The following is a 72,089-nucleotide window of genomic DNA, read 5'->3' on the forward strand; positions in this document are numbered from 1 at the left end:
GCTGGTTTCACAAATGCTTGAAGATGGTGAGCCTCTGCCAAACTAGACAGTGCATGCTCTTGTCAAGGTATTTGTATTTTTAAAAGGTAATAGTACATCCCGGTGGACAAACAAAACATATTTGTGAGTCTAAGTCACACCATGGGCATCAAGGTTGCAATTCTTTCTTGGAAATTCTCCCATCTGATCCTTATAAAATCTCTGGCTCATATTATTGTGGGCTTGTTCTGGTCCATGCCTTTCCAACAAACCTAGAAGCTGTAGGAACCTGAATATGGATTCATATGGGCAGAAATCCAAGGACCAAGCGCTGAAGACTCCTGAAAGCGACAGTGCTGAGAGCATCTCCGCAGTGTGAAAAGTGTAGTGAGAAACGAGTACTTAATTCCCAAACTGAAGACTGGACCAAAGAATACAACAGTCCTTCAATACACAGCAACTCAGGTAGAGGAATCAATTCTCTGGCACCAAAGACAGTGTTTCTAAGACTATTTCTAAGAACAATCTCCCCAGAATTTTGAAGAAAAATATTTAATTTTCATCTCAAATTAAAATGCATTTTTTTATTAGCCTCGACAATACCCAGCTCTCCCACCACACGCCTCCGTAGCATAGAGAGTAACATAAGTTTTCAAATAGAAGATGCAAGAATGCACATTGGTAGAGTCCTGAAAAGGGCAATATATACATGCGTATAAAAGAAAATTAACACATGAGACTTTTCTTTCTAGAGAATATGGAATTACGTGAGACGAGGAGAATTTCAGGGAGCCTTGTATTTATAGCATCCTTATCTATACATGACTCAAAGTGTACTTCCAATAAACAAAATATTAGCAGATGCTGCTATCAATTTACATTCAACGAACTCCTGCATAGGCATTTGTAGATGTTTCTCTGTTAAAACACACATTTATTTCTTGACACATGTCTTTGCTAGCGTCCTAAATTTGGGTTCCAGGTAATCTAGAAACTCAAGCCCTTCCTCTTCCTGCCGATCACTGCAGCAGCCTACAGAGCCCGCCATAGACCCTTTCCCTTCGTAGTTATACGAACGCACGTAATCTTCAGAATGTTTATGCTCCTCGTCTTGTCCACACAGATACACCTTCTGTATCAAAAAAGAGCACATTTTATTATTTTTTTAAAGACACCTAAACATATTAGCATAAAAATAATGTCTTTGATTTACCTTTTACTGTTTAATTTTTAATCAGAGTGTGTCCTCTAATGGATTCCTACATATAAAAAATGCACATGATTGGTCTGTATTATATTCATTCTGAAAATATAGCAGATATATAAATGCTCCTAGCGAACACATTTATGAAAATTAAAGATACACGCATATCACAAAACTAACTTACAATTTCCCATTTGAACATAAGATCTGTATAGTTCCAATGTCTCTTTGTAGGTCTTCACATATTTGGGGAACCCATATAGGCTATGATTCTTCCATTTATATACAATTATATAGGGACAATTATGGAATATATTCAACTGGATAATATTAACCCGTATCGGTTAATCTGAACCTAAAACAAGGAACTAAAACCCAAAATAAAAGCTTGACAGTTTATCTGGTTGACGTTGATAGCCAGGCCTTTATGACTACACAGAGGATTCAGTACACTAAAAAATGTTTATAATTTATGATCCATGTATCACGCTATACAAATCTTTCACTCCAAGTGATTTTCCTAGTAATTTTTAGGGAAGAAGCTACCAGTCCTCTTGTACAGCCTAAATGCGTATACATAAGGCCCCTCCTAGGCAGTTATGCAGTTTTGTAAACCTTACTTTTAAAATTAAACTTGAAAAGATCGTTTTTCTGTTTGGGCTTGGGCCTGAAATCCATATCTATGATAATTAAAGGACTTAAAAGATGATGAGTTCCAGGTGCCTGAGGAGGAAAACTTATGGGAAATCTTGATTTAAAATCATTTTTAGGGGCCTCTGGGTGTCTCAGTGGGTTAAACAGCTGCCTTCCGCCCAGGTCATGATCCCAGGGTTCAGGGATGGAGCCCCACATCGGGCTCCTTGCTCAGCTGGGAGCCTGCTTCACCATCTCCTCCCCACTTGTGCTCACTCTTACTATCAACGTCTGTCTTTCTCTTTCTCTCTCAAATAAATAAATAAAATCATTAAAAAAATAATAAAAAGTAAAATCGTTTTTAACTTTCATGGAATATGAACTCGAAGACATTGGCACTCACCTCGCCAAGCCGAGGTTGGGTGAAGCTGTGCCAGTCGGTATATGTATATCTTCCAGCCTCCATTACTCCCTGTCCCGCTCCCTTGACAGATTCCAAGGTCTGATGTCCACCGCCTTTGCTGGAATCCAAAGTGTAGCCACCTTTGACCATCTCAAAGCTTTGCTGTGTTTTGACTCCTTGGCCACCAAGAGTGCCAACAGACATGCTTGTGTCACAAATATTGGATGTCTGTGTGGGGAGTCTAATATTTGCTTCCTGAAAGTAAAGTTAGAGTTATAAAATAAGTGAGTCAAATCGAAACTAACAATTTCTTTTCATTTTTCTTTCCCATCAAAATTGATTATGTTGAGGTCCTAACCCTCAGTGCCTTAGAATGTGATCTTGTTTAAAAAGAGGTCATCACATATGTGTTTAGTTAAATTTAGATGAGGCCACACTCAGGTTGGGTAAGGTGAAATTTGAACACAGACATGCACAAAGGGAGAAGAATACGATTGAAGACTTGATTTTAAGTCAAGGAACCACCAGTTTATGATTCTTTGGAGTCCTATCGATAGGTCCCCCAGTGATAGGTCCGTGATCAAAGGAACAAGACTGATACAAAGCAAAGGTCAAGCAAAGCTTTATTTCGCACCAAGCATCGAGAATCAAACCAACCATTGGGGGCCGCCTCTTACAGAAAGGGCAACCCGTCCCAGCCTCACAGACTAACTCTTATAGAGCAAAGGCCATGTGGTTGAGCCTGGTCACACACAGGCGGCCAATGAGATTGCAACACACAGAGAAAGCTGCACAGTCATGTTAGGTCACTCATGGGTGGCCAATTGAATTACAATTCACCCCATAGTAGCTATTTGAACTAGCCTATCACCTTGGTCAGAATTGGCGCCCAAAAGGCGGGGCCCACACTCCTTGGCAGGTAGGGAGACAGTATGCGTGCCCACTGATTGGATGACTCCACCTGGCCTGACTCATTCCTGCGTTCGGGCTCTGTTATCGCCGCCTGACCTGACCTGCCCTTGTATTTGGGCTCTGTTATCAGGGACTGGTCGACCATATTCTACTGGTTTCCGGGACTTGCTTTTAATTAAGTTCCCCTGGGTTGAGGGAGGGCAGGGACAGTTTAAGTTTTACTGCATAAACAACAAAATCACTGTTTAACCGGATGGAATCGCTGTGGCTAAATAGGCCCTTACACTATGAAAGTAATACAATAGAATTATAAAGTTAAACGAGTTAATCCAGGGATGACTGGTGGCTCAGTTTGTTAAGCATCTGCCTTTGGCTCAGGTCATGATCTCAGGGCTCTGAGATTGAGGCTCATGTGCTCCTGGCTCAGCAGAGGGTTTGTTTCTCCCTCTCCTGCCCCTCCTCACCGCTCATGCTCTCTCTCTTTCACTCTCTCTCTCTCAAATAAATAAATAAAATCTTTTTTAAAAAATGAGTTAATGTATGTAAAGCACATGGAGTTCTGCTTGGCATAGTAAGTGCTCAATAAACATTAGTTGCCATTATTATTACTATCATTATGTAATACTCAGCTGTTATCATTGGATCACCATACAATTCATATGAAAGTGAAATTTAATTTACCATCACTTCTTCTCCAGGTCCTTCAGTGTTTGACACAATTAAATTTTGTTGGGCTACATCTGGAAAACACTTCTTAACTGTTCTCTTAGCAGTAACACAGAAACAAGCAAATAGAACACCTAAAAAATAAAAAAGCATTGAAGTAAAATAGTATTTTTTTTCATGCTGGTGTATATCATTTATTTATTTTTTTATTTTTATTTCTTTTCGGCGTAAAAGAATTCGTTGTTTTTGCACCACACCCAGTGCTCCATGCAATACATGCCCTCCTTAATACCCACCACCTGGCTCCCCCAACCTCCCACCCCCCACCCCTTCTAAATCCTGAGGTTGTTTTTCAGAGTCCATAGTCTGTCATGGTCATTTAAATCATGATTTTTTAAAAGTTTCTTCACAGAACTTTAAAGAATTTGTTCCATAAATTAAGATCCCTTTGGGTTATGAAATTTAAAACAAAGTATATAGACCATCTCTGTCTTACTAAGATTATGTTATTAGGCTAAATGAGAAAGAAATCAGTTAAAAGTAAGAAGGATGAACTGAGCATAGTTTATTAACAGGTCTCTTCCCAACTCCAGAATCAACTTAAATGTTTCTCTTCTTTCCTCCACACTGAAATAGTAACTCCCTTTGATTGAAATTTAAGTTAGTATTACTGATAATTCAAATCCATACAGAACACATTCAAAGGGCATTAGGCATAAATACAAACATGAAAGGCAGTTACTTAAAATCTGTGGCCACTTTTGAACGTGTAATACTTTCCTAAGGGGAATGTCCAATTTAACCTGCAACTCAAGTCAATGAATTAGGACACAGTAAAGACTACATGGAAAGCCTATAAATGCAAATAGGTTCTGTAGTCAAATAAATGACTAAAAAAGAAAGGAAGGCTAGAGGGAAGGTGAGTGGGAAGGAGAGATGAGAGAAGGGTGGGCAACGATATCCAACACTTTTGCATCTTGAAAAAAAGTTTGCAGAATGCAAAATCTTAACATTCTTTGCATGCATTACTTTTCCTCAGTAGCTCCCCATGACCATTTTCCACTAACAAGTTTTTTTTTTTATAATTCCAATTTTCTTTCTTTTTCAAGTTTATTTATTTATTTTTAAGTAATTCTACACCCAACGTGGGGCTCAAACTCACAATCCTGAGATTAAGTGTTATGTGTACCTTTGACTGAGCTGGCAGGCACCCCTCACTGGAGTCTTCTTCAGATGTATGTTAAATCCCTTTATTAATAACAGCAAGCATAAACATCTAAGCGGATTTTGGAAGTACTCTTCACTAACTCTTCCTCTGCATAAACTTGGCTGGTTAAAAGACTATGTTTTGTATGGGAGGGAATCTTAACCAACCTCTCTATTTTACGTGTGGAAAAATGAGCTCAAAAGAAAGGAAATGATCTATACTGTGTCTCATACCTTCTTCTTGGAAGAACTAAGGGTACAGCTCTGAAAATAAACTAGTTTAAGTTTAATCTGCTCTTACTGATATGTTTCTTCTGTATCAAAACTCCCAGTCATATAGTACACACAAGATTTTTTAAAAGGACACATTTACCAAAGGCTATAAAAGGTCATTAAATAAAGAAGCACCTTATATATTTTTAAATATTAGATAAGCCTTCAAGTAACACATTCTAGATAATTATACTTACACAACAGCAATGCAGAACCCAACACCATGGCAAGAATAGCCCATCTTCCAAGTATTATGTTTGGCTTAACATCTCTCACATTTTTTATATTCATTTTACAGTCTGATGGGGTTGTACAATCACATACTCTCACTGTTAACATGTGTTTTGCATTTAAACCATGTCTATCTTTTATCATGATAGGCACAGAATAATAGTTATAATCAAGAATTTGCCGCTGACGGAGAATGGCAGTTTTACCTAGAGCAAAAAAGGAATATGTGTTGAAACTTTGAGTTGCAATATTAATCCTACTTGGTATGCTTGGGGTAGGGTGGGGGAGAAAAGGTGCAGAATTTAGCTTAAGGAAAAACTCTAGTGGTTCTTTTTTTTTTTTTTTTTTTTGAGAGGGAGAGACAGAGAGAGGAGGGGCAAAGGGAGAGGGAGAGAGAGAATCCTAAGTCGACTCCATGTCCAGAACACATGACCTGAACTAAAATCAAAAGTCCCACCAACACTTAACCTACTGAGCTACCCTGGTGCCCTGCTTTTTCTTTCTTTCTTTCTTTCTTTCTTTTTTTTTTTTTTAAGATTTTATTTATTTATTTGACAGAATGAGACAGAGCGAGAGAGGGAACACAGCAGAGGGAGTGGAAGAGGGAGAAGCAGGCTTCCCACTGAGAAGAGAGCTGTATGCAGGGCTGGATCCCAGGACCCCAGGACCATGACCTGAGCTGAAGGCAAATGATTAACCCACTAAGCCACCCAGGTACCTCCCCTCCACCCCTGCTTTTTATTTCTTTTTTTTTTCAAGATTTTATTTATTTATTTATTTGACAGACAGAAATCACAAGTAGATAGAGAGGCCGGCAGAGGGGAAGGGAAGCAGGCTCCGTGCAGAGCAGGGAGCCTGATGTGGGACTCTATCCCAGGACCCTGGGATCATGACCTGAGCCAAAGGCAGAGGCTTTAACCCACTGAGCCACCCAGGCACCCTGCTTTTTATTTCTTAAAAATGATTCTGATTTCTTGAAAAACCAGAAAAAATGAATTAGTATTGCTCTATATTTATATTAGACTAATATATACTTAACATGACTCAAATGCTATATTAAAACGGACTGATGTGTTTTCTTAAAAGATATTTGGAACTAGAGACTAAATGTATTATCTATTGCTTTAAAAACATACTTTTGCTCTTTTCTCTGGGCTGCCAACACCCCATTCAGACTGAGGAAGACCCAGAAACTTTGGGGCCATGGGAACCACAGCCACAGCCACGTGGGCTAGCACTGGATTCACCCAGGAAGCCAGGGGGATGCGGGCAGCGTGCGTCACCACCCGATCAACTTTGACAAATATGACTCAGGTCACTTTGGAAAAGTTAGTGTGAGGCATTACTCCTGAAACAGGAACTGGAGCCTCTGCCCAACTGTGACCTTGACAAACTGTGGACCTTGGTCAGTGCACCGACACCAGTAAATGCTGCCAAACACAAAATTGGAGTTGTTCTTATCACTGATGTGCTGTGCCCCGCCTACTGCAAAGTTTGGGGGGAAGGGAAAGCTCCCAAAACAGCCTGTCATCATGAAGGCCAGATTCTTCAGGGGAAGAGCAGAGAACATTAAGAGTGTGTGTGTAGTGGGGAGGAGGGCTGTGTCCTGGTAGCTTGAAGCCATGTGGAAGGAGGTTCAATAAACGCTAATGAGAAGTTTAAAAAAAAAAATTAAAAAGCAAGGTATTATCCTTTTTTGGGGATCAATAAAATAATTTCCTAAAATGCATGTTTATTTATCATAATGAGCTAAAGTGAATGTCAAAACCATCAGTCATCTTAAGTTCCTACTGATTAGAAGATTTAGCATAATTACATACCATCCTTTGTTTCTAAATTCCAAAGTTTGTTGGCAGACTTATCCAGAAAGAATTGAAAAGGTGGACCATTCTCAGGTCCATCAGCATCTACAGGTTCCAGAACAGCATAATCCTTATCATGCTGACAAATTGTCACTTCCTTATCAATTTGTGGTGGGTGATCATTAAAGTCTTCCAAAAGAACTACTAATGTTCCCGTGCAAGATCTGCCATCTAAGAAAAATAAAAAAATAAAAAATAAGATATTTCTTTGCTTAAAAGCTTATTTTTGGCATCTCTGTGATACACAGCTGACATCTGCTTTCTAGTGGCTGTCCGAACTTGAATTTCACACACTTTGGGATCCCAAATACCATTGCTACAAATACAAAATAGTGACATGTACACTACAAAATAAGGAAATGATACTACAAATACAAAATAGTGACTCTTCCTTGAAGATTGATGGCTCTATCAGATGTTATCTTGAGGTGCTTTTTAAAATGAAAAGGTATGACATGATGAGCGATGTCACTACAGAAGAGCCACTTGAAAATAAAATTGATTCCTTACAGCTTACTTTGTGAAGAGAATTTGTTCATCCTGCATATAAAAAGACTTCACTTTAGGTCATCAGTAACTTCCTTGACTTCCTCTTCTGACTCATTTCCTCACATTCTCTTTTCCCAGACTTTCTAAAACTTCTCCTCTAAGCCACTAGGCGCACCCTTCCCTGTCTGCTTTGGTACATTCTGTTGCCACTTCCGGGCATACTTTTCTCTTTCTCTTTGCCTGATCATACTTTGTTATCCTCCAAGAATCCATTCAGATATCTCCTCCTCTTGAAACTTGTCGTGACTTTTGTAGACGGTGGCAGCAATATTCTCCTTTGATTTCTCAGAACACTTTGCTCATCATTGACTCACTCGCTGAACTGTGAACATTATCATCTTCAGAGCTAAGTCATATTTGTCTTGAGAACCTACTGATCTGCCTAGCATTTCTTGGCTGACTTATAATTTCATAGTAAACCTTGAACATAATGCAATTACTGTTTTATACTTTCCAAAAATCTTTGTAGGGTAAACCATAAAAATAAGTTTGCACCTCCTCCCTAATTCAATAAATATGGTTTTGACCATAGGAGCTATTACTCATCTCCAGATGGTCACTCTTATTGGCTTAAAGCATTTCACCCTGTCTCAATATTTTTAATGAAAATATTGCCGATGATTTGTGTTTAAGAGATAATGAAGTTCAAAAAAGATGTCTAGATTTTACCATTTGTGTAAGATAATAAACTAGAATAAATCGTAAGCTCTCAAAATTGAAATAAGCAGAAAAATAATTGATAGTTTCTCATTTTTTGCTTCTAAATTTGAAGCATTAGATAAATTTAGCATTTATCATAAAGACCACTATAAATCATATGCAAATATAATCCATTTTTACTTTGAAATAACACTTAAGCCATATATTGTAGTATATTTCAGTGATTATTTGTTGTTGAATAACTATAAAATTAATGTATTAAAATTTATTTTTAAATTAATTACTTTATAAAAGGCCACTATTGTATATATCTTTTCCAAAATTATTCTATCTAAACAAATTTTACAATATCTAGAAATAAAAGAGAGCTACAGCTCTTTTTTTTTCTTTTTTCTTTTTTTTTTTTTTACAGCTCTTCCAATAAGAAATGTGCAACAGGATATAAATATTTTGATACTGCCAGAAATTTGTAGGTAAATTTGAATACAAGTAACAACTTCAAAATCAGCAAACTAACAAAGATGTGTTAATTAGCACAATTAATCTAGATAGAGGAACATAAGATAAATGAGAAACAGTGAAACACCCTTTTATAGAAAAGATACATTACTTGTGATAATTAACATATCATTTCCAGGGAAGGGAGATGTAAGAGGTATTAACAGAAGAACTGAACACAGATGAATGGAAACAATCACAGAAGATGTCATTGTCATTCATCTGAAGCAGTTAAGTGAACCGAATTTCAAACAGGACGGGCAGTGCTATACTAGGCAGAGGGTACATGGAACAGTGCTTTCTGCCATGACAGCACAGAAACCAATCTGCTTGACAAAGAAGACTGACACAAGAAGCAGAAGTAAATAAATTGGATTCAAAGAAAGCTAAAAGAATGCTTAGGTCATCATCCTGAAATATTTATGAGCACCAAAACTAAACATTCATCCGGAAATATAAGTAATTACTAATATATTTGGCCCTTTGAAAGTATATATTCATTTTGTTTATGAAAATAAACAAAAACATTGATGTCACCATGTGGTCTTACATTAAAATGTATAACATCCATGTCTTTACTTCTTTGTGAGCACACGCAGATTATCCATGAGCCTGGGACATAGACTCTTACAGTTCAGATTTGGCATTTCATTTCCTTATGTTTTTAGTGACAAAAAGACAGTATTTCTACTGTCTATATTTTCCTTCTCCTCAAATAGTATTTCATTTTCCTATCACTAAGCTTCTCATTTCTGTGAAATGAGGGGCAGCTCTTAACTGATTTCTACTTGCGATATCCATAGAATCTTTTATGGGGAAAGTTGTCATACCAAGAACCTCTTATGAGAATACAGTAATCCTTTCATTCATATCATGTGAGAATTTGACTTATCTTCTGAATTCTAATTTCTATAGTAACTTGCCTAGTACCTGGAACTCACTAGACTATTAACATTTGTGAAATAAATGAGTAAATGTAAATCCTTCTTTGACATCATAATTGTGCTCTGGAATCATTCCGCTTTCACTTCTGCTTCTACAGGAGTAGAAAATCATCCAGGGCTTTAGAGTGGTGGCAACATTATTTCTCAGCTAATGTTTTCTGCATTCTTTAGTGGGTTTTTTTTTTTCTACCTGTATTGAAAGAACTTTTAATGTAGTTCTGTAGTTTTAATGTAGTCTGTGTGAGAGGTATCAAGAGGAAGGGAGGCTCACATGCATGTGGTTAAGTGATGATATTTACAAGGACATTTACATTTAGTTTTTCTTTTAGATGTTGAAACAGAAGTATTTTTGGCACACGGAAATAGTACTATTCAAGTGTTTGTGCATTTTTATGAGGCATATGTTAACCTACTAGCACATGTATACAAACATACTAGTAAATATAGGGAGGTTGCTGTGTGTGGGTCTCAGCCTGTAGATAACCAGTCTTATGGCTAGACTGGCCTTTGTGGTTCTTATATGACTGCAAGTTGTCCCAACTATCAGGAAACTCTGGGGGGGAAAAGCTTTACTGTACTTACAAGTCCTGGAAATTACGTGGCACTCCTGGGGCCACACAGAGAGGATGTGGGGGTCAGGGAGAAAAAAAGCAAGCCTGGGATACTCCTTTTATTGGGGTCAAGAGTCGGGGTTGAGGGTTTCTAGAGTCCAGTCTTTACTGGTGAATTTAAAGCCTAAGAGTAGAAATTTAAAGAGCTTGGAAGTGAAAAAACAAGCTGCCCCAGGGGTCAGTTACTGAAATCAAGATCTCTAAAACAAAGGAGCCTAAGCTGGTAGGGCTACTGGGATGTGGTCTGAATCAATGTCTTGTCTGCTTGGCAAGGTTTATTCCAGATAGGCATCTTTGAAGCAGATGCCTTAGCAATCAAAGCTTAAGTCAGGCAGGTATCGCAAAACTAACAAACAAAACTGTTGGGGGATACGTTACATTGGTCCACATTCAAAAGTCATCTACTATGAGGAGTGTGCGTTCAGAAGGATTTGGAAATGACTACTTTGTGACATTTGAAGGACATTTCTTCCACTACATAAGATCTAGAATTAACTAACCTTGGAGAAGGATTGCAAACCACAGCAAAAGACTTAGTCATTGTTTGACCATTTCTTAGGAAATAGGATACGTCCATTTAGAAAGGCTCAAACAGACCTACGTTGAACCCAATTGTTTTAGAAGGACTAAATCCTTTCAGGAAGTTCAAGACATAACCATCTAAGTATGTACTCCTGACAACAATGGAGATCCTAGAGGACGCCACCGTGTCTTTGGCCATTCGTCCTCTCCTAGTTTTCATTACTGATGCACTGGAGCTGACGTTGGGTGGTCTCCAACAAATTGAGCAATCTGTGCAAATCTGTTTTGCATTAAATTTTGATACAAAAGTAAACAAAGTTCACCCCAAGACTTCCTTAAAAATATACCCTCTATTTCTACAAAATTGCACTTACCTGTATCCATTGCAACCACAGAAACATTGTATTGGTCGTTTTTTACAAATTTTGATTCTCTATCTAGTATTTTTATAGTTCTCAAATCACCGGTGTGTTCATTAATTTCAAACCAGTTATCTTCATCTCCTATCTTCTTATACCTAATTTTAAAAAATCAAATGTAAATGCTCAAACCAAAGAGTGGACATAATCTCAAAACATATCATTTTGAAGGCTTACCTTAAGCCTTCACCACTGCGTGTATCAGGATCCAATGCTTTGTATCCCTGAAATTCTTGTCCAACTTGGAGGCCATCTTTACTCTGAATAACTTTTACTGGCGGTTGGCATTCAGGACCCTCATCACTGTCTTTAATTTTAACAGTGACAGTTGTAGTGCACATAGTAGGAGTTTTTGAATTCGCTGCTTTAGTGAATTGTGCTTCATTAAGGACACCAACTTGCAAAACAACCTGGCGATTGACTTCATAGTTCAATGGCTGTTTAATAAACATACTTTAATCAGTCAATCTGTAATACTTTATACAGAAGACTTGTAATTATGATTCCAAATTTTAGCACAAAAAGGAATATCACTTTTGTGTACAAAATGTTACCAAAAGCAGGTGCTAATGTGCTTAAAGACTAATGGTTGACTTCCTATAATGAGAAATGCTATCAAATGCAAAATTATTGATGATTTAACCAATTTCTCTTCTCACTTTTCTTTGGGAAGATCCTGCCTTTAGTTTTTTTCATTACAAGTTTAAATATTAATAGAAATACAAAATAAGTGAATAAATTCAAATTTATCAAGTAGGAGAATAGTGATAACTGAGACAACAGAAGTATATAAAGAGTATAAGAAGTATATAAAATAATTAGCCCACTGGGACATGAGATTCAGCTATAATGGAGCAGTTACTCTGAGTGTATGTGTAAAAATTATAGTGATACTATCTAGCAGCATCTTTTGGAAGCACATTATTTTTAGGGCTTTTTAAAAAAAATTATCATATTTGAGTTTATATAGCTCCTAATCAAAGTACGCAGTCCTGAGCTGAATAAGAAGAAAGAATGTTGAAATAATGGTTAAACAATTAGAGATTAAAATCCATCAAGATAACAAAAAAGAGGAAAGCAAGAGAAAGAGAAAGAAAGAAAGAGAAAGAAACCCTCCCAAAAATAATAAAAAAGAAACAAACAAAAAACTCCAGGGAAAAAAAGAAAAAGAGAGTGAGAAAAAGAATAAGCAACATAAAAATGAAGGGGCATTTTCCAAAAATCATAGGAGGAAAGTACAACTTGTGTCTGTAGCTTTTAAGAAAATCCACTCTCCCTAAGATATTAATCAGGGAAAATATGTTAGAGGGTAGGAAAGGCAATGCATAGAAAGGAACCAATTATGTCTTGGTTCCCACCCTGAATATGCCTGATTTCATCCAATCTCAGAAGCTAAGCAGGGTCAGTCCTGGTTAATACTTGGAAGGGAGAAAGGAGCCAGATTTAGTTTATCATTCTGGGTGGTACTAATTGCGACTGCTTTTTTAAAATCCCAAAGTGCTGGCTACTTCAAATATAGGAGGATTAATGGCAATAGTTGCTAAATAGTTAATAAATAGCTTGTGTTACACAGCATAGAGAAGTAAAAGTATAATATGAGGGCACCTAGGTGGCTCAGTGGTTTAAGCCTCTGCCATGACCTCAGGGTCCTGGGATCCAGAGAGCAACGCATTGGGCTCTCTGCTCAGCAGGGAGCCTGCTTCCTCCTCTCTCTCTGTCTGCCTCTCTGCCTACTTGAGATCTCTGTCTGTCAAATAAATAAATAAAACCTTAAAAAAAAAAAAGTATAATATGAGCATGAAAGCAATTGAAAAGGCAAGAGGTTTGATTTCCAGTAGTGATTCTTCCATTTCTCTCTTTCGTGTGTTCCATAAAATTAAAGATCAAGTGGCTGTCTAAGACTCCTTCTAAGAACAATATCTGATTACTAGTACAGTATTTCTTTGCTTGGGTTTTCTTCATCTGCAGAACAATGTGTTTTTTGCCTGCAATGCCCATCTTCTAAGAAAAAAATGAGGGTAAAATAATAATAATAATAATAATAATAAAATTTAAGTAAACAAATGTAAATCATTTCAGCATTACATTGCAATTCTCTAGTCATATATATACAGAAATTACTGGAGAGATATATAGTACATAGGATATAGATACATAGAAATCAATGTCCAAGTGTACATTAGTATTTTTTAAAGTATTGCTTGATTGTTTTATTGTTGTTTACCTTGACAACACACAAGACTGCTTCATTCGTATTTGGGTCTGTGCTAATTTTGAAGTTTCCATTTTCATTTCCCTGTAGGATCTTGTAGACAGCCTTTGAGTGAGGAGTGTTTGGCAAGTCCTGGTCATGTACCGACATTCGTAAAATCTCAACATCAATTCTGTTTTCTTCTACTTCTGTAAAATACTAAAACAATTGCCTCTTGTTATGATAAATTCATTTCCTGGAAGTATCTTCCTATATATACTTCTTGTACTATGTACTTCCTAAGGGAAAGTTCCCTCATACATGATGCTGGGAGAATCTGCATATAGATAATGGGAGGTCCACACTGTATGTACTGCTGTCCCAGCAAAGCAGAGGATATAAAGCTAGTCTCTTTTTCATCGTAGGAAGTTGAATTGCAAAGGATACCAGAGAGAGAGGACCTCTTTTCCTGCACTCTATAAAATAAATTTAAATCCAAGGCATCCAATAATAGAACTTGGCATCCAAGAGAATGGTGAATACATGAACAACATCAAGAGCTAAGAAGCCCTTTGATAGCCAAGAGAGTAGTTTTTTCCCTAGCATTTAGAAATAACTAGTTCTTCAATTATTTTTTCAGAAATCATTTTTTTTTTGCATGTTATCTGTAAGTGGTCACTCTTAAAACCAAAATATGGAATCTCACAGAACTACCAAATTCTTGTGCGTTTTTTTGAAGTGAAAGAACCTAGGTAAATGAATACAAAGAGATACTCACAGAAGTTTCAGTAAAATATGGTGGGTTGTCATTTTCATCCTCAAGTGAAATAGTAATTGTTCCTGTATTAAATAAACCAAAAGGTTGGCCCCCCATGTCTCGCACTTCCATTATTAACTTGTATGTATCACAATGCTGGAAAAAAAAAGAAAGAAAAAGGTACATTGATGAACACATCTATTTCCTATAGCTAGTGGTTCTCATTGCCACTGAATAGGCTCTCATGATTTTACGTTCTTTTTTGATTTTTTAAAAATATATAAATATAAATAAGAATAAGAGATTGGCTAGTCAGTGCAATAGAAACCGGATATGTCTACCATAAAATTTCAAAATTTAAAGCTATTTTGCATCCACACATCACATCAGGTCAATGATCTTCATGAGAACTTGCCTAATACCTGTGCTTTCCCCAAATCTCCTTAAACACAAAGGAGGTATCCAGAGAAACCCTAAGCACAGGCTGTATGGAAACAACCTGGGGAGGTGGCCAGACTCCTCTGGGAGTTCATTATGAGTATAAACATAGCTTAGTGATTCTAAAATTAATCAGTTCATTACTTCTCTATCCAGTAAAGGTGTAGTTGTGGTGATGACACCTGTATCCGGATGTATCGAGAAATGCTTTGGATGATCTGGGATTTGCTGTAAGATTTTATATTTCAGACGAGTATGGAGAGTGTCTGGTTCATCAAGGTCTATGGCAGTCACTTGTCCCACTGAAGTTCCTGTTCAGAAAAATCCCATATTGTCAACATCTTAAAAGAGCCATAAAATTGAATTACAAAGAAGGTAAGGTTGTAGCGTATTCTCCCCAAAATGACAAGTATATTGATTTTACAAACAGATGGAGTGTCTTAAATGCTCTCCCAAACTCCAGGCTCCCCTTCATTATGTGGGTATTCTGAATAACAGGGTTAATATTCCACATGTCTGAGAATATCCACCCCACCCTCGGTTAGCGTGGTCCTCCAATTCTTCCCTCCAACCCACCACCCCAGTTCACAGGTCATTTTTGGATGGGATCTTCTTTGCATGTCTCACTTCTTTTTTTTTTTTTTAATTTTTTTTTTAAGATTTCATTTATTTATTTGACAGAGAGAGATCACAAGTAGGCAGGCAGAGAGAGAAGGGGAAGCAGACTCCCTGCTGAGCAGAGAGCCTGATTTGGGGCTTGATCCCAGGACCCTGAGACCATGAACTGAGCCGAAGGCAGAGGCTTAACCCACTGAGCCACCCAGGCGCCCCCTGTCTCACTTCTTTTATGGGACAACTTGATAATGTTATGAGAGGAATAGTACAGCTTTGAATATGATAACAAAGAATTTATACCTTGATATTTCAATAAATCTCCTGAATTGTTAATATATGCAAATAATTATTAATATATGTAAGACAAACATTGTATAGCAATCTTAAGTATCATTTCGATAAGCTTTACAGCCCAGAAGAGTATGAGAAATGTTACTTTAGCAATCAATAACTATGAAAGAACAATGTTAAACATGCATATAGACACAATGACAAGAGAATGGAGGAGGCATTTCCTGTAACTTTTTTATTTTCAAAATAAACTGGATACTCTTGTGCCTAGGTCACAATCTTGGCTGTTTATAACATTAAACTGGTTTATCATTTTTTTAAATTTGTTTGGAAAATATGCCAAGCAAATGTATATGTATATTGTTATAAGTCAGATAAACACTTCCATGAGATGATTTATTTCTGGGTCTTTGAAAATGTCTTGAAACTTTACAAAGATTCCAATTATTTATTGCTTTATGAATGCGTCTGTGATGCCTATGTACATGGTCAAAACATAAAATAGGAATAGAATTTGTCTGTAACACACTCATATGCATTGTGGATTAATCTAACAAAGTTGGTAATTTCCCATATTAGCTGCCTTGTACCTGCACATAACAAAAATGAGCACAAAAAAGTTTGCCTTTGAAAAATTTATGATCTCCGAAGATTACAAAGTTTTATATAGAATATCTTTGACATTCAAGCATTGTTAAATGTTTTTGCATAATTGTGTTACAACATTACTGAGGATTTTAATCAAAGCAAAAATCTAGTTTTTTCCTGAGAGGTGGACTTACCAGTTCTACAATTTTCAGGCACACTGAAGATAGTCACTTTGTTTTCAAAATATGGAGCATTATCATTATCATCTTCAACTTTGAACAGCAATGGGAGTGGGTACTCCGGGGCATAACCGTCTGCTGTTGTGGCATAGGCGTAGAGCTGAAGGGGAGACAAGCACCGTCAGCTTGTTTGCAAATGATATATTATGCACAAAATTAAGTCCAGCGGTTGGGGAAAGACATAATGTTTAATAAGCCATGCGTGAAAGAATATGTAGCTAAGAACTTGGGCGTTGGAAGATGCACTAGCACAGTCAATGCTGCCATATGGCTTCAATCCTTGTGCAGCGTTCATGTGATTCTCCCGAGGACCACGCATTCCAGCTAAATGGAACCACTCTGTTCTCTGAATTAACCGCATACCCTTCCGCTTGTTAGATTGTATGTAAATTTCCCCCAGTTATGCTAATAAAAAGTATTTTATTAGAGTTTTAAAAAATAGGATTCAGTTTATTTGTGGATTTGCCAACATGTGTAAATAGAAATCAATGGTCTTCAGGCATTCAATGATCAATTCTTTTCTCTGTTTACCTGCATGTTCTCATTATTCTATCATAAACATATTTCTTGTGTAATAAAAGTGCCAATAAAATCATACACAGATTCCAAATGTCATATCAAAATGGTATATGCTGGTTCCAAAGGCCAGGACTTAATGTCCTTTTCTTTCAAAGACCATCAATTTATTTCTGTACTCTTCTTATGTGGTTTATGCATTGTAAGTGTTCAATAAATACTGGTTGAGTTAAACAGATTTTCTTTACTAACAGCACCAACTAAATGTGCCCAAGGTGGATTCTGTATTACTTCAGTTATTCACTGGTCAATTCTTCCTGATTTTCCTACCATAACCATCTTCCAAAATGAATGGGGGTTAAAATTCCAGGTATCCCCCTCCTCCTTGTCTTTCATTAACCTTATCTGTCAGTTGCCAAGTTCTAGAGATGCTGGCATTTCTGTGTCCCTGCCACTCATTATCTCTTTTTTATTCCTAATGCCATCATTCTCATGAGACTCCGAATGTATTCTACATGTTTTCCTACCAACTTTCCTGCAATTGTCCTAACTGACCTTCTCCAATATCTGCAGCACTCAAGAGTCATTTCCACAAAGTACAATTGTAATCCTGATATTACCTAACTAGATTCTTCAGTGATCTCTGTATCATCTACCAAAGTAACCACAAAATCCCCACTCCTGTTAAAAGGCAACATTGCATCTTCACAGTTTGTCTGGAAGGGAAGAAATTTCCACTCCAATCTCTGGGATGGATGGTATTGAAATGACCATGTTCTTTCTGTTCCCTATTTGCGTTTCCCCAAACAATCCCCAGGTAGACTTTGTCGGTAATAAAACTCATACTTTGATTTCCACCAGTCTGATCACTAGATCTTATTCCCAATAAATTCTGAATGCAGAGTGGAAATACAGCAGTGTTCCAGCTCACCATCCTCAGCAAAAGCACCATGGTTTTCATCACCACCGTCCTGTTCGGATGTCACACTACTCAGCTTTCCTATCCATCTCTTCCTTTCCCCTCAGATTTTGTATGAGTTTTTCTTTCTTTAAGCCACTGCCATTTGAGATTCTTAGCTACAGAAAACTACAAAATTATGTTATGTCTCTATAAGATGACAACTGTCCTTAGGGATGAAGCCTGAGACATACCAAAGCACCCAACACAGTGCCCGAGTAGGTAATTCTTCAATAAATAGCTTTCCCCACTCAATTCCATCCATCTTTCCTTTTCAGAAAGACAAACTTCCCTTTATATTGGCCCTTTGTGGGGCGCCTGGGTGGCTCAGTGGGTTAAAGCTTCTGCCTCCAGCTCAGGTTGTGATTCCGGGGTCCTGGAATCGAGCCCTGCATCGGGCTCTCTGCTCAGCAGGGAGCCTCCTTCCTCCTCTCTCTCTCTGCCTGCCTCTCTGCCTACTTGTGATCTCTGTCTGTCAAATAAATAAATAAAATCTTTTAAAAAATGGCCCTTTGTAAAAACATATCATAAACATTCTCCACAGAATCACTTATAATGAATTCTTCTACTTTATCACATTGGTATTAAAATATCTCCCTATCTAACTTGAGTCCATCCTGCTATAATTTACACAACTTCTTACTAGTGCTTCTCTTCATCAGAAATGAAGATCATCTAGTTCCCACCAATCACTTGTAATTTGACATAATAGTGTTTCCTGATGTTTAACAACAAGTTAATATCTTATCTCACCTTCCACAGATTCAGATGTGGTGATTTTGTTTCAGGTACTATTTCAGATACGTGGTTTTATTGGTTTTTTTGTTTGTTTGTTTGTTTTTACTAATAATGAACTAAGTATCTCCAAAATAAATCAAAATTGAAATCATTGTTCTATAGAGGTGATCTAAACTAGGAATAGAGCTAAACTTTAAAGCATAGCCTAGTTCCCTAGGAGAATCCATTTATGTCCCTGTAATAGACAAACTAATTTAAATACTTTCTTATTTAGTCATTGAGGTAAACTCAATAATAGTACTGGTTTTACAGTAGAGTTTACATTATTTTATACTGAAAGCAATAATCATTCACTTGAATATTGCAATTAGAACATTATACTTTAAAATTAGTCATATTTTTAGCTGAGTTAGAAGAGTATTATTTAAATTTCTTGTGCATTTTTAATATATAGTTTCTCCCTTGAATTCTTCTGTAGCTTGAAGAATCTCATTTCTTTTAGCCCTTTCCCACTACAATTTGCTGAATTTTCTTTTTTTTTCTTTTTCTTTCTTCTTTCTTTCTCTCCTTTCTTCTTCTTCTTTTTCTTTTCTTTTTTTTTTTTTTTTTTTAATCTTTGGGAAGATGGAAACAGTTGCCAACAGGAGTGGGAAACTGAGTTTGACCTTGTAAAGAAAGATATCTAGTGTAGACAGGGCAAAGGTGGGAGGAGAGCAGTGGCACCAGAGCTGAGTGGGTACAGAATGTGATTAGCAACATACATTTAAAGACAATGGGTGCAACTGTGTGGCTGAAAAAGCAATGTATGTTGCAAGATAATAAAGCTCTGGTTAGAAGGGAAAGGGACTAGCCTGAAACCAATTTTTCCCTGTGTATTTACAAAGATACAGATTCTCCTCAACACTCAAAGAGAAACACTCAAAGAGAAACATGTTCAAAAAGAAACATGCTTTCTTTCATAGAATAGCCTGGAATTATTGAAGAAAATCCTCTACTTATATAAGAATTCTTTGAAAATCTTGGATAAAATGGACGTATACATAGCCCTGAAAGATTAGGTGAATTTAATGGTTTAAGACAAACTCTTGAAACTGCAATAATGATGTGATTCATCCAGAAAAATACTTACAAGCCAAGATCAAACAGTCTAACATGGGGCAAGAGGGAGAATAGGAGCACAATGAGAATGTGTATTGCATTAGACCCATGGCAAACTGTGCCAATAATTAATGAAATCAAATTATTTCAAGTAACAATAATTGAGTAATACATAACATTTATATAGGTTAGGTAAATGCAAAAAATTTGGAAATCCCATAAAAATCCCGTTTTGAGGACAAAATCCTAGAGCACGTGTATTTTGTGACCTACCACTAGAATATTAAAGAGATGTATGGTTTTCATACTGATTTTACCAATATTTAATTTGTGTATTTAATGTTTGCAACAGCTCTGAGGTAGATAAGACAACTATTAGTAGCCTGTAAGATAGAGAAGGAAACAGATTCTTGAAGGTTGTGACTCATCCAAGCCTAAAAGAAAAAGTGGCAGATAATGAAGATCTACTAATTTCCAGAGTAATAAGCTTTCCAACGTAAAGTTAGTAAGTGAAATCAATTTGACAGAAAAGCAAAGATGTATTATTTTAATTTGCACCTCTGTGTTGACAGAGAAGGCTACCATTCTTCATTGCCTCAAGTGATTTCATGTTTCATCATGTTTTTATCTGGCTGTTATACTTCCCTTTATGAATCTTACTAATTTGCAAGTGGTATTTCTTAATATCAATTCAATCTTAACTATGATTTAATGGAAACTAGAGAAACCTGGGTAATTTTGAAATAAAAATTATCCAGAAGCCCAACATTAAGAATAAATTCCCAACCATTTTATTTCTTTTGTCCTTTAAAAGATGTTAAAAAATAGCAAAGTAACTTTTTTAAAAAAGTAATCTCTCTACATCCAACATTGGGCTTGAACTCACAATCCTAAAATCAAGAGTCACATGCTCTACCTACTTGAGCCAGCCTGGCACACCAATGTAACTTATTTTTATTTTTTTTTTAAAGATTTACTTATTATGTATTTCAGAGATAGAGAGTACGGGGCGAAGGGCAGAAGGAGAGGGAGAGAATCTTAAGCCTATTTTGTGCTGAGCACAGAGCCCCAGGTGGGCACGGTCTCGTGATCCTGAGATCACCACCCTGAGTCAGTCGCTTAACCGACTGTGCCACCCTGGAACCACCCCCTTTTTATAAATAAAACTATTTTCTCCTTCTGTTCTCTGGCGACGATCCAGTGAGAAGCAGCTGAAGACTTCAAAAATCCAAAAACAAGATGTTATCAGCAGACTAAGAAATGAAATGTACTTTGCAGCATTCAGAGCAGGCAGCTTATTATTTCTCCTTAGGAGTGACTACTAGTGTTAGATCTTTTCTTCTTATAATGGATCTACAAAAGGGGCAGAGGGACACTTGAATGGCTCAGTTGATTAAGCATCAACCTTCAGCTCAGGTCATGATCCCAGGGGCCTGGGATTGAGTCCTGCATCAGGCTCCTTGCTCAGAAGGGAGTCTGCTGCTCCCTCTACCTGCCACTCCCCCTGCTTGTGCTCTCCCTTCCTTTCTTTCTGACAAATAAATAAACAAAATCTTTAAAAAGGGGGAGGTCATAGAATTTACATATTCACACGCACACATGCCTATATCTATATATTTATCAACTTTTTATGGTTTCTTGATCAAAATGTTTGCAATGATGCTTAACATACCTCTCCTATTAGAATCTATGTAAGGTATTTCTTAAAGTAATAATTTGATATTATTATGAATAAAGTATGTTTATTCAGAGAATTTGGGTGGGAGCATAAAATTATAAAGATAATATTTTATTCTAATCCAAACACTTAATTTAATTATAAAATCCCTAAAGTGGGACATTTAAGTTCTAAAAATTTCACCACCTTATCCAGTGCTTTGACATCCTTAGGACAGGGTCTCTACCCGCCCCCCAACCCTAGTCATTCACTTCTTTCATGGTTGCCTTTGTGTGGCTACCAGTTCCTGCTTATCTTTTGGATATCTGCTAAGATGTTAATTTCTGGACTATCCAAGTATGAGATAACTTTCCTTTCTATGGACTCATTTAACAAAGAGTTCTTTGATTACACTCACTTCTAATTCAAGAATCCAAGCACTTAAACAACTTAATTCACCATTTCCCTGAAACTCACTGTGAATTTCTTCTGTATGTCAGGTTAGACCTCAACACTAAGAAGATATGTGAAGTTTGAAACAGAAAAAAGAAAGGATTTAATTTTCTGAAGAGCTTGAATTTTACTTTGGGTCAAATTAGATAGAATAAGAGAAATTGGTAAACTTATTCTGGATTACTAAAGAAATAAAAAGATATCCAAGGCTCTCATGGCTGGAGGACAGTCAGAGAGAAAAAAAGAAAAGGAGCACAGTATTATTCAAGAGGTGAAAGCAGTGAACCTCAGTTTTATATGTTTAGAATTATGTTGGGTGACTTCAAATTTTCAATCGCTGGGGTCCCATCCCAGAACAATTAAATCAGAATTTCTGGGAAGTGACCTAAGCATCAATATTTTTTAAAAAGTTCTCATGTGATTTATAATGTACTGTCAGGTGGAGAATAATTGAAACCTGTTATGATAGGGAACTACAAACTCAACAAAATTCGTCACTATTGTCCCAGGGTTCTACAGATCAAAGCCTGTCCTTTAAAATTTGTCATTTTATTTTATAGAGCTTTTCTCCCCTTTTCTTCCCTTATGATATCCATTATCTTTCTTCATCAATTGTGCTAATAGAAATGTTAAGTTTACATCATACAATAATGATATTTAAAATATTAAACCAAATGATTAATATGTAAATAAGCTGTATTGAAATTACAGAAACCGTAACTGAAAAAATAATTCTGAATTATCCAATAATCTTACTGGAAACTGTTCATACTGCTCACGATCTATGCTTCGCGTACAAAAGATGTCCCCCGTGTCCTTATCTATGTAGAACAAATTGAAGGGCTCTTTGTCCACTCCTGGTCCACTGATGGAGTAAAAGATGGTGTAGTTTTGTGCGGCATCAGACTGGACCTGTAACATAAGTGACAAGCTAGTGAAATAACAAATATGCTATGGTAATACCTCAACCTGATCTGTTGTGATGCTTTAATTTTGTCACTTGCTCTCTTTCCTAGTCACCTATTCTTTTTCTTTATGCACCATCCCATATTTTTCAGGCTCTTACTCATACTCAGCAATGTGCAAAGCCACAAACTGGATCATCTATTTGATCCTCAATTCTTTTGAGTTCTCTGCATATTTATGGAAGATCTTGGAGTTGAACATACCTTCACAATTTCTAGTCACTTCATTCTTATTCCTATATAAAGTATAGTAACAATTTCAGAGGTTTTGCGTTATTTGAAGTGGAAACTGTTCTGATTTAAAAAATTAAAAATAATGCAACCTCCCACCCACCATTAAGTCCTAATTTCAAAGCTGGCCTATTATTACACTCCAGCTAGCTGGCAGTAACATCTCCTTTTTGGTAAACCAAAATACCAGTCTTTTTTTTGTGTGTGAGGGTAAGTGTGAATTAAGAGGACAATTGAATTATGCAAAATCTGTAGGCATGTCCTCTGAGCAAAGAACAGCGAAGTCTGGTGGACTATTCAGGAGAATCTGGATGTGATTTAAGAACATCAGAAACTCAAAATATGAAACTTGTTTGTAAATGCAGAATAGGATTTCTGGAGGAAAGTGACAAAATACACCGATTTTTAATTTTTTTAGTTCTGGTGAATGGATGATCCTTATTAGTACAAACAGGTAAAAGCCCTGAAAGTTTTAAAAGTAAACAAGCTATACTATATAAAGTCAAATGAGGTAAAAATGCACCTGTTGAACATGTTGTGGAAATGGACCTAATGAGTTCTCCATCAGTGAACAGGGAATAGGGGCCCATCGTCTCTTGCTGCGTTTGAGAATTGTGTCTCTGGCGTGCCTCTTCTTGGGAACCTGCATGTGATGAGAGACGAAGAAATAGAGCCCAGCCTCTCAGGAACCATGATTTTCACATGTACACCAACATGAAGAAAATAAGTAGGGATTGCATATAATAATATCACAGGTAATGCCCAAACTGTTTTTGTTTTTTATTAAGATAGACAGGCGCGCGCACACACACGTAAGAACCACTTTCATTCTGTTTAACCAGTTAATCAACCAGAGATTTGTAGGGCATTGCTGAAAGATGCCATCTTGAGAAGTATTAACCCCCTAAACAGAGATTATCCATTAACAAATATCTAAAAACTGATTTTATTCCACTTGGTGTGGTACAACCGATATTTGCTGAAATACTGGCTACAGCGTTTGTAGAACTATGCAAAGACAGAGGTCAGTGTTCGTTCAAGTATATTTTATTTTATGTGATGTGGAAACTCTATAATATGAAAATATGAAATAATGTTTTATAACACTCCTCCTAAATTTGTAATATGTGTCATGCCTATTAAAATGCAAGCACATTCTAAATTTGGTAAAGAATTCTTATAATCAAAAGGAATATAGCTGGGAAGTAGTCTCTCATAAATTAAATTACTGATTAATAAGTTATTCCACAAGACTTATTCAGGGTGCGGACTTTGCTTAAAGTGAGATTTCTGTGAATTTCAGAAACTTCTCCCTTCCCACCTTGTGATCACTACCACTCATGGTAAGAACTTGAATGAGCCTAGAGCCAGGACATTCCAACCAGGCCTGTGGACTGGCTACACGTCAATCTCTGAAGAGAGGGACCCCGTGGCATTTTCTATTACGGCGGGAGTGAGCTATAGACAACCTCTTTAAAGCAACTGAAACCCACAGTCACTTGGGAGAAAGCCACTCAGGGTGGAGTCCCACACCTCCAACCAGACTCAGTTTTCTCGGAGTGTTAGACCCAGCCCTGCTTGTTCCTCAGGTTGGTTGTTCTAATTGCCACACCTCAAAGCACTATCTGAAACCTTTGATATTCTGACCTTGCTCCCTGGCTGCAGAGCTGTTCATTTTTACACCATTTTGTAGATAGCTCTACCACTCCTTGAAACCGTCTAGTCTTTGCCCAGGTTAGTTAGAAGGGGAATAAGCACACAAGTAAGCATTCAGGAACCGAGATTTTGGCGGGGAAGGAAGTCTACGAAATGAAGGCCTCTTGGAAGCAGAGCGTATACCTTCTTTCCTCTCACATCCAGTACAATTTCTATCTTTTTCTGTTCCTGGCTCTGGCCATCTGAAGGAAAAATGGAAAAGCTCTTCCTTTCAGAAGACAAAATGAGGTCGTGTGTTGTGTAAATGGAGCCATCTTCTAGAATCCTGAAGTCAGGGTCGCTGGACAGGATTCGACTGGTGGATGGGAAACATTCCTTCAGATTCACTGCAGGGAAGACATTGGCAGCAATTCGTAAAATAAAACAGGAATAGAACAAGTTTTACAGGAATGACAACTGACAGTCCATGAGAAGCAGAAAGAGGGAGGTGATGCTTGGAGGTTGTTGAGTAACTATTATTATAAAATTGAGGGGCCATGGAAATTAAATAATTAAATAAATGGAGTCATAGCTTCCATTATTTTCATCATTAATTTGTGAAGAGATATAAAATATTTTGTTAGTGTCCCTGGATTTATTGTTTCCACTTTAATTCCTGCTTATGGGTTTGTACATATACATACAAATTTATCATTTTATATGTAGTGTTACTGGTATGGTCTCAGATTTGAAACAAGTCTGCAACCATCTTATAACTAAAGCTATCTTGCAAAAAAGAAAGAAAACCAGTCTATACTTCAGTAAGACTTAGTATATAACGGGGTTGTTATCAAAATATTTCCTTTACAGATTCATATTTAATATATTTAGCATATTTGCTGTATGTCTATAGAGCACAGGTTCTATTCTCTTTTACGTACTTTTAGAAGGTATGAGGCAATGAATTAATTTAGAACTTCAAAGCACTGGGCAAAATGATGTCTGCCTTGGAAAGGATACCACTTTTGTATTCAAGGTATAAACTTAAGGCCAAAGCAAAACCTCATGAAAGGAATCTGATCCTTGGACTCAGAGCAACCAACCTATGCTTGAAGGATGGCTGTTATAGTGAAATTTTACTTGACTTTCACAAGCTATTCCGTGTAGCAAATCACATAAATTCTTGTGGGGGGACTTGTTCATTATAGTCAACCTTAAGCACAAATATTATTGGGGGGGCATTTGAATTTTAACACAACTGTCTTATATCTAATTAATTAAAGAGCTTTGGCTTTGGAATTTTGGCAAGAGATTAGTTGATATGAATTAAAATATGCCTCTGGTTTTCATGCTCTCATTCATCTGAACTAAACTCATTTAGCCCTTTGATGTTTGCTAATTTTTCTGGCAAGAAAAGTATACAACTAATGTGGTACTTTAATTGTTTCTAACCACTACCAAAACAAAAGTAGTCCATCTTTCATTTTATGTTAGATTTTAATGCCAAGTAGCTATTACATGGCTTTAACGCAAATTTTACAAGAGCAGCCTGAAGCTAAATGTAGCAGTTAAAACTATGAAATTCTTAATACTGTTTCTCACCTTTGCCTACAAGTGTTTCAGCCTGAAGATGAGAAGGAACTTGAAGAGAAATTTTCTGACAAGCATCACAAGATAATATTAAAACCTCAAAAAAAGAAAAAAAGAAAAAAATCAGGAATTATATTTGATCACAGACTTCTACATTATAGTTGTCTTATTGAAAAAATAATGTCAATTTCAGAAACAAATTTATCTTCTAGTCCTTCCATATTTTTCATATTCATTTTATTTTAAGATTTATTTATTTTATTCTAGGAAGAGAGAAGGTGGGGATGGAGAGGGACAAAGGAGAGTGAGAGAGCGTCTCAAGCAGACTCCAAGTCTGATGCTCAATGCCATGAACCTGAGATCAGGACCCCAGCCCAAACCAAAAGAGCAATGCTCAACAGATTGCCCCACTCAGGCGCTCCCATGTTCATTTTATTTTATTTTTAAAAATATTTTATTTATTTATTTAACAGAGAGAGAGAGAGAGAGAGATCACCAGTAGACAGAGAGAAATGCAGAGAGAGAGAGGGAAGCAGGCTCCCTGCCAAGCAGAGACCCTGATGCGGGGCTCGATCCCAGGACCCTGAGACCATGACCCAAGCCAAAGGCAGGGGCTTAACTCACTGAGCTACCCAGGTGCTCTTCCATGTTCATTTTAAAAGGGAAAAGCAAAGGAAGTGGCTTTAGAGGCACCACAGTCATTTAGTATTAATGAGAAATTAAAATGAACAGAAGTTCTTAGAACCCAAATCATATCGTATTATTTTTTAAAGATGGGTTACAAACAATTGATTTTACATAGAGATTGTCATCTCTAAGTCCATTCATAAAAGCCACACTGGGGCACCTCTGCCTTCTGCTTAGGTCATGATCTCAGGGTCCTGGGATCAAGACCCGCATCGGGCTCTCTGCTCAAGCGGGGAGCCTGCTTCCTCCTCTCTCTCTCTGCCTGCCTCTCTGCCTACTTGTGATCTCTGTCTGTCAAATAAATAAATTTTAAAAATCTTTAAAGAAAATAAAAAAAAAATAAATGCCACACTGATTTCTTAGCATGAAGAAAATACTTAACTCTGGAATTTAATGATCACATATTTGTACACAAATCATCATTTCCACACCCGCACAAAATTTGAGGTTGTAGTTGATTAAGGCTAGAAACCATGACGATTTTTTTTTTAACCTCGTAAAGAACAACACCCACAAAACTTCCCTCATCTCAGATCGCGTCTTGAACTGGTTTGGCATAACCTTGAAAGCTGAAATGGTCTTGAATCAAAGAACTCGTCTAAAAAGAAATATAATTCAAAATATAGAGAGTAGCCTTCAACAGAGTAAAGATCAGTAACTAAATTCAAAGCATAGCTATTGTTTTAGAAAGCTAGGTAGTTAAAGGAAGGAAGATAGACTATCTGAGGAAAAAAACTGTATTGGTTTAAAAGTGTTGACAGGTTTAAAACATAATTTGCTTCTTTTTTTGGCATTTTGTATCTATTTGCTTCCTTTCTGTTTATCAAAATGGCTGATTTTTGATTACTTAATTATAAGATAGCACAGATCTAGATTTCCTAGAAACAGGTCAATTTTATGATTAATTTTTCTGAGAACGTATTTGTAGTTTTATGGGACGTATTATTTGGGAGAAAGAAAGAGGAGTGCATTATCGTCCATACCCAGAGTGTGTAGTTCATTTCCAACTCAATTCAATTGCATTGGCTATATTTTGTCAGCCTATTTAAATGGTTTGTAATTTACAAAAGCTCTATTATGCAGAAAATACCAAAAACTGGAATTTGAAAAATCAATTTGTAATCACTTTAATTAATTAATTTTATTTATTTATTTATTTTTAGCCTCCCTGTTATATGTTTTCACAACATCCCCATATTTCCCTTCCTGGAATGTCTCTTAAGTCTAATCATACAGTCATGCAATGCTCTTTCTGTTTCCAGGCCTCTGTTCTATCGGCTTATAAGCTACAAAAGGGAAAAACCACATCTGTCTTGTTCTCTGTTAGAAACCCATCGCTCAGCACATGGTAGGTATTTAACAAATGGTTGCAGAATGAATTTGATGGACTTATAATCAGTTTAATTTAAGTAACCACTTTTTAAAACATAAGACATTCTTATTTATTTGACTTTTTAATATAGTTATTCTTAATGCCAAGGAATAAACTAAACTATATCCCAAGAACTTTCTGAACATAAAGAATTCTATTAGCAATGATTTAAATATATGATGTGGAAAGAGTACTTTGTAATTGACAAAATACATATACATATACACAAGTCTCTATGTATATATATGTGTGTGTATAGATACATATATTTAACCTATATATACACACACACACACATTATTCTCATAGTATATAGTCACATTCCCAACTCCTATGCAGATCTTTCCTTTCTGCCCTAAAACTCCCACTTCTTTGCTTCTGGCTCTGTAGGCAGAGCCAATGGAGGTTTCCAGAAGTACTGTTCCCGTCTTCAAGTTAAATTAGCAGCTTACTGATTTAGAGGGAGCTGGGGTCAGACACCCTTTTAGCTATTATGGGGATTAAGGATGGATGGGCAAGAGATGAACCAAAGGAGACTGGACACAGCAGAGACCGGAAGCAAAAGAAATCTGGATGAATCCCACAGAAATCTTTCACCGCATTTTACCTAATACTTAATTTAAGGTGATCTCTGAGGTTGTTGTCTGCCTCCCACTCCCCAGGGAGTTACAGAATGAGAATTTGACCATCAACCCTGCATCATATATTTCTATGGAGAAAATGTTTACCCCCATAAAGTTAAATCTTTAAATTCTTAAAATATACTTTGAAGCTAAAGGATTTTCCCAAAATGGAGTGGAAACAAAAGGAAATTCACGGCTCAGAAACGCCAGATGGAGATATAGGACAAGTACCCTTCCCCCTCATCCCCACCAAAGAAAAACAGCACCTGAGCACACACATACAAAGCTCTAAAAAACCCAAGTGGAAGCCAACTTAATAGAATTTTTTCAATGATGGTCACATTCGTCTTCATTATTTTTCTCAGGTTAAACCCCTTGCTCAGACTAGGAGTTCTGCTCGTCTCTTAACTCCTGGTGGGTACAATGAAAGTTCTGGATAACTGCACCTTCACCCAGACTCCTTTTCCTCTTCTTGCAGCTCAGTGGAGCTAAGCATGTAAAATATGCACAGCTTATTTAATGAATCCTAGCAAAAGCAAACCTCAGAATCTCTGGGCCATATGCCCGAGGAATGAATTCATTCCACGACTCCTTGGGAAAAACACCACAGCAAGACTGAACCGGGGAATCCCTTGAAAAACTCTAACATCCAGGCAGTGGGGTACGTTAAGAGTAAACAAAACACCTGCCATCCCAGGTCATGGGTCTCTCAACTCTCCCTTGAATTTTCCTCAGCTTTGTTTTTGTTTTCCCAGTCTGTCTTCTTGGCCTTCCACTGCCACCCCTACCCTCTTTCAAGCCCAAACTGGAGGGAGGAAGCACGTAGTGACATGCTTGAATTCCCTAATCTTTTGGTTGTTACTCACCAGGAGACAGAAAAGGAGCTGCTTACAGAAGATGCTCCCTGGGGCAGCAGAGGCTACAGCCATCAGAAGTGGTCCCAATGGTCAGGGCTGGTGGCTGGATAACAGGGCAGCTTGGGATGCCCAGGGTGGCTTAAGCAGATTCCCAATGGCTGGCACGTGTGCGGGGCACGCTGCGGCCACCTTGGCGCAGCTGAGCTGGGTTTGGAGGACAGTCAGGAGGCAAAGCGATAAAAGACAGGAGAAGGAGCAGCAGGAGAATTGCTTTCCTCCTATTTCCAGGCCAGTCCTCCTCCTTCCAATTCAAATTACCTCTGAATGTGAAGAGGTTTTCCTACAAGTGGGGAGGGTGGGGTACGAAACACACCAAAACCCAGTCACTAGCTCCTCCTCACAACTTTCAAAATTTCTCCTGCCACTTGACACATCGGCAGAAGCAAGAGGGAACACCCTCAATCCTCAGCCCTCCTCCATTCCCCCCCCCCCAGGTTGATGCTCCCCGGTTATTACCCACTCCCACGTCCTCCACTCCTTCTTGGCCTTATTAACCTGTCTTGCCCCTGGGTACAAAGAGAGATGGTGCACAAACTCCGTACAAGGAAGTGATGCTGCCTCAGCTGCAGTTTTGGCAAATCCGGGGCCATATGCATGTGCAATCACAGCCATGAGGCGTTATCTCCCCATCGAAGCATTTAGGTGTTGTCTGCCACCGCTGTTCCGCAGCGGCTCCATGGGAGGGAGAGCTAGTGCTGCGGTCCCAGGGGCGACCTCGCTGTGTCTACACCCCGTCATCAGCTGTCCACTAGGGTTTGGTCTTCTAGGTGTCACGAAGAACTTAGCACAGTGTGGAGAGACCTCATAAGAGAATAAAGAAACAGCTGGGATATCATTTTTTATGGCATTCTTTTTGCTACTTGTGAGGCAATGAATTTTTTTCCTTGAGTGTCCTTATTTGAGAACTATGATCTGAGACCAGCTGTCTTTCAAATCACGCCATTCATCCTAATTACCGGCACCTCACATGTGGGCTTTCCTAGCCTAAAAGTACCGTATTCCAAGCAGTTCAGTTTCTTAAACACTAATGATGCTTGCAGGGAGGTCTAAAGCTTCATTTTTCCTGCCACGACTCAGTGAGTCCGGTAGCGATGGCACCCAACAGCAATGATGGACGTTAGGAAAGGAGGGTAAATATTTTCAAATGGTAATTGTTTCATTTGGCCTACAGAGAAGGAACTAAAATTCCTATTTCCTGAGCCACTGCTAAATATGAGGAACCATGGCAGGCATTTCAGTGAATCTTCCCAAACACCCCAGCGAGGACTCCTTGGAGATGATGAAACCACGAGAAAGGATGTGATCATCCTTTGCTAGCTGACCCACAGACGATGGAGAAGTCCACATTAGAACCAGGCCTGACGGTCACTAAAATGCTACTTTTTCACTGTCCTCCTATTTCAATGATAAATACAGACCCGTATGTTGAAAAGGAGCAAAATGTGATCAGGCATGGGATGTCTGGGTGTCCCCAAGTCAGGTAAGCGTCTGCCTGTGGCTCAGGTCGTGACCTCAGGGTCCTGTGATTTGAGTCCTGTGTCCCTCTCCCTCTCCCTCTGCCTGCCGCTCCCCCTGCTTGTGGGCACGCTCTCTCTCTGACAAATAAATAAATAAAATCTTTAAAAAGGAAAGAAAGTGATCAGGTGTGTAAGCATTCAGCCTTGCCGAATAAGCCAGATTGGGCTTATTAATACTTAGAATATTTATTAATACTTATTAATACTTAAAATGTATTCAGAAGCCGTTATAACCTAACACCTCTTTATAGCAGTCCATCATTTGGAATACTGTGGGCACCTGGCCTCTTTTGTGAGAGTCATTCTATGGTCAAGTAAAACGGTTGTTAAACCATTTACGTTACACATACTTCTACATGAAATGACTCTTCCTTCTCTTGCTACTGACATTTTGACCTCGTGTTTAACTGAAAAGTAAAGGCACAGCCCAGTATCTGTGCTGCTGAGAAAGGAAGGGTGAAAGATTTTCTTTTGGTTATTCAACAGTGGGAGCAATGCTTTTCCTGCATATAAATGCGGAAATAGGAATATAACCGCTTCTTTGCACGGAGAGGCTGGGAAGATTTGCAAAATAAAAGACCAGGGAACTAGAACTCAAGATATCCAGTCGTGTTTTATTGCCAAAGGTATGGCTACCAATAAATATATCCCGTGTCTGCACTGGAATTTGCTCAGAAAATAAAGTCACTTTAATTGGATATCTTCATATTTGATGCTTTGAGAGAAAAGAAAAGAATGGAAATATAGAAATAGGAATATTATCTGACCATATATGTACAGATCCAAGTGTAATTCTGTCTGCGTATGCTTCTGTCTGGTCAGGTATATATTTATATGTAGGTATAACTAAATATAGTTATAATATTATAGGTTATTCGGAAAAGTTCTATTTTATTTTCATTTTTGTGTGTATGTTAGTTGTATTTTGTTCTAATCTATGTCTAAATTACCAGCGTAACTGAGTGACTGATGGTGGAGTACAGTGGTTAGCAGCTTGGATTCTTCAGATTAAGGGCTTGGACTCTGAACCTAGTTTACCTGGGCTTCAACTCCTGGCTTTACTCCTCACTACCGATATGCCATTAGGCAAGTTACTTAACCCCTCTGCACCTCAGGCTCTTCATCTATAAAATGGAATAACAATAGCTGCTACTTTATAGATTAGTATGAGGAGAAATGTAATAATACATAGAAAGCACTTTGAACAGTGTCTGGCTCATAGCAAGTGCTAATGTTTTATACCATATAATTGCCTGAGTGTGCAATAAAATGTTGAAGAGACTATGCTTCGAGGAAAACAAACACAAAATTATTGTAAATCCAAGGTCTCTTACGTAAAAGCTACCTAAAGATACACAAACAGATGCATTCATTGAACAAATATTTAAGGGTCCATATACAGGACTCTCACCTTTGCTGGGAGATAAACACCATATACAGAAAAAAGGAAGACAGGCAACTTACTAAAATTTTAAAAAAGTACAACTTTCTGAAGGAAAGTACAAATATAGTTTTCTTTCTAATTCAAAATATAGGGTAAAAGAAGACACTGTAGCAAATATTAAATAACTTAGCAATTTAGAGAGAAATTAAGACTAGACAATGATTACATTCTAAATGCAGAGTCTTGTAGAAGAAAAAAAATTTTAAATATGTCAATATCACATAACCTGTTTTCCACCACTGATTTATGATCATACAGAGAAAGATTTAAATGTAAAAACCCATGTGACCTTTATAGTTCTTTAGTTTTTAGCTTAAGGCATGTTGAGAAAATGTGCCTTCTTGTGAATTTTCAAGAAAGTGTCTTCAGGAAATATAGTGACAAATTTCTTTCTTTTCTTTTTTCTTTTTTTTTTTATGATTTTATTTATTTATTTGACAGGAGAGAGAGAAAGAGAGTACAGCAGGGGGAGCAGCAGGCAGAGGGAGAGGGAGAAGTAGGCTCACAGTGCAGGGAGCCTGATGCAGGGCTCAATCCCAGGACCCTGTGAACATGACCTGAGCCCAAGGTAGACACTCAATGACTGAGCCACTCAGCTGCCCCATGTTTTGTTTTGTTGTTTAATCTTAATTTAATTTTTTTTCAGTGTTCCAAGATTCATTGTTTAGTGACAAATTTCTTCAGAAATGTTTATGCACAGCCAACTTGTGGAAAGTGTTATCTTTGAATAAATTCAAGACCTCAAAATGGCCATGTACTGATAGAATTATTCTCTCTGTCACGTGACCCAATTTATTTTAAAAGACTCTGGACTGGTAGGAATCTATGTACATTGATGAACCCGTAACAAGATACTTTCTGTTAAATATGCATGACCAAAGATAAATTACAGGGATAAATGAGGGTGTGTGATCTTAATGTGGCAGGGTAGAAGTGTATGAACAAAGAAAAAAAAATGCTTTTTTAGCTATAGAAGACACATTGGATCTCATAAATTCAATGTACCACAGTGGAAAGCCCCTTCAATTCCATTGGACTCATAATCCTTTATCTAGGCAAAAGGTTATTGAAAATTAGAAGTAATTCATAAATACTGATAATTATTAGGAATGATTTCTTGAGGTTGTTTGCATATAGGATGGATTAATTTTACCTTAAAAAATGACCACTTCTCATTATCAAAACTGTTGGCAAACCTATGAAAAGAAAGATCAGCATGACATCTCTCTATGATTTAGAACTCTATTCAGCACTCACGCCTAATTCAAACTGGCTTAAGAGAAACAAAAGAAAACAAAGTAGTTGGGGATAAAAGGATTTATTAAGTCATGTGATTGGAAAGTCCAGGGATATCTTGAATTCAGGCATAGCTTGAGCCAAGTTGTCAAATGATCTCACCAAGCTGTTGATTCTCTCCATCTCTTAGCTCTTTCTTCCTGTTGGTTTCATTGTTGTTCAGTTTCCTCAGTGTGGAGGCAAAGATTGCCACCAGAAGCTCTAAGATTATATTCTACTGTCTTGGTAATCCATAGTGGAAAGAGCATATCTTGCTTCCAGTAGTTTGGGCAAAACATAATTCCACTGGCCAAATTTTGTCCATAAATTTAAAGTCAAGTGCCAGACCAGATCACATAGGCAAAAAGTGGCAGAGAGTTCATTGCCCAAAACAACTACAGGCTCTCAACACAAAAAGGAAGATTAATAGTTTGGCAGGCAAATATCCTCCAAACTGACCATTTCTTTATTTGTCATTTTAGTCATACCAGTTATGCACCAAATCATTTATTAACAGTGTCTATACTCTAAGCACAACCCATGGTGTTGATGACAGAAAGCTGAAGAAAACATGATCTCTGCTCTCATGGACCTAAAAATCTATTACGTATTTTGAAAACTAGTTAAAGTACTTCACACGATATAGTTAGTATTAAAATCCTGGTCAAATGGACATAATGAATATATTAGACTTTTATTCACTTCTTAAAATTTCCTCCAATTTTTGTTTTCTTTGCTGGCCTTGAAAGTTAAATGCTTGGAAAAATGTGTTGTTTTTTCTATGATAACGTGGAATCTTACTGTCAATTATTTATCTTACATATTAAAAATAATGTGGAGTGCCCAGGTGGCTCAGTCGTTGGGTGTCTACCTTTGGCTCAGGTCATGATCCCAGGTCTGCTCCCTGCTCAGCGGGGAGCCTGCCTCTCCCTCTCCCACCCCCCTGCTTGTGCTCCCTCTCTTGCTATGTTTCTCACTGTCAAATAAATAAACAAAATCTTTAAAATAAATAAGTTACTTAAATAATGTTATTAAATGTTTATTTTTATGGATAAGAATAGATGCTTATGACCTAAACTTTGTTAAGATAGAAAATTAGGGGGGAAACTTCAACCATGATCTAAATGTAATCTTCTAGTAGGTATCTTCTAGTCTAGTTTCTGTGTATAGAATTTTAAACATTGTTATACTGTGCTACAAATTTAATTCTGTAGCATACATTTTCCCTTAATAATTTTTATAGAACCAACATTTGTCCCATACTGTGGCAAGTCCTATATAGATATATATTAAACAGTATTAAATTCCTTCAAATAAATGCATTACGATTGATTTAATCACAGCCTCAGATTGAGTACTTAAGTTTTTCCAAATTTTTTATTATTATAAAAACCGTACTGGGGGAGGAGCAAGATGGTGGAGGAGTGGAGACCTAAATTTTGTCTGGTCCCAGGAACTCAGCTTGATAGTTACCAAACCATTTTGAACACCTACAAACTCAACAGGAGATCGAAGAGAAGAAGAGCAGCAATTCTAGGAACAGAAAAGTGACCAGTTTCTGGAAGTGATTCCTAGATCCTGAGTTTCCTCTCCTATCATTAATGTCATTCAGTCTAAACTCATCAAGTATCATCAAGCAATAAATTAGTTCCTGTTTTGTCCTTAAAAACAAATAGGGGCAGCTGGGTGGCTTAGTGGTTTAAGCCTCTGCCTTCGGCTCAGGTCATGATCCTGGGGTCCTGGGATCAAGCGCCGCATGGGGCTCTCTGCTCAGCAGGGAGCCTGCTTCCTCCCTCTCTCTCTCTGCCTTACTCTCTTACTCTCTGCCTACTTGTGATCTCTGTCTGTTAAATAAATAAATAAAATCTTAAAAAAAAAAAAAAAAAAGAAACACCATCCTAAAAGTGAAAGTCTTTTCTGGATTTAGGATCATTTCTTGAGATAAAGTCCTTCACATAGACGTTCTAGGTGAAAAGATATGAAATTTAATAGCTCTTGGTATATAAAACCAACTTATATCCCCAAAACAGGGTACTGATGTACATTCTCACTGAAAATGAACAGAAACAGCAAGGATCCTAGCCAGAATCGAATATTAACATTTCATTAAAAATCCCATATTGATAAGTAAGACATTATCATTTGAATCTGAATTATTTGTCTGATCATGATGTTGAGCCCTTTTCACAACTGCTAAGCCACTGCATTTTTTTCATGATATTTATGCTCTTTGAATATGTTGGCATATATCGGCAATTATAAGGAAATTGGCACAGTTGAAGTAAACCAAACAAGTTAATAATTAAAACTGTCTTCAATGGTATTGCTTCTCTGAAATAAGAAGATTGCTACATTTTTAGTTTTTAGCCTTTTATATGTTTGTGACTGAATTTCATGGCAGTACAAAAATATTTTTTCCTTGGGGCACCTGAGTGGCTCAGTTGGTTGGGTACTGCCTTCGGCTCAGGTCATGATCCTGGAGTCCCATGGGATCAAGTCCTGCATCAGGCTCCCTGCTCAGTGGGGAGTCTGCTTCTCCCTCTGCCCCTTCCCCATCTCAGACACACACTCTCTCTCTCTCTCATTCTCTCCCTTTCAAATAAATAAATAAATAAAATCTTTAAAATAATAACACTTATTAAACAATTTTTTTTGCCTTTTAAGTCCTTTGAAATGCTAATATTTTCTGGGAAACTATTGCTATTTTCTGATGTAACAACCACAAAATCCATGGAGAGCTTTATAAGTTGATTTGTTGGTTAGACCACAATGTAAATGTAGTCATTTCTATAGGAAATGTGACACCTACTCCAAGGAGCCATTCCTAATTTACTTGTTATTAAACTGAAAAGAAAACCTATTCCCCAAGAGTCCTGCAGCTTGATTTCCATACGACAAAAATGAATGCCTATTGATCAGATCCTGTATCCTGTTTCATGAAATGCCCCTAAGAATTTGTTCTTACCTAAGGTTAATTGAACAGACTGTCATCTCAGAGGTTCTCTGCTGCTTCATGAGTCTAGGAGAAGGTGAGGAATTGGATTGCTCGTCTTTCCCTGGGTTGCCATGAAACGCTGCTGTTTCCTGCATTCCGAAGATAATTAGAAAGATGAGAATGGGAAAGAGAGAGTACTCTGATGATCAGACAAAACACCTTTATTATGTGGATAGCGAAACATTTTGTAAATCATGCTGCCCTTTGGGAAAAGTTTCCCTATGTGAATTTGAACTAGAAAGTTTTGGAGAGTTTCTGCCCTTACTTTGAAAGATGTGTGTGCATGTGTGTGCTGTGTTTCTCGAAAACAGGATGGAGGGCTCAGGTACAGTGAGAAAGCTCGGTGCTAACCTTAATGTAGCCAAGTCTGTTAGGCTGAGTGTCTTGTTATTTTACCACTATTCTGAAAGGAAAGCACAATTATAGCATGTTTTGCTGAAGCCCTGGTGGTATTATTTTACACCAAATAAGTTGACTTCTGGAAAATGTGTTGCTGCATCACTATGTCCTATGGACTATTCTGGTCTGGTGAGGAGGGTGGATATTCATCTTAGTAGACAGGGGGTTGAAAAGGTTCATACCATGAACAACGAAGACAGTATACTGGGGCAGCCCAGAAAGTGGAATCAGTGAATAACTTCTGGTGATTTTATTTTTTCTTTCTTTCTTTCTTTCTTTCTTTCTTTCTTTCTTTCTTTTTTTTCTTCTTCTGCCCAGGATTAAGAGGAATAGTCATGCTTAGAATTGTTTTAATTTTTTCTGATGTTGTAATATTATAATATATATATATACACACACACACATACACATATTTATATTTATAAGTTTAAATATTTAAATTCATATATTATATCATACTTTATATATTGCATATGGAGAGAGAAAAAGAGAAAGAGAACCTAAGTCTAGGAAGAGAATCATAGGAAGAACCAGGTCACAGAGGAGAAGCAGGCTGCAACTTACATTGGCTCATGGGTAGCCTGGCAAATGCCCTGTTCATCTATTGTACTAGAAAATAGATACTAGAAAATGAAGATAACGTGATGGAATAGTTGAGTTGTACTATTTTTAAAATGGTATGTAAAGCATTCTACAAGTCTAGTCTTCTTTAAATGAAATAATTGTATACATATCAATATTTTGAAACAAACCGTAATACTTAGGATTTTAAAATTCTTTGGCACAAATTTAAAGACTGTAGTAGTAGAAAAAAACATATATGGAAAATACCCGTTTATAATTTTAAGATTATATGCTTGACAAAACTATTAAAAATGAATTAGATTTAAAAAAATGAATTAGAGTTGGAAAGACCAGCAAAGAAAAAGAGACAAGACATGAGAAAACATAGAAGAGGAAAGAATGATTGACTCAACTAGCTGTATTGTTGCCTATTATGTACCACACACTAGATCAGGATTTGCTCAAAGAAAAGTGCTAAGCGACATGGCTACAGTAAACTGTCTGAGGGGGAACAAAGGAATCATAATTAACCAACCTAGAGCAGAAGGAACAGTGTTAAATTCCGTAAACCTCTTAGTGAATTTCAGTTAAAAGAAATGGCAAATATTGGGAAAATCTTTAATATTATTTGTTGTATCATAAAACACAGAGACAGAATATAGAATGGAAAGAAATCTTTGCTTGAACATCTACATTTCTATTTTCATTAATAAAGTATATTTTTGTCTCACAGATTTAGTGTAGAATATATAAATAGTTACAGATGGAGAAAGAAACAGTAGTAGCCCATGACTATTTTTAGACTAAACTGCATTAAAAATACACCTCTATACTTTAGATATATGCTAACTGTGGTTTTCTTAGTATAAATGGATTAAGAGTGAGTAACATTAAACAAAAGAAACTACACCCTTTAAAGCACACTCCCTCTAAGAATTAGCCTCAATTAGCCACTGGGCTCAAATTATTATTGCATTATAAATGCTTCTGCAATCACCTGGTAACAGATGAGTCCCCTGCCATGGAATAATTAGTCTAGAAAATGCAGAGTTTAAGAACTCCCAGATTCCATTCACAGAGTTTGGATTCAGACCCAATATTTTAGCAGGTTCTCAGATAGTATGAGTCTAGAATAAGTTCATTATTTATTAAGTATCTTTTCTGTGGCTCATAGGGAAGAACAATTATGTCCTAAAAATGCTTACAGTGTTGCTAAGCAGACAAAATGTGTATGTATCGAAGAGAAAATGGAACAACAAACATATAATCACATGCTAAGTATTGGTATAGAATTGAAGTGTTCCCAGCATTCAGAGGAAGGACTTTTGGTAAAGAATAGGATAATCAGAAAACACAAACCATCAGCACATACTAGTTAGCCAAATTTGTTAGCCTAGTAAGGTGACCAGTGAGGAACACAAGCATAGCATAAGACAAGGGTCCTGAGTTCGGGACAAACTGAAAAAGTACATTAAAACAAGGAGAGGCCAATTAATGATGTCTTGCTAACTATAAATGAAACTGAGGCTCAGAGAAGAGATGAGTCTATCCCATAAGTGGAGACATGAAAGGTAGATAGGGATTCCATAAGTAGAAGGAAGACAGAGAACACCTGAAAGGAGAGAGGTGCAGGAGAACTGAATAAAATGGATTAGAAGGAAAAGCCTGGATGGCTCAGTTGGTTCAACATCTGCCTTTTGCCCAGGTCATGATCCCAGGGTCCTGGGATAGAGTTCCATGTTGGACTTTCTGCTCTGTGGAGAGCCTGCTTCTCCCTCTCCCTCTGCCTGCCATTCTTCCTGCTTAGTACTCTCTCTCTCTCTGTCAAGTAAATAAATAAATAAATAAATAAATAAAATCTTAAAAAAGAAGAAGTAGGAAGAGCTAGTCCAAGTATGACCAACATCCCAACTTTATCAACCAATATTCAACATGACTTTTCTATCCCCTGGTGCTTTCCTAGGTTTTCAGTAGACAGGCATGGCCTCTACTCACAGTGTAGTAAGAGAAACAGAAAAATATTACAACAGGGCATGATGACATGCAGCTATGAACAAATGCCATGAGTCCAGAGAAGAAAGTCATTCAGCATGGCAGATAAGAAGGCAAGGTTACTAGATCTTGTGTGTTGCAAGGAAGGAAGTACTTTTAAGTGGCTCTTGAAAGAATAGGAATTAACCAGAAAGAAGAGTCTAGGGGAAAGACAATCTCCCAAGAACTGTGCAATCAAAACCGAAGAAGCATGAAAGAGCAATGCTTTTGCAGGAAATGATCAGTAACTCCTAGACAGAGACAAAATTTCAAGTTGTATCGTGCAAAGAATGGTTAAAGAGGAATTTTCATCCTACAGAAGAGGACAGTGGTGATAGTATATAATACTTGTTTTCAATAATCACAGAGGAAATTTAACACTTCATTTTTCTGTTCCTATTTTTATGCTTAAAACAGTTTCAGATTTACAGCAAAATTGCAAAGACACTACAGAGAGTTGCCATATACTTTGCACGTACTTTCCCATGTTACTAATAGCTTATTAATAATTGTCAATATCATTAGCTATTAATATCATTAGTATGGTACATTTGTTATTATTCATGAACCAAGATTGATACATTGTTATTTTTTAAGATCTATTTCTTTTAGAGAGGGGAGAGAGAGTGAAAGTTGGGAGAGGGGCAGAGGGAGAGAATCTTCAAGCAGACTCCCACTGAGTGTGGTGACCAACACTGGGCTCGATCTCACAACCTGAGCTGAAACCAAGAGTCCAACGCTCGATGGACTGAACCATCCAGGCACCCCATGACGGTACATTATTATAAACTAAAGTTTATACTTCATTCAGATTTCCTTGGTTTTTACCTAATGTACCTTTTCTGTTCCACTATCTCATAAAGGGTAACACATTATATCTAAGTTCCTCTTGACTGTAATAGTCTCTCAATCTGTCTTTGTTTTTGATGACTTTGACTGTTTCAAGGAGAGCTGGTATTGTGTGTCCTGTTCAGATTTGTCTGATGTTTTTCTCATGGCTAGACTGGGGTTTTCATCACATCCTATCAAGGGCACATACTATCAACATGACATACCTGATAATAAATTTGACACATGCTAAGAAGTAGAAAGTATTCTAAAGGAGGTAATTAAAAAGCAAGTTTTAAATACATTATTTCGAAGGACTCAGGTTCAAAGAGAATGAAGTTATTTACCTGAGTTCATGTGGCAAGTAAGGAGCCACACCAAGACTCAGACCCAATTGTTCTGATTTTAAATTACGTGTTTCTTCTTCTACTTCATTGGGTTATAATGTAGATCGAATGAACAAATGCCAGTAAAGTTCCTGCCAGGGGTGTGCTGAAGCTGCATGTCCAGATTCTCTAGAGCCAACAGTGCATATGTCTTCTAGCGTCTACACTAAGAGACATCATGTTGGTAGCTCGAAATCAGCTATGGAGGCAATCTTTACACCACAGCAATCACCACTCATTCTAAATCAGAGGGGTTTTCTTTTTAATTAATTTTTTTTCTGGAAAGTTCATTGTTAAGCAGCCAACAAGAAAAACATTGATTGTCTGTTCTGTATGTTCTGTTGTTGGACCAGGACAATCTCACTTTATTTTCAATTGTAAATATAAAAAATTTGAATTTTTTGAATTGAAAAATTTTTTCAGTGGGTTAAGCCTCTGCCTTTCGCTCAGGTCCTGATCTCAGGGTCCTGGGATGGAGCCCCACATCAGGCTCTCTGCTCAGCAGGAAGTCTGCTTCTCCCTCTCTCTCTCTCTGCCTGCCTTTCGGCTACTTGTGATCTTTGTCAAATAAATAAATAAAATCTTTAAAAATTTTTTAAAAAGAAAGAAAGAGGAAGAAAATACATCAAAACATATCATTTTCTCAAAGGAATTAAAACAAAATAAAAATATTGAGCCTGAATAAAAAAAAATCTAACAACAGAGGGTTTAAAGAGCTAAGTGAAAAACATCCATAGGTCAAAAGAGAAGAATATAATAAAGAAGAGGAAAGAAGGAAGGAAGGAAGGAAGGAAGGAAGGAAGGAAACCTCACTTGTTATTGTCTCAAAATATATTATTTTATTATTATTGTTGACAATGGTTTTGTTTTATTCATTTATGTTTGTTTTCTTCATTTGCTAAATGTGGAAATCCTCCTGGGTCTGGAACAACATCTTGATATTTACTGAACACCAGTTGCAAAGTTGCAACTGAGCACAAGTTGCAAAGTGATCTTCCTAGGTGAAATACATATTTCTAGAACACCATGCTGATTTGAGAAGTACACATGTACATAGCAGATAATGTAAATTAAAATGCTGTACGTAATATTTCAACTATGAAAATATAGGAGTCCTTCCACCCCTACTCCACCCACTTGGACTTGGTAGCTGCAATCTGATCCCTGGTTGAAAGACACCTGTCTAACAAAGCAGCTTTGTAGACAGTCTTATTGGGCAGAGCCACTTGGAAAGACCGGTCAGCAGAATGGAACTCCCTTCCCGCCCCCAATTAGTGGTATTATCTCTAAAATGAGGATGAGCGTTAAGGTGTTCTGGTGAGGAAGATTTGAAAATTGAAAGAAAATGTGCTTGATTATATGCATCCTAGACCCTGTGTTGTCAGACTCTAAGAACGTCAATTAAGGATCTCCAATTTGTTTGGATAGAACATGATGATTCAGAACTGGCAAGGAAAGAAGGCTCTGATTGTAGAGCAAGAAATGCTCCCCAAAGAAAAATATCACTTAGAAAAGTGTTTTTGGTGTTTAGAGTGATTATATATACAAAAATATTTTACCACTATTTAGTCTTTTGTTTTTCTATGTTGTGTGCTTGTGTGAATGTGTATGTATAAGATAAATATTGCAAATTGGTTCTTGAATGCTCTGAAAGGCACTGATGGATAGCTAAACCAGATACACTTACACAAACACATCTACACACAGAAAAAAGTAGACTATTTTGAAAGGAAATTTTTTTCAATGAGAGGCTGCAGTTAAGATGAGTTTGAGAAAATTCTGTCATAAAGCAAAAAACAGACCAGTCTAGCTTGTTTTGCATTTTTTTATTGGATGTCTCCAGTGTTTCTCAAACTTGGCTAGTTATCAGAAGCAGTTAGCATGTTTATTAAGGTGTAGATTTCCTTGGTCCACCTCAGACTTTTGGCATCTGGCTCTTGAGGGAGTGGCCTAGGAATCTGTATTTTTTTAAAGATTTTATTTATTTATTTGACAGACAGAGATCACAAGTAAGCAGAGATGCAGGCAGAGAGAGGGGGGGAAGCAGGCTCCCTGCTGAGCAGAGAGCCCGATGCGGGACTGGATCCCAGGACCCTGAGATCGTGACCCGAGCCAAAGGCAGAGGCTTTAACCCACTGAGCCACCCAGGAGCCCCAGGAATCTGTATTTTTAACAAGTGCCCCGGGTGATTTGGATGAGTACCCAGGATGAGAAACATAGCCCAGATGAGGGATTTCCAACTTTGGCTACACACTGGGATCAGTTGGAGAGTTAAAAAAAAAAAAAAAAATATATATATATATATATATATATATAAATATAAATATATATATGTCTGGGCACCACCTCAGACCAATGATATCAGAACCTCTGGGACTGGAGCTCAGGTGCACATTCATTAAAAAGAAACAAAGCAAACAAATAAAATGGCACAAAACTTCCTGGTGATTTTAATGTGCTACCAAGAGTGAGAATCACTGGCCTTACCTTAAGAGGAAGCTGACAGAACACTACTCTAAAACAGGAATCAATGAAATCCTAATGAGAAAACACCTGTTGTCCAATCTGTGGATACTACAGACATTTAGGGGGAAAGTAGCAAATTCAGGGCATTTCTAGAAGTTCTGATGACTACAGAGGTGAATCTCTTCCTCTTGTCATTTCATGTACACATTTTGGGACAGACAGAGGATTGGCAGGAAGTAAGCAAATAAAGTGGAAGAGTTCCCAGCATAATCTGATGATAAAAAAAATAATAAAATAAAATAAAATCTCTAAGGACATCTCATCTACTTCCCTCAGCAATTTAAACTTGAGCCTATCCTATTTAAACGGATGTCTATTTGCTGTTTAACAACATCCTTTCATTTTCATTACCCAATCTTATGGCGAAAGTACACTCTTTTAATTTTAATAAATTCCAATAAACATCTAAATAAATAAAAGCAAACAATCAAGTCCCCAAGGAAGTTGGTCCCATCTTCACAATTTGCAAATCCAGCAAATGACAGCAAACTGGGCATTTAGGACATGGCTAGGATTAATGTTATTGGAGAAAAACCTTATCTTTTAAAAAAAAATATTTTATTTTCAGTTCAATGTGACTGTGAAAACCATTGTCACCTATGCAATAAAATATAGAATTAATTATCAAGTTCCACTTACAAAGCTGGCATATTTAACTATAAATAAATTTTGAACATACTTCACATTTACCAAATTAGAAGGATTTATTTTGCTTTCATGTAGTTTGTGGTATATTCTACATATATACAGGCCTTGCGAAACAAGTTGTTGGGTTTTTTAAGAGGCTTTATTTTTTTAGGGAAGTTTTAGGTTCACAGCAATCCTGAGAAGAAAGTATAGAGATTTTTCATACACCCCCTGCCTCCTGCATTATCAATATCCCACATAAGAGTGTTAAGTTCATTGCAAGTGAGGACACAGTGACACATCATGATCACCCGAAGTCCATAGTTTACATTAGAGTTGACTCCTAGTGGTGTACATTGTACAGATGTGGGCAAAGGTATAAGGACATAAACATCTATTATTATGGTATCTTACAGAGTAGGGTCACCTCCCTAAAAATCCTCTGTGCTCTGTCTAATCATCCCTTTTCCCTCCTAACTCCTGACAACCACAGATCTCTTTCTTGCCTCCATAGTTTTGCATTTTGCAGAGTGTCATTATAACTGGAATTATACTGTACGCAGGCTCTTCAAATTGGCTTCTTTCACTTAGTAGTATAAATTCACGTTTCTTCCATGTTTTTTCATGGCTTGATTGCTCATTTATTTTCAGTGCTAAATAATATTCCATTGTTTGGCTGTAGTATGGTTTATCTATTCACCTACTGAAGGACAGCTTGGTCACTTCCAAGTTTTTATAATTATTCATTATAACTATAGATAAAATTAAGTATAATTAACAAAGCTGATGGGAACAGCTGTGTACAGGTGTTTGTGTAGACCTAAGTTTTCAGTTCCCTTGATGGATTGATTATATGATAGGCGTAGGGTTAGTTTTGTAAGAAACTGCCAATCTGTCTTCAACATGACTGAACCATTTTGCATTTCCACAAGTAATGAATGGGAGTTCCTATTGTTCCACATTCTCACGAGCATCTGGTGGTGTCAGTGTTCTGGATTTTGACCTTTCTACTGGTGTGTAGTGATATCTCAATGTTGTTTTAGTTTGCATCTCCCCAGTGGCATCTGATGTGAAGCAACTTTTCATGTGCTTATTTCCCATCTATGGATCTCCTTTGGTGAGGTTTCTTAAGTTCTTTGGCCCATTTTTTAATTGGTTTCTTTGTTTTCTTACTGTTGAATTTTAAGTATACTTTGGATTAAGTATATTTTGGATTAAGCATATTTTGGATTACAGTCCTTTGTCAGATATATCTTTTGCAAATATTTTCTCCCCAGGGCGTAATGTGTGTACATGTGTATGTGCACATGTGTGTTTATGTGTGTGCTTGTGATGCATTGTCAAGTTATGGGTGAGGGTGTGCATTTCTGCATATTTGTTTCATTTAATATGATATTGTAAATTCCAAGTTCATACTTGTATTAGTTTGTCAGAGATACCGTAACAAAATACCACAAATGGGTGACTTAAGCAACCGATATTTATTATCTCAGAGTTCACAAGATGTTTTAGCAAGGTTGGTTCCTTCTGAGAGAAGGATCTGTTCCAGTCCTTTCTCCTTTACTTGTAGATTGCTGTCTTTCCCTTACCTTTTCTTTCATGTCTTCATACATTGTCTTCCCTCTACATATGTCTCTGTGTCCAAATTTTGCCTTTTTTAGAAATACCAGTCATATTGAATTAGTGTTCACTTTCATGACCTCATCTTAACTAATAACATCTGTTTCCAAATAAGGTCACATTCTGAGGTACTGGGAGTTAGGGCTCTAATATATGAATTTTGGGGTCACTCAACTCCATCTATAACAATGTTGAAGTCATTTGTTCAACATTCTTGATCTGATGGAAAACAACGAAACCAAACCAAACCAGTTTTGCCCCATGTATTTTCACGTACTGTTAGTTACATATAACTCCTGTTTAAGTTCAGGTATCTACTTGGACATCACTTTGTAGGCAAACCTTTCCTGATTCTGTTATCCCCATCCAGACTGGTGTTAGCTACTCTTCTGATATGAGGCCTCTACATGTTAGTAGGTCACCTCCCATGGACTTGCACGTTTTCCTTCCTGGATGATGAATTCTTTATGATCAGGGACAGTGTATTCCCAGTGGCTGGAATTATGCCTCCCACATAGAGTGAAGCAAGTAAGTATTTGTTGAGTGAAAAAGAAGAAGATTAAATATTGAGAAATAACTTTGTCTACAGAAGACCACACATCTCAGAAGTCCTTCTTGTCTTGACTTGACCACTTCCTGTCCGTCTGTCTGGAGTGCCTCCCGACCACCTAACATGTGGCTCCTAATTCTCATCTACTATGAATCCTCTTAAATCATCTCAGAGAGTTTGTCCTGGGTACCCAGTATAAAGTAAATACCCTGGTCCCCATTATTTTCTCCGCCAACTCCTTCTCTGTTTTCTTGTTAGAAGTTACTACAACGTAACATTGAATTTTGGGTACTTTTTTGTTTTTTGTCTCTTTGTCTATCTTCCTCATTAGAGTGTGTCTTTCCTTAGGACAGGGCCTCATCAGTCTTGTTCATCATTGTCTCCCCAGAACCCAGCACAGTGCCCAGCACACAGACTTTTGTCCCCTTTTGCTGCTGCTGTAGATTCATTGGGAAAAAACCACAGTGAATACATTATTTTTTTTCTTTTAGGAAAAATTGAGATATTTTTGTATTCTGAGCTTAAAATTGTTTTCCAAGAATCTGTTACAGAGGTTTTTTGTTTTAGTTTGTTTTGTTTTCCAAGCAGAAGAAGAGGGGGATAGAAAAAGAGAAAAAAAAAAAAAGGAAGAAGAGGAAACATTGCCAATCTTTTGGAATAATGCTCCCACCCAAACAGACTTGGGTTAAAATATTGGTTCTACCTCTTATCTTTGCATATTTTGAGTAAGTAAAAAAACAAAAAACCAACAAAACAACAAAAAAGCCACAACTTTGCAAATCAGTTACTTAATCCGTGAAATTTCATATTTAGTTTCAAATTTTTAAATATGAAAATGCTTTTTTTAAAAGTAGGTACATGTTTTATGAACTTGAAAACATTTAAAATTGAATTTACATTGACCTCACATAAGACAAGCAATTTGTTAGGATATGATATCGTTGGGTCACAGCTTTTATTTATTTTTCCTTAAACTTATTTTATTTTCTGTTAATTTTTACATTTTGCACACTCTTTCAGGATTTTTTCCCCTGATCCTAATATGGAAATATTTTGCAAATATATCTCTAGTTGTGGGTCTTTTTAAATTTATTTTACTTGAAAAAAATGCAGCTCCATCCATCTTTATCCATTGTAACTTGTGGCTGTGCTCTTTTTTCCTTTTTCAATTTAATATTTTATATATAACAATAGATTATGTAAGTCTCAGATACATTGCTCAAAAAATATCACAGTTGTTGTCTTATTCCTTCCAAATCCCAATTCTCACTGTGAAAATCAAGTACATTCAATTTTTTAGCTATTTGTTCTGTTATTTGCCATCACTTTGCTAACTACCGTGTTTATACAGAAACTGTTGTTTTCCAAATTTAGACCATTGACTTTCTACATGGAAAATATGTGTTTATCTCTCTTACATCCCCCGTCCACAATTCTCAACCTCTCACCCACGTAACTTCCTTCATAAATTTAAATTAAATCAATGTCAAGTTTCATCCTTACTATGAATGTTGATTAGGTTAGACACACTTAGCAGTTGCTCAGGTCTATTTATATTTTGCAGGAATTCTTCTGGAAAATTTCTTCTTGCTCCAATATGGCGTCATGGAGTTCTAGGCCTTCACTACAGCTGATTTCCTGAGACTGCTCATCAACATCAAAACAGAAATTTCCTTTGTCCGTTTTGTCTCTTTCATATGTTTTTTTTTCTCCCGCAATTTTTGATGCCCCAGTAGCAATGAGCATATACAGTCCTCATACCTTGGTTTCTAAATCTCCAGTTAAGAGGTACCTGGTGGGTTCAGTCAGTTAAACACCTGACTCTTGATTTCTGGTCATAATCTTGAGCTCCTGGGATAGAACCCCATGTTGGGCTCCGTACTCAGCTGGGAGTCTGCTAGAGGATTCTCTTTCACCCTCTGTCCCTTCCCTCCCCTGCTTGCTCCCCCTCTATCTCTTTCTAAAATAAATAAGTAAATCTTAAATAAATAAATCTCCAATTAAAAAATCCAGAAATCCTTTAAAACAGACTGATTGCAGGTTTGAGGCAGGGAAAATACCAGATGAACCTACACATTTATTAACGTCAGAAAGAAAGGAAATGCTCAAAAAAGAGGGATGGTGGCATGCCAGAAGGCCACAGAAGCCAACCTAAAAACTTCCCAATGGCTAAAGTTAGAACAACTTGAGCAACCAAATAATTACGTATTACTGGACTACAACCCAAAAGATAAAATAAACATTATAAGCTCATGCTGATGTAAATAACTAGCTAAATAAATAAATAAATACACAACTCTTATATATGAACTCTAATTAACAGAGGTAAAGGGAAAAGAGGTAGAAAGTTATTTCTACAGTACTACAGTAGAAATTGCCATTATATGGCCCGGATAAATGGACTATATCATTCTCCCCACTCAATTAGTTCACATCCCTGTACTGTCTTAGTAAGTAATGCATAAGCCAAATTTATCCTTCACTCTTCTTTTTCCTCCTATTCTCTGACCCTGCTGTCACTGTTTTATTTAAGATCTCTCTTCTTTAGTTTGCACAACTGCAAGATATTCTAATAGTCCAACTGAGATGAAGAGACTATAAATCAGGTTTGAAGCTTATTAGTCAGAGCCAACAGAAAGCCAAGGGTTAAAGGTGAAGAGAGTAGATACAGTGATGAACTACAGTATCTGAACTGGAAATATCATCATCATTATAATCACCATTAGAGTCATAACAGCTACTGTTTATTGACTGGTTTCTATGTATCAGACACTGTTACATAATCTACATGCAACTCCAGAAAGCTCATAGCAACTCCAGAAAGCTAGTACTGTTATTATGATGTTTTACAGACGAGAAAACTGAGGCCTAGAGAGTTTAAGTAACTTCCCCAAGGTCAAAGAACTAGCACTTGGTGGGGAAGAATTTGAACCTATTTGAAACTAGTAGGGCACTGTGAATGGGATAAAAGGTAGAAATCAAAGATTAAGAGTTGGAAAACACATAAAATAATAGTAACAAAATGAGAGGATCAAATTATAGGAGATTGGTTATGACCAGAGAATAGAATGTTTGAGTTTACTATTTTACCCCTCAAGTAAAGGAGGAAATGACAAGCTTCAAGTTTCATTATGGAAGTAATGAATCCCCATGGTGCCCATATGTGCATAAAATGGAGCATAATCTTGAACAATGAAAATGCAAGCTGAGGGGTAAATAATTCTCCCTTTCATCCTTTAGCCAGAAAGTTCTGGGAGACATTTCCTAAGGGGCCTTGTGCATCAGTCACCTCTGCTGGTGACAGACTCAGTAATGTACCTGTGTATTGGCTTTCCCTTCTCTCCTTTTTCTCTCTCCTGCCCTCCACTCCTTCTTGAAATTGTTTCCTAAATAAACAAGCTGCGCTTAGGTCTCTACCTTGCCTTAGGCTCCGCTCTGGAAAAAAACCCAGGCCAAAACAATAGGAAGCGGCCTTAAAAGGCAAACCTTCAGGATGAATGCTCCTTGCTAGAAGTGAGCAGCCTCTTTCAAGACCTACCCCTGCTGTTCTTATAGCTTTCAGGACTATAATGAAGTTTATAGGTCTAGTGTTAGCCAGAGTTCTCCAAGAATGAGAATCAATAGAACCAATATGTATCCAATGAATACGTATGTGTATGTGTATGTGTGTGTGAGAAAAGAGAGCAAGACAGAGTGATTTATTTTAAGGAATTAGCTCATGCAGTTGGGGGTTTGGGGGTAACAAGTTTGAAATCCATACAACAGACCACAGGCTGGAAACTCAAGTAAGAGTTGATATCTTGAATCCAAATTCTGCACATCAGTGGTCCAGAAACTCAGACAGATTTTATGTCGCAGTCTTGAGGAGAATTCTTCTATTTTAGGAAAACTCTGTGTTTGCTCCTAAGGCCTTCACTTGATTGGATGAGGCCCACGCATATTATGGAGGATAATATATTTTACTTAAATTCTATTAACTAATCACATCTGAAAAAAGAATGTCTTCATAGCAACATCTAGACTGGCATTTGACCAAACAACTGACACCACAGTCTACCAAGTTGTCACATAAGATTAAGCATCACAAACATCCACATAGCCTTATGGGGATACAAAATCTCTGCTCTAGAGAAAAATAGCTTATACACCAAAGGAATTGAAAGTGCTGGTCCATTTGGACCCCCATGAACTATGAGATCACCCATGAAAGTTAGTGTTGAACTACAGAAAGCAGGATATAAAACTGGATAAGGAAGTTTTTGATATGAGAGCATTCTTCTTTGACCAAGGAGTTAATGCCCAGCGAGCACCCTTGAAGCCGATCCTAATATGCTGCTGAGAATGTTCCTTGAAATTTGGACATGGAAACGGCCTAGAGTAAATGAAGTGGAGATGTGGAAATTTGGTGGCTGTAAGGTTTGTGAAGTGGGAATGTTTTGATGAATTTATTACATGAGATGGTAGAGCTCATCATCTGGTTATGTTTCTTGAGAGGGCCTAGAAGATATTACTTAAACCAATGAATCGAGGACTACACTGGGTCAGGGATACTGGCACTTTGAGGAAATGAATAGTGATCATCCTCTATAGGGCTGGAGTTTATAGTAAACAATGATGCCACCACTTCCTTCCTGATGGGGATAATGAGATTCCAGGATGGCAGAGGCCAGATGTAAGGTTGACATAGTTATTGTAATGAGCAGCAAGGCTGGAGTGGCAATTAAGGTCCTGGACCCAATACTATCTGTGGTGATGGATAACAGTCTATGGTGCTAAGAGTAAAGATATATGACCACCCATTAGGGTACTGCTTTATCAAAAGGTGAAGAGAAAAAGGCTGATAGCCATCGTAACAGAAGATTTATGGTTCTCTGTCCAGTTTCCTGGTGTAGGTGAGCTTACTGATGCAGAATCCATCGATTGAAGGTAAATTGGCTCTCCCTGGGGAAGGGTCCTGTACGGCAACTGTTTTTCCCTCATGTTCTGGATATTATAAAAATATACCAAGACATAAGATCTTGGTCTCACTTGTGAGAGCATGAAAAATTCATTAGATGATAGATATTATATATTTGGCATTGGGTCCAAGAAGGCCCAGAAGGCACAAATAAATTATATTACCAGACGGCCCAGATTCCTTTGGCACTTACTTCTTTTGTATTCATGTCTCTTCCCCAACTAACACATGTAACCTCACAGGGGCAATTATGATTGAATGGTGAAGCAGGGAAAAACAAAACAGAAACTAAACCTTTCCTGGCTTTCCAGTGGGTCAACACAGTTTGTTGAAGTTCATTGTAACTGGACCGCTGCCATCTTATACTCCCACTCAGTGGTGGTCCTGACGGTGAAGGGAAATTCTCCTCAGAAGTAAAGCCAGGAGCAGTATATTTGTTTTCTCATGTTGTGTGAAGGAAGAAGTAGCCTGAATTATAGCAATTCATAACTCGTGGGCAGTGATGAATGGACATGGTGACTGGTCAAAGTCCTCAGAGAAATAAGAGTAAAAGGTTGGGGAAATTCGGGATGAAGGGTAGAAGGGATGGTGACACTTGTGGTAAAAATAGTGATTCTTGGACTCACCTGCTTATGGTAGTTCCATCTTACCCTCTGAACAGTCGCGATCTATTTGTAATAAATGCCCAGCCTTCCAGCTTTCTTCCCTCTTTCCTTATTGCCTTTAAGATTTCTCCATGGGTGGGGGAGGGGAAGGTGCCTGGGTGTTTCTGTCAGTTAATTGGCTCAGGTCATGATCTCAGGGTCTGCTGGGATCTGCTGCCACAGGGTCCCTGTTCAGAGGGGATTCTCCCTCTGCCTCTGCCTCTGTCCCTCCCCCGCTCGTGCGCAGGCTCTCTCCCTCTCAAATAAATAGATAAAACCTTAAAAAAAAAAAAAAAAAAGATTTCTCCTATGGGGAGCCAGTATTGTTTATGCAAACTTGGAGAGTTGAAGAGGACATATATTTCTATGGGGTTGTGCTATGTTCTGGAATGAGTTTTCTGATCTAAGAAACACCCCTTGGATCCTCCCTGACCTTTGCTACAGAACATAGTATTTCCCAAACACCAAAGTTTCCAAAGCCTATAAATATTTGTGCAAGTGGATGTCTTTAAAGTATTTGATATTCACAAGCTATGACTCTTAACTTATCATCTTATATTTAGCAGTAAATGTTTGCAATTTTCTTCATAGAGATTATGCATATATTCTTATTCGGGTCATTCCTAACTATATGATATGAAATGGCACGATATGATATTGTTGCTGCTAGTAAGGTTTTTTTCCCCAAAAATCTACTTGTATATGTTTATTTGGGTTGTGTCCCGAGTAAGGACCCCTAGGGAGGGGTGAGCAGGAGATGAAATCTGGCCGTAGCCCACTTCCCTCAGCTGTGTGCTCTGGCATGAGGCTGTGTGTGCAAGAAGAAAGAGGTTCTTTTTCCATTTCATGGAAAGTTACCTCCTAGTCTCCATGTCCTGTGTGTGTGTGTGTGTGTGTGTGTGTGTGTGTGTGTGTAAGAGAGAGAGAGAGACAGACAGAGAGAGAGACGGGGGGGTTAATATGGTCATCTTTATATTTAAAATACGTTGATTTTTGCCGATTTCTTTACTTTTCATCCACTTCAATACACCATGTTTTACATTATTTTAAAGTATTTTTTTCCACTGAAACCTAGCATACTTGCTTCGAACAAAGGCCCACTAGGACAGAAATACTAGTTGGTGCTGCTCAGTTTCTGGGCATCTGCACTTTGACTTGTCAAGAACTTCTGTGTATAGTTAATAATACCTTAAGGGTTAAACTCAAAAACCTATAAAGAAGGCAAAAGAATTTATAAGAATGACTCAGGTGAGAGTTGACTAACTCAACCTATATTCTGTAATCGGAACTATAGTCAGCTTACCATACATGTTTCTGTAAAATAAATTATAAGGATGTGTTTCACAAAGATTCCTGGAAGTACCAATAAACAACCCTCTATTACTTGTTTACTACTTTCAAGCGCAGTAATGTGTTGATTAAAATGTTAGATGCAGGGATGTCTGGGTGGCCCAGTGAGTTAAAAACATCTGTCTTTGGCTCAGGTCATGATCCCAGGGTCCTGGAATCAAGTCTAGGGTTTGATGTGCCCTGCTCTTTGCCCTGTGGGAAGCCTGGTTTTCCCTCTGCCTGTTGTTCCCCCTGCTTGTGCTCTTTCTCTCTCTCCCTCTCTCTGACAAATAAATTTTTAAAAAAATCTTTTAAAAAAATGTTATGTGCAAACAGCAACCATTTTTCTCTACTTTCTTCTAACCCCTTCCAATTTTCTGTCTTTTTCTATTGTATCACACTTGTCAGCATCAGCTTGAGTAATAGTGAGATAAAGCATTTCTCTTTCATTTATGAATTCATTGGAAAAGCCATGCATCACTGTGAGGTATTTTCTACTCTACAAAGAGATGCTTTAAAAGGCGCTGGCTCTCGACCACCTCCTGCCACAGAGAGCCGCAGAATCCGAGCTGTGAGCCAAAGGCTCCGTCTCTGGCACTCCCAGAGGTGCTGCCTTTGTTCTCTACTATTACCACCAGCTCTCAGCGCCCAGCCAGGCCCTCCTGTTTACACGTAGTGCTTAGGTCTCCACTCGCAGGTCATCAACTCGCAGGTTGAACTTTTGACTTTGCTGCTCAGACGCAGAACCCAGCTCTCATCTTTCCATCTCTGAAGTCAATCAAAAGTGCTACCGCCTCCCGGGTTAAGAGGGCTCTGCTCTAGATCTGGTGGCGTTTTTTACATCCTGGCTCTGCTGGTGACTAGCTGGGTGACCTTGGACAGGTGCATCAGCCTGTCTCTGCCTCAGGTTTCTTGTCTGCATTGAAGGCGCAGTGGTCCCTTCCTGAAAGGTTCCTGTGAGGGGTAATAGGGATTATGGGTCGAGCACATAATTATCGCATGGCGTCTAGTTTCCGCTCAATATATACTAATATTTACTAAATTGGGCAGGGAGAAGGCGGCCCTGCCCTCTCTTGAGTCAGGGTCACCGCCCTACAACTGTGTTTCTGTACCACTCTCAGTTTGGCCATGGCCTGTCACTGTCTTGCCTGCAATTCACCACGTGGAGATCCTGACTGCTCTTCCTCTGCCTTTGAACATCAGCCAGCCACAGTTTCCTTTATCTCCCCAGGCTTTATGGACCACAACACAGCCCCACGGAAATGCATACGCATACTGGGCATCACAGGGAGCTTTACAGAGATGAGCCAGTGGGTGGTAGAAACTAGGAAGCAAAACCAATAAAACAAAACAAAACATCATAATACTAAAAACACCTCCCCCTAATCCCTCCTCACCACCCCCACCACCACCCCTACCCCCCACCCCTCCCCACCCCCGCTGTAACCTACCCAATCAAGTGATAGGAATTTCTTAGTAGCCTCTGATGCCATGCCGGGGTTCTGGCCCATGCTGTGTCATTTGAATACCCTCTTTTTTCTCAGTGTTTCTTCTCCCAGTCTCTGCTCTGCCTTCTCTCTGCTTCTAAATTCGTCTTTATTTCTAATGTAGTGTACCTTACCCATTTCTTTATTTCCTCATCTCCTTCCTGTCTCTGCAAGTCCTCAGGTTTTATCACCCGCAATATCACGCTATTTCCCTAAACAAAGGCATTTTTCTCTTCAAGCAAAGCTCTGGTACCAGATACTCAGGTAACCTCATCATCACACTGTCAAACACCCATAGGGACCCTGCTCAGGCACTCAGACAGGTAGGAGCTTGTCAGCTCTGCTGAGAGAACCTTACTGATGTTAAGACAATGTGCTTCTCTCCCTGGATGAAAAAATAATAATAATGACAATAATGTTATTAGGGATAGCTGCCAAACTGTCAAATGACCTTTTGAGTATCTTTGAAAACAATTCTTTATTACTGATGCACATGTCGATATGTGGGATTCAGCTTCATTCGCAAAAACTCCCTTTCTTGTTGTCACAGTTCTCTCGTGCTTCTTTAGGTTGGTTACTAGGCCTCCTGATGTATTCGTTTCTGTTTATATGGAGAAGTCAATGGTTCCTGAAGACTAGTGAAAAGAATACGCTTTTTTCCTTTAAACCTAAGACTCAAAACCTTCAAGTTTTACAATATTTATATAGCTTTAACATTTTCCTCAGACTGTTTTAAGTGTTTTATATCCAGTGGTTTATTTACTCCTCACAATAATCCTACGATCTAGACGCGATTATTATCCCCCTTGTAAGGATAAGACCACCTAAGGCATTAAGTGATTCTCTAAAAGCACATGGGGAAGACATGATAGAGATGCAGTTTGAATCTGGGTAGACTGACCTTAACCACTACACTAAATTTCTTCTCAAAGAAATAGAGGAGCTGTCGATGAGAAATATATTTCAAAAGTATACTATTAGAGTGAAAACATCCCCTTTGAAAGCGACTCACTGTAAGTTCATCTCAGTTATCCTCCCAGAATGATTGAGAGAAATAGGGTCTAGTCTGAAGGGTGTATGGGGTGGAGAGTGGATTGGGGGGCGGAATGGATAAGAACGAAAGTGAAATGGGAGAAATGCAATTCTATAATTTTGCTTCTATCCACACTTGCTATGTCCCCGGACCCAGTTACTGGAAGCATTCTAACAACTACCTTTACCACACCCGGCTTCTCTTTCCAGCCCTTGCGCTCATACCCCAGGATCTGGATAAGTGCTCTCAGAGTGGCGTCTGGATTGCAAGCATTGGGAAACAAACACCCAAGTGCTTGGCAAACCTGAAATTCCTGATCTCATTCCAGTCTAGATGAATCTTTCCTGGGCTGGGGGAAGGAAGGGACCAAGGAAAATCCATGTTTAGCGAGAACCACAGGTGATATCTGTGCATTCTAAAGTTTGCATACTGCTGCTGGACAACTTTTCTGCATATGTGTATTTTAGGGGTTGGCCTGCAGTCCTGAAATAACCGCAAAGCCATTCTCTTTCCCTAGATTCTGCGGTCCTGTGGACCAGACACCAACATCAATCATGAGCTTGTTTATCTTACAGCTCCATTTTTCCCTTTGATGTGGCCAACTGATTACAAAATGCAAAAATCTCTTTTCCGGTGAAAGAGAGCCAAAGTTAAACCACAAAAAGGTTGGTGTAACTAACCCAACACTAATAAGTCTATAGGCAGACAACTTAACCAAATAAAAAATTCCATTAATCTGCTCTTATAATAGCTTCTGTTCGTATTTCTAGGTCCTCTAAAGTATCTCTCTGCACTCATTTGAGAAATGTTGGTATAAGCTTCTTACTGTACATTCTTGAAATCAAGTATTTTGTTTTTGAAGTACGGTTTGTGGTTCAAAATATATTTTCAAATGCCAAGCCAAGTGCCAATGAAAAATACTCCTAAGCATAAATATCTGTTGCTAAGTTAAAATGATTCTACCACTTACAGTACCAGCACATTTTAGATCATCCAAAATATATCTGAGCCAAAATACTGATGCCCCAAATCTGTAAATTAATGGGGATTAGGAAAAAGAAGTAAAGGGAGTAGTCAAATTATTTTCCCATGTTGACCTTTGTATCTTTAAATTAAATGATAATTTATTTAATAGAATATAGTCAGCTTCAATTGTGTGGTTCTTTAGTTTAAGACGAAGTGACAATTAGCATTCCTTTTAAGATTTGCAAGTTTTGAGATAGTAAAGTAAAACTGGACAAGATTCTATTAACTTGGCTTTATCCAGTCTTGAATCGTTTTGGATAATGCTGACACATTTAGTTTCTTCCATGAGGTAGTTGGCTCTTTCAAGGCATATAATTGAACAAGTTTCTACCTGTGGTGCTTATCCCAACTCAAAACATGAGTCAGCCTACCTGTGCATGTAGAACAAGTTTAAGTTTCTTGTTAAGTAACGATCACGCAGAGCATTTCTCGTTATGTATTGGCTAGACATTTGCTGATTCAAAATAATGGAAATCATTAAAAGATGCTATCAAGTGAATGCTTGAAGTTCATCTCTTCGTAGGTTCATATTGAGAGAGTATCATTTATAACCCCAAGGACGAAATCCCAGGGTCTGTTTATCATAATAATGTCTTATACCATCAAATCATCTTTTATCAGGGATCTCAAAGGGACCCTACAACACTAATTTCACCTTTTCCTGTGATATGTAGTGATAGCAATTCCACAGCACTGAGCAAAGAGTTGGAGAACAGCTCCAACCTGCTCAAGCCTTGAGAAACTGAGTAGATGGGAGGCCCAAGGCGAGCCTGTATCCTATCAGTAGCAGGCACAATGCTATGTAAGATGCTGCTCTGACTCAACTCTTGTGCTGGGAGAGATAGAAAAGTCCTCCTTTGTTTGGAATTTTGTCAAGAACTCTAGTGAATTTAGCTGAAAATATAAACCTTATAAAGGCAAGAAAACTTTTTGAGTGGATGTTGATATAAGAGGATATTGTCTCATACTGTGCATAGACAGGGGACCAAAGGTGCAATTACTATTATCAAGTCCCTAAGCTAAGCTATAGTGCTCCTAGCCAGGACCTCCTAGGCCTTAGGAGTGATCTTAAGTTCTAGTGACCAAAGGTCAGGGTTTGCCCAGACAATCCCAGTTTATACTTTTGTTTGGGACATAATTATGACGTTGAACCCTGTCAACATCAAGTGTTCTAGATGGGGTGAGAATATACATCACTACTAAGATCACTTTAGGTATATAACTCTTTGCTTAAAGACTTCTCTTGAAAAGAAAGCAATAGAAAGCCATGGCGTGTAAAGAGAGACTGCTCAGCTCTGCTCATTCTCCCTAAGTCTCAATTTCTCATAAGGCATTTGGATAATGATACCCACTTCACAGTGTTGTTCTGAGGACTAACTGTAGTAATAAAATAAAGTACCCTCCAAAACACACACATCCTTGAAGAGCCACAGTAGATTCTCAAGAAGTTCAAATCTCATACCATTCATTTCCTTTTTTCTTTTATCACGCCAAGATCAAATCTAAGGGGCATTCTATTCAAATAAATGTGGGAAAGTGAGAGCATCTTTTTCACTTTATAGAGTTCTCAGGGGCACAGAAACCTTTATGATTCCAGAAGCCTCAAGGTCCCTAACACTCTTCTTTTGGAGGAATGTAAAGTGAGAAGACAAAAGGTCAGTCCCTCCTGACATGGGGTCGGATTGTATGACCAGCCTGCAGATGGTAGGGAGTTAACTACTACATAGGCCAAAACTTTCAGTTCAGATTACCACTCAAGTAAACATAAGAAAGAAATTTCTAATTAAACTAAAATGGACCAATATCCCCACAAGGGTACAGAACGTCTTGGCAGTAGGAGGCCAAATATGGATTAATCATTTGACTAGGATATGATGCAGGAAGTTTTTACCTCAGAGAGGGTTAGCTCAGTACTGGAAATGTCTCCTCCCTTGTTTCTGTCTATCCGTGTCACTCATCTTAGTACTGTACAATTCCTATATTTTCCAAGAGATGTATAATTTAGTGTTGGTTGTTTTCTGTTTTCATTAAGTATATTAATTCAAAGGGACCACACCTTCCCTTCATTTTGACTCTTCCATAATTTTTATCTCAAATGCTGAGCACTGAACAAGTCAACAAGTACTAGTCAACTAGCACTTCCTGACTAGAAATGCAGACACATTTCCACAGAGAGTGCTCCATACTTGCCAAAAATAAAGACTGACGTTGTAGTCAGCATCACCTGTGGCCATACTATTTTTTTCATGTCTTCACAGGAGGCAAAAAAACATGGCATGTAGGAAACTCTAGAAATGCAATGGGCCTTTGATTATGACTCAAACGTTTGACTCTAGAGACTGAAACTGCAAAAGGCTGTGTCAACAGGCTGAAGACAAATACAAACAAAAAATATACTTTAACATTACGATAACTACGGCAAGGGAAGCCTGATCAAATAATAAAAAGTACGAGTACATGAAAAATAATTATAATTGTTGTTCGGAACATAAGACACCTTGGGATAATCTGTTGTTTGAAAGTCTGAAAATGTTCATTATGTTAGGTCAAATATAAACCACCACTAAGATTATACAGTTAATATGAGATGAAAGTCAGATTCTGGCAAGAATGCCGATCATTTCAGATCACCTAGATTTTGTTAAAATAATATTATTAACCAATAGATAAAATCTATTAAGATTGGACAAAAACATGTCTTATATACTACCAGAACTTACAAATGCATGCATAATAAGTTGAGCTCATTTGGGAAACTTTTTCAAAATCACTGGTATTTGGGGGCAGGTGGCTGGCTCAGTCCTTAGAGCACACAACTCTCGATCTCACGGTTCTGAGTTCCAGCCCCATGTTGTGTGTGGAGCCTACTTAAAAAACAAAACAAACAAACAAAAACCATACACACACACATAAAAGTAAAAATCATGGTATTTTGAACTTGAAATACATTATTAAATTTAGTCTGTAAGAAATTGAGGTGTGCAAATATTTGCATTTATGTAAAGCAATACATATAAGATATATTTAATAATAACTGTTGAAATCTGATCTCATATTATTGCCCCTCTCTGGGCTTAATCCTATGTTTGTCTCAGAGGCTCTTGTTATTTTAGTTTTCTGTTTTCCAGAGAATAGCCAGCAATAAAGGTGCCTCTGCCATCCCCATTCTTTAGCAAGTACATTATATGAGAAAGTCAAATAATGTCTACTTTCCCTAAATGGTATATAAGAACATACAAGATCTTGAATTGTTATTGAATTAAACCATAAGAGACTCTTAATCTCATAAAACAAACTGAGGGTGCAGGAGAGAGTGCGGTACGGAGAGGGTGGTGGGGTGATGGACATTGGGGAGGGTATGTGCTATGGTGAGTGCTGTGAAGTGTGTAAACCTGGCGATTCACAGACCTGTACCCCTGGGGATAATAATACATTGTATGTTAATACAAAAATAAAAAATTAACTAAAAAAAAAGAAATGTTTCTAAAACCAAAAAAAAAAAAAACCTCTTTTGGTTGCAAGTTATAGAAACCCAGTTCAATCTGGGTTTTGAGGCCAAAAAGAAAAGCTTATTGATTAACAAAAACAAAGAATTGCAGGCCGGGAGGAGGGGTAGGGGGCTCGTGGGATTCTAAGACAGGGACTCCAGCTCTGCCCAGACTCTCTCTAACTTGCCCTGTGTTTTGCCCCTCCATTCGCCTTCTCTGGTTACTACAGAGGATTGTCTTGTGCCTCCATCAGCAGAGATGAGAGGCTTTTTTTCCTTTTAACTGCCCCTTGAATGAATCCCCAAGAAGATCTTGAACATTTGCTCTAGAGTCAGGTGTCCACCTGTGTGGCCGAGTTCAAGGGATATCATGATGAAGACTTCCCTCCGAAAATACGGGCAGAAGAGGAAAGGGAGGTGGATTCCCAGAGGAATGGGAGTGCTGCTCCCAGGGAATGGGGGCGTGTAAGGGAGGGCATGCTATAATTGTCCTCTAGAAGGAATAGCTGTCCTAATGCAGGCGAAGGTGTCTGGCTCTGGCCTATTTAGAATATTGAAATATGACACCATCAGAAACTTCTTTCTTGGTCCTTTAATTATATAGCTTGTTGATGTGATGAGGAGGGGTACAACCACGAAGAGAATCAATGAAAAGATCTTGTAATATTGGGGTGCATATTGGGACCATATTGTAATGGTATTTTGTCCCATATTGTAATATTGGGACATGTATACTCGATATATCAAACTTGGCCTGTTAATTTGCCTGATACCTGTGATGCCATTTGATCAATAACATGGCCTAAGATGCTATGGCTTCTGGGCAAAAGCCATAAATAAATGAGATTAGCTCTTGAACTAAAAAAAAAAAAAAAAAAAAAAAAAAAAAAAAAAAAAAAAAACCATCCAGACTCATAGCTGAATCTATCAAAAAGGCCAGCATTAGAGGCTTATAATGATTTAACTCACCTTGGTCAGTATTTTCATAAAATTTCCTTACTGATCCAGAATAAGCATAGTGACATGTCTAGAAAGTAGCTGTCAGTATGCTGAGCTTTGGCAAAGAACAGTTTCCAAAGTGGGTGGGGTGAACCTTTTTTCTCTCTCTCTCTCTCTCTCTCTCTCTTTCTCTCTCTCTCTCTCTCTCTCTCTTTTTTTTTTTTTTAGTGAGATGTCATGCCTATCTGATTAGGACGCTGTGAGTCACTGTGTATTTGGCATACTCTCAACTGAAACACACATTTGCTTTTCTTTCTTTGGTCTCTCCCTCAGTTATCATCATGGGAAAAGATAAAAGTCACAAACCATAAATTAAGATACTCTCAAAAGAAAGATCCCAGTTTGGAAGCACATCTAATTTCCCAGAACCTTGTATTGGTTAGACTGTCTTCAATCTAAAAATGTATATATTTTTTATCCTTAACCTGATTTTTATTTTTTTATTTTTAAATTCTTTTTATTGTATTTTTTCAGTGTTCCAAGATTCAGTGTTTATGCACCACACCCAGTGCTCCATGCAGTACGTGCCCTCCTTAATACCCACCGCCAGGCTCACCCATCCCCCCACCCGCCTCCGCCAAAACCCTCAGTTTGTTTCTCAGAGTCCACAGTCTCTCATGGTTCATCTCCCCCTCTGATTTACCTCAATTCAACTTTCCTTTCCTTCTCCTAATGCCCTCTGTGTTATTCCTTATGTTCCACAAGTAAGTGAAACCATATGATAATTGACTTACTCTGCTTGACTTATTTCACTCAGCATGATCTCCTCCAGTCCTATCAACCTAAAAATATTATCTGTGGTAAAAGGCTCTAAATTTTTGTATTGCTCTCTCATGTTCTTTTATTGTACCATAAGTATATTTACCTTTTGTAAATATACCATTAAAACCATTGGGAAATGGTTTTAAATTAAATATTAAATAGTGATTGCTATTTCAGGTGGTGATATCACAAATCATTTCTTAAGCTTTTGAGATTAGTTTTGTCTTTACTCTTTCTTGCACCCTTGGTAACTCACAGCAGTACCATACTGTCATTTTTATCCTAATTAATGTTATTATACAGATCTCAATCCCACAATGGGGAAGAAAGAAGAGAAATAGCCATTTGTTTTCTTTAGGGTAAATTAGTTTTACCAAAGGAAATTCTAGAAGATGTTGGTCATGTTGCTTCTGTTTTTCATTTATCTTGAATGAGAGTCAAAGTCACTTCTTTTGAGACATGCGACGAGAATCACATTCCGCACTGCAAATTTAACTTTGGACTTTGGCAATAAATTGCCTTCAATAAGATAGTCACATTAAAAATGTTCTTTCCTGCCCACTGATCTTACTGCACAGGTCTTAGATTTCCTCTTGTGACATCAGAGCAACTGTAATATCACCATCTCCTTTTTTCATTTCTTGGGTCTTTATTCTACAAGTCCAAATATCTCCCTGTTCTAAAGAGCTCAGAAATCTAACACTGACTTTTAGATTTATAGAAGTAGATAAATCCTGATTTTCTTCCAAGACTCCAGCTGATTGCTCGTGTTGCTTTCATCAATGATTAACTTCATTATGAGGCTTAAGAAGTGGTGACAAATCCAGGGTTTCGAGGTCAGCAAGCTAGGCTATTTTCTCACCTGGCGAAATATATTCTCTTGGCCCATTAAAACCCATTTTGAGGGGCGCCTGGGTGGCTCAGTGGATTAAGCCGCTGCCTTCGGCTCAGGTGGTGGTCTCAGGGTCCTGGGATCGAGCCCCGCGTCGGGCTCTCTGCCCCGCAGGGAGCCCGCTTCCTCCTCTCTCTCTGCCTGACTCTCTGCCTACTTGTGATCTCTCTCTCTGTCAAATAAATAAATAAAATCTTAAAAAAAAAAAAAACATTTTGATGTATGAAGCTAGCAGTCTGATCAGAATCAAAATACACATTTATTAAATATACCTCACATGGTAAAAATCCTTCCAGAAGTCTGACATTTGGACTATATGAAAGTTAAAATATCTGATGCATGTATATAGTACATGTGCCAAAGTTTGAGAATAAAATGCAAGCCCTGGGTATGTGGTCAATATTTCAGAGGAGAAAGGCAGGTTATAGTTCTGGCCTGCTGCCCATGTCCATTTTCTGAAGAATAAAGCAGCAATCATTTCTACTCCAGGTCTCTCCAGGTGTCCTGCTAGTGGTGGTTTCTGGGAAGCCATTTACACAAAAGTCTACACCCTTGCACCCAATCCACAGCTCCTCCCTGTTGAGGCTTGCCCTATTTGCCTTCTGAGGTCAGACTAAATCCAGGCGAAAGTTCTGATTGCTGGCTGAGATAATCTGGAATAACTGGACTAATCTGGAATAACTGGATTGCATTTTGCAAGTTCTCAGCTGGGTGGTGGTGGCTTCATCATAATTGAGGACTCCCATAAGGCCTTCCTAGACACTGGAATCCATATTAAAGCCCTCCAGTTTACCTGGACACTACTGGGTTCGTCCTGAAAGTTTAAACTCTGCGAACTTGAGGAAGTCTCTCATCAGGAGACGTCCGACAGCTCTGTTTACACCGGCTTTCCTCCGTAGTTTAGCAGAGAGAATTTCCTTCACTGCCTCACGGAGGAAACAAACCCCATGTGAAAATGCTTGACATTAAAACAGAAAATACACAGCAAGCAAAGCTCACGTGGAAGCCTCCTCCATCTGTGTCCCCTGAAGAAATTTCTGGGTCTTTACGCTCTGAGTTCTCTGTGTGCTGGAAATCTGTGTCCTATTATAGGAGTACACATATATAAACTTCTTTCTCAGTTTAAAATGAAAATTAAAAGGAAAATCAGGCCTCTGTATCATTTTTATTTTGGCGAGCTTTTGTTGTTGTTGTTCTCAATTAAAATTCATGGAGTTGTCCTAGCTTATGAATATCTGAGCTGCCCTCATTCAGATAGTTGCTATGAAAGAAGTTGAAAGTTTGAATGAAAACTGCAGCAGTGGCTAGACTTCCCCCGCGTGGAAAAGTGAGGCAAAGGGACCAGGAGTCAATGTTCAGTATCTTACTAGCATCAGATACAAAACTGTTTTAGAATCTGAGAATAGGGTATAGAAAGGTATGGTGTAATTTAATTTACAAATAGATAGCAAATTCACCCAGCCCTCTTTCTACCTTGTTTGTGGTAAAACTAAGCATTGAACTATAGAAGTCTACTTCTCTTAAAAATGAAGCTAGATGGGGCGCCTGGGTGGCTCAGTGGGTTAAGCCTCTGCCTTCAGCTCAGGTCATGGTCTCAGGGTCCTCAGATCCAGCCCTGCATCCTGCTCTCTGCTCAGCCTGCTTCCCCCGCCCCTATACCTGCCTCTCTGTTTGTAATCTCTCTCTGTCAAAATAAATAAATAAAATCTTTAAAAAAAAAAGGAAACGATTACAATTACTTAAAATTTCTAACATTGCATTTCCAGAGCAAACTCAATTTTGCAGATGCCACGGGAAGAAGTATTTCTAACTATGCTTCTCCGCCTTCAGTTATGTATTCGACCATAAGATACGATTTCTTTGAATGTTTCTAAGTCGACTGTCATGAGATGACATACAAAACTCCATTGGACTTACTATGATTTAGGCTCAAGTTAATAGCTGGGTTTTGCGGTCACAGAATTAAAAGTGTCAAAGCATGCCCAGTTAAAAGAAAAAGCTCAGGTAAAATAAGATAACATTTATTACTATTTGATTTTGTTAGGAAATAGGAATCAAAGATGAAAGGTATACAAGATACTATAGGGGCGTCTGGGTGCCTCAAGCAGCTCAGTCTTTTAAGCGTCTCCTTTCTGCTTAGGTCATGATCTCAGACCAGTGTGTTGGGATCTGGCTGGAGTCTGGCTGCTCAGCAGGGAGTCTGCGTCTCCCTCTCCCCCTGCCCCTCCTGCCACCTCATACTCTCTCCCTCTCTCTCTCCCAAATAAATAAATAAAATCTTGGGGAAAAAAAAGAGAGAAGAAGATGTTATAAATAGAATACCATAGTCTTAAGCATATATTAATCTTCCTATCCCTCACATGAAAATTCCTCTAAATTGTAAAGATGGCAAGGGTATTTATTATTTTTCAGCTTCTAAAATGTCAGTAACCAATCAATGATTCTGAATCAACAGCCTATAGTTTCCATTTCATGCTATGCAACTTAGTAAGTCCACTGCATGTACAAATCTGAGTTATTCTTTATTTCTTTAGTAAAATATTATTTGAATGTGGTTATAATAAACTATTGATGGCGGATAAACAAAACATGTGATAAAGCTTTATATGGGAAAAACCTGATTTTGAGGTTCATTTACTCTGCGCTTCATACTGGGTTTAACAATTTCCATGCATTATGATGTTTAATCCCCAGAAGAACCCAGTGAGAGTGAACACCTATTTGACAGTGAGGGACCTGAAGTTCAGAGAGAGGTTATATACCTTGTTCAGTTCACACAGTTAATTTAAAAAAAAAAGGGGGGGGAGGATCCAGAATTCAGACAGAGAATTTTGCTCTCAGAAATATACTATTCTGATAAATGTTGCTGGTAGCCATCGGTACTAATGTGAATGAAGCAGACACAGTATGTTATGTGAGTAATGAGCTGGAGCTCAGGAATCTGGGCTCCGCCTGTAAGGAGGCAATTGCTGTATCCTTGGTATGTTAGAAAGAGCGTAAGTGCTTATACCAACCTGACTTGCAAACTCGTAGAGGGATCTTGAGCAAGCTGCTTATCTGTTCTGCGTGTCAGTGTTCTTTTCTGTAAAATAAAAAAAGGAACATGGCACTCTCTGCAATGTTAGCAAGAGGATCAATTAGATATGAAATTCCTCCCACATTGTCATTCTATCAATGCATGCTGGTATCCCTCTGTCCTTGTAAAGGCCTCAGGCAGCTGATTTGTGAATTAGGCAAGACACTTGCTTAACTGATTTGCATCTCAGATATTGCAAGAATGTAATATTTCAGCCACATTGATGTAAAAATATACTTTTCTGAGGGCAAATTATCTACTTATAAGACAAATCAGGAGTATTTTGGAGAAAAGCATATTTTATAAACAGAAAAGGGACATCCCGTAAGTTTACCTAGCTGGCATTTTATCAATTTCTTGATACATGTAATTGTAATAGGTTATATGTAATGTATATGTAATGTAATATGATATATGTAAATGTAATATGTAATAATATTAACTGTAATATGTCTTACTTTTATTTCTAAATGTAATTATCTATGGACCAAACACAATGTTCACTTAATTTATACGCAGAAGATGAGCATATGCTCTTTATTTTTAAGGTAAAATAATTCCTTGCATTATTATACATTATACATTATTATACATTATACATTATTATACATTATTATACATTATACATTATTATATATTATATTGCTCTTAAAGCAGAAGTTCCCACTTGGGCCTTTTAACTCTATAATGTTACTGTCATAGCTTTTAAACAGAAGCCATCTACTGTCATGCTTAAATTAATATTGCTCATTCCCATAAACTGGAGCAAAAGTAATCATCACTGAAAAAGAAGAAATGTAGAGATAATATATATGCATGTTTGTAGTATTATGACTGAATACAATTTGCTGGAAAGCTCTGCTCATAAACTCCATTTTCTTCCTGAGAACCTGGCCTCACACACTGTAGAAACAGACCTTTATGCATGCATTCATTCATTCAAAGAATACTTAATGGAGAGCTTGCTCTGCCGTGAGTCAGGCAGAGGGAGGTTTAGGTCCTGCAGACACAATGATGAACAGGAGAGCCGTGAGCTCTGCCCTTGGAAGCAGGAGTCTCGTGGGGATAATAAATAGCATCGCTCTATGTGTGAGGGAGGCCAAGCCAGGGAAAGGGGAGGGGGCACTGGGAGCATACACCAGGGACCCCAACTGAGACTTCATGGAGGAGGTTGGGAAGGCTAAGCTGGTGGGAACGACTTTCAAGCTACTCTCTGAAGGGTAAGAATTACCAATGAAAGGGAAAGAGTGGGGGAAACAGCAGATGTGAAGAATCTCCAAGAGAGACCTTGAGAGACATACAAGAACCTGAGAGAGGTTTGATCTGGCTTGAGCGGAATGTGAGGTGGAGAGTACCAAGAAAAGAAGATAAAAAGCTCAGGAAGAATCAGTTTTTGCAGGGTTTTTCTAGCAGTACTCAAAAATTTGGACTTTCTTCTAGGGGCGAGGGGTTCCACCCATTATAGCAACATGGTAGGGGTGGGAGAGACATTTAGAAACCATTGACGCCTACTTTGTGGTCCAATTTCTTAGACCAGATTATGCTTCCATAGATGTAGAGGCTTCACAAAATTGCCTGGCACCCTTCTAGTTTGGATCTCTTTGTTAGAATACGTGGATTATGGTCAATGCTGCCATTTCATTGAGAAAAATGAAAATCACATTTGTAGGCAGCCATCTGCTTTCGCACCAGTTACTGACAGCCACCTTGAATCCAGCCAGACTTCCTCCCACCGTATCTGTTGTACGCCTGTCTGCTGAGGCACCCTCCTCTTCGTAAGTGAGGTGGGAGAATTATTCTGAATGTTCAGTGCTCCAGGGTTGAGAGGATCTATAAAAAGCTTCTCAAGCCAGGGATGCCTGCATGACTCAGTCGGTTAAACATCTGCCTTTGGCTCAGGTCATGATCTCAGGGTCTTGGGATGCAGCCCTCCTGGGGGCTCCCTGTGCAGTGGGGAATCTGCTTCTGCCTCTCCCTCTGCTCTGCCCCACCCGCTCATGTTCACTCTCTTACTTGCTCTCTCTCTGGCAAATAAATAAATAGAATCTTAAAAAAAAGAAAAAAAGCTTTTTAAGTGAAAACGACCACCTTCCAACACAACCTCAATAGCCTCTTTTCACAGAAGTAGAAGACGTGGTGCTTTTCACCTTGCACTGTGAAACAAAGCCCTTGGCTGAAGAAATGCTCAATACCAGCCTTGATTCCTACTTCATTGTGTCTTCATGTCATTTTTGGGAAAGGCGTTGAGCCTGGAAGTCAAAAGACTTGAACTTTCATGCTAGTTTTGCCACCTAACAGTTCTATGATTCCAGCAAATAGCTTAACTGGTGTTAAGGGAGTGTAGCTTCACTCCCTTCCTCTGTGAAACTGGAATCTCACTCCTGTCTTGCGATAGCTTTGGAAGGATACGTGACATAATAAAAGAACAACACAACAAACACAAAGAAAAACAAAACAAAGCAAGAAAACCTGCTTAATGTAAAACAGAATAAGTAGGAACAGCTGTCATTTGTAGAGTATGCAGTATTTCTAGTTACACTGTACATTTGATTTAATCCCTGTAACACCCCTTGGATAGGTCCACATTTCACTCTCTACAGGTAAGGAAAATAGAGCTTAAAGAGGTTGGCTAAGCAACCTGCGGAAAGCCACACAGCTAAGGGGGCGGAACTAGGATTTGAACCCAGTGCTCGTATATACCGAAGCTATGTTCTTCTCTCCCTGTGGCCCTCTCTTCTCCTTCTTCCTATTTGTTACAGATCAACCACAGAGCGCTAGAGATTATAGTTTAAAATACTGAATAAAATATACTTTAATCATAAAAACCTAAATACATCCTTAGGTAAGTACCATGTGCATAATTTCACTAGCAATACATTTTTGCAATGTCATTAATTCAAGTAATAATTCTGTCCCACCCTGATATTATGCTTGTTCCATTTCTGATACCATCTTCCATGTTCCAGAGAAGTGCAATCCTGCTTGTGCTTGCTCAAGTGAAACAGACTCGACTGCTTTGTGCCTCTCACTCCCCGGCGGCAGGAAGCCTTCAAGCTGCCCCGGGTGAGTAATGGAGTGACTAAAGCCAACGCAGAGAGGGAGCGTTGCCCTTTTAATAGAGCTGCAACATGAAGGAAGACACTCAAGCTGTTCCAGCAACTGCAAATGATTTATTGGGCGAGGCCCACCCCAGGAGACCAAGCAATTTCCCATTTGTCCCTTCCCAATCCAGCCCCTCCCAGTGTCCACCCTCCTGCCACCTGCCCTTCCCAGACCCCTCCCTCTTTTTATGGTGACTGCGCCTCTTCAGCTAACAGCTCACAGACCACGTCTTGTCTACTGCACCGGCTCAGGCTCTAGCAATCCTCTCTCTCTCAGCTCTCAAGTTCCCAGCTACCACCTTGATGAAGCCTCTCATTCATGAGCCTTTCCTGGCTCCTCCACAGACAACTCCCCGCTGGGTTGCTTGGCCTGTCATCCTGCATTTCCCTTCTCCTTTTATGGATCCTTTCCAAATTACTTCAAATCACAAACCTGATTGCCTGAGGAAACCTCCAGGGAGTCTCTTCCCAAAGACAGATCATCATACAAGAATGGATTGCTAGACTCTCAATTAGTCAGGTCAGCTCCTCTTAATTAGTCAGGCAATGCCTCATGTAAATGCTGCATGATGTCCATTCTAGTGTAGACAGACAAATCACTAACCACCCGTTAACAATTAAGATGGCACTTATTTCCTTACAGTAATTAGAATAATAGTGAGAACAATGACTTCTATTTATTGGCCCAAAACTCACTGTGGGGTAGGTGACCTTCCTGTAGTTGCTCACTCAATCCTCATGACCAGCCTCTTTAGGGAGGTATTTTTGCCCCAGTGCATAGTTGTTCAAACTGAGGCAGAAAGGAAGGAAGATGCTTGTTTGCTATCATATGGAATTAAGTACGGGAAACGGATCCAAAGCCAAATCCATCTAAATGTAAAGCCACCTAAGCTTCCTCGTGCCTCCATCATCTGCTCTTCCCTCCATCTGTTACTGGCACTTCCAGCATCTTCATCACAAAGACTGGGAATCTCATAGTCAGCGGTGGTCCCTCCTTATTCATCATTCTCCTTAAACACGTCCCTGCTAGAATCTTGTAGATTTTACCTATTTAACCCTTTTTTCAGTTTGTCTCTTTTTTTTTCCCCTTTCCACTGCAACCACCCTAGTTCAGTTCTTCATTACCTTTCTTCTAAACTATCACAGTGCCCTTTTGATTGGTAATTCTCTCTCTCTTTCTCTCTCTCTCTGTCCATATCCAGCTATCATAATGCTGTATATCCTTCCTTACTTAAAACAAACAAAAAAAACCCAATATCCTTTCACTGCTACTCGAGCAAGGGAGACCTCTCACGCTAGCATTAAAAGAAACTCTATAAAAAGGGATCTGTTGTCGTATTTATCTTAAGCGGTCATAGAATAAATATCACAATGGAGGGTTGGGAAAAGAGCAATCACACAAACAGATTTAAGATCAGAACTAAGACGGCTAGCAAGACCTTGATTCCAGAAGAAGACACACTTGATTTTCAGGAAACCAAGGCAATGCTTCATGTGGAGAAGTGAGAAGTACTGTGAGCCAGAAATATAAGTGGCAGGAACAACATTCAGAAGGAATGGGTTCATTCAGGAGATACTGCAGATACAGGACTGGTGCAAATTAATGACAAATAGGGTTGGTGGTGAAGGAAGTAAGGAAAAGAGAGTCAAAGACGGGATGGCTTTGAGTCTAAATGAATCAGAAGGTATCTGCAACACAAAGAGAAAACAGCAAAGAGAACATTCGATCTAGAAAGATAGGAATTCTGCTTTGGACATACAGTTCTAACCTAATTTATCCTTATTCCTAGATGATGAATGTTTGCTGCCCCTGGCATGACCTTTTATACCTACGAAAAGGAACTAAGCAACTATAAATTCACCTTAATCATCCAAGAACTGTCTCAATTTTTTAAAGTGTATGTTGATTCTAAATATGAGAAACTCAATTTTGTATTACAAAGAGAACTATATTATGCTCTAATCGGTCAGCTACTCATTGGAACACTTAGAATCTCTCTTTGTAGTTATTTCTAGGATTTCCTTTGGCTTCAAATAGCAGCTAGAGGGGTTTTCTCCCAAAGCTTATTGGTAGAAATAGTAGGTTATGAATTGTGAAAGAAAGTCCCATCTTGGGTCCTGTCATAAACGTCCTCCATACTTTGAATTGAATCCTTACATGAATATCTTTGTTGAACTTAAGTTAGTGACTAAAATTATTTCAAGGCTCTTGATCAGTGACAGCAGGGTAACTCTATTCATGAGTATTCCAAAATGAGCACTGGTTAAAAAATAGGTCCAACAGTGCTTAAAATGTCCATCATTTAATTTTTTGTGTGTGTATGTACAATTATTAAAATAACTGAGGAAGCATTTCAAAGGATTTTACGAATTGTAAGTAAAGCTGATTACAATTACAAATCA

The 72,089-nt window shown here is 38.1% G+C and overlaps 1 protein-coding gene across 1 annotated transcript; it reads right to left on the minus strand.

Moving 5' to 3' along the window:
- Positions 1-327: 327 nt before the first annotated feature.
- On the minus strand, positions 328-30,143 carry DSC1 (desmocollin 1). Its single transcript, XM_046025358.1, has 16 exons — positions 30,081-30,143; positions 26,545-26,629; positions 25,147-25,349; positions 23,831-23,950; positions 22,868-23,023; positions 16,647-16,791; positions 15,103-15,269; positions 14,542-14,676; positions 13,797-13,982; positions 11,750-12,009; positions 11,528-11,670; positions 7,328-7,540; positions 5,474-5,713; positions 3,813-3,931; positions 2,220-2,474; positions 328-1,111 (listed from the first exon to the last, which is right to left on the minus strand). The coding sequence occupies exons 1-16, from the start codon at positions 30,141-30,143 to the stop codon at positions 914-916; spliced, it is 2,688 nt and encodes an 895-aa protein (XP_045881314.1). The 3' UTR covers positions 328-913.
- Between the last annotated feature and the right edge of the window lie 41,946 nt (positions 30,144-72,089).

This window comes from Meles meles, chromosome 12 (genome assembly GCF_922984935.1).
Source record: "Meles meles chromosome 12, mMelMel3.1 paternal haplotype, whole genome shotgun sequence".
In the NCBI taxonomy this organism is placed as follows: Eukaryota; Metazoa; Chordata; class Mammalia; order Carnivora; family Mustelidae; genus Meles; species Meles meles.

Coding starts and splice junctions, on each gene's coding strand:
- DSC1 (XM_046025358.1), bottom strand. CDS start 30,143: ATGGCTGTAGCCTCTGCTGCCCCAGGGAGCATCTTCTGTAAGCAGCTC. Junction 16,792..22,867: donor AGCAGTATGAACAGTTTCCA/GTAAGATTATTG, acceptor TCTCCCCTTCAG/CTCTACGCCTATGCCACAAC. Junction 3,932..5,473: donor GGGTTCTGCATTGCTGTTGT/GTAAGTATAATT, acceptor TTTATTTTTTAG/GTGTTCTATTTGCTTGTTTC.